At 47.4% G+C, this 72,089-nt stretch overlaps 1 protein-coding gene across 1 annotated transcript; it reads left to right on the forward strand.

The window, feature by feature from the left end:
- Positions 1-30,343: 30,343 nt before the first annotated feature.
- Positions 30,344-31,639, forward strand: LOC141245332 (uncharacterized protein F54H12.2-like). Its single transcript, XM_073669062.1, has one exon. It carries the CDS (start codon positions 30,344-30,346, stop codon positions 31,637-31,639), a length of 1,296 nt encoding a protein of 431 aa, XP_073525163.1.
- The last annotated feature ends 40,450 nt before the right edge of the window (positions 31,640-72,089 follow it).

A 72,089-nucleotide genomic window follows, 5' to 3' on the forward strand; every position in this document is an offset into this window, starting at 1 on the left:
AAAAACAATAACGAAACTGAAATTTTGTAATTACCCCACAGAAAAATTTAATAAAATTATATTTACCCATGAACAATACCAATGATAAATACTACTTTTACAACAAAACAAACCCTCATAAATCATGGTTGATAGAAAAATAAAGCCATGACTTTCATAATGCAATGACAAAAATACAAAAAAATATTTTTTTTGTCTTGAATGCCAAAATAGGCAGCATCTGTAAGCGGTACATTCTTTTTACAAATATGTAACGTGGGTCACTAGTGTAAAATGCCACATCAGCAAAACCATTGCAAATCTGTTTAAGTTCTGCCTGAACTCGAGTTTGATACACATGATACATTTGTTGCAAACTTTCATTAAAGAAAAGAGAATTGTACTGCAGATGATACAATACCAGTCTAGTCCTTTAGCTGACATCAGCAGGCGCAAGTGAATGAAGCTACTAGAAAGCATAGATTACATTTTTTTTTTTAAATTGAGATTAGAAATGTGCACTCATACTTAAAAAGGAATTTTTTATCAAATTTTACATGTTGAACTGGACATATGATGTAATAGTGGCCACAGAGTGGAATAAAACATTTTTTATTTTTTTTATTTTGCCTCTCCATTATGGAGATATTTGCAATTAAATATTTGGTGCCTAATGAGTTTATTTTCATTAAGTCCAAGTGGGTGTTATAAGATCATTTTCACTGAGGACATGTACTTCATCCTCCTGTATGATGTTGCCCATTCAAATGCAGGCGGCAATACTAAGGAGAAAGAACACGCCCCACAATAGCCCAGAACTATCTACTCCTGTGTGAGATGTAATGACAGCCTGATCTTACTGCAGAGCAATTGCAATTTAAGCACAACAGATAGAAATGTGATTACTTACACTTTTGCCTCATCTCTGGACAGACAGTGTGGGGGAAGGGACAGTAAAGCAGATGTGACAGTGCTATAGGATAGGAGGAGAGCTGATAGAAGGTTTTGTAATGTGACACAGCTAAACTCTGCTGTACTACCCCTCCACACACAGACTGCAAGGAGATAAAAGCATAAAGGTGTTAGTAATCTAACTGACCACTGTACTCACTTGTAATTATTATGCAGTGAGATCAAGATGTCTGTCATTACGTCTCACACAGGAGAAGACGCTTCTGAGCTATTGTGGGGTATGTTCTTATTTCCCCTGAGTGTTTGTGCTTGCTTATGATTGGTCAACATCATACAGGTAGAAGAAGTACTTGCCCTTTGCAATGGATGCAAATCCTGCTTTGCATCCATTATTACATCATATGTCCAATTTGACATGAAAAATTTGGTTAAAGGTCCTCCTAAGTTTGATACAAACAGAAAGTTATATAATCCAACCAACAAAATGTATTACCTATACACAGGACACACATCGATCCAAAGACTTGAACTTTGAGTCCCCTATTCCTCGTAACAGTAGGGTCTCAGTAGTCAGAGTCCCAGTGGTCATATATTTATCACTAACCTGTGAATGGAAGTTAAATGTTTGTGGTATACCCATATTAAGGGGATCCCTGTGCATTTGTTATTGATGACTAGAGAGATGCGGATCTTTTGAAATTTGAATTTGCTGACTTTGATGAATTTTAACCCAAAATGTGATTTACAGTTAATAAATTTGCATGAATCTGAATCCTCGAAAGCATGTAATTGCTCCAAAAATACCCTTGGGCAGAGGAAAGAGAAGTACCCCTGCTGACCATCACAGCTTACACTCTACAGGAGAGAGAGACTTACCCGGTGATGGAAAATGACTGCCATACAAATTGTGCTTCCCTGGAAACCACTTATCTGTGATACCCCAGGTACTCACCACCACTGTACAAGGTATGATGATCTGTATCTTCTGACCTTCTGGCTATTACAGAAACCTTGACCCAGCAGCCAGACACCACCGCCGCTGTTGCTCTCTCGTTTGGTGGGCTAAAATTTTCACATACCGCCAGATCTTAGAACAGACAGGGTGGAGGTGTTGGTTTGCTCCTTTCCTCACAATGTGCTTTCCAGGTCATCCCCCCGGTTCCCTCACTTATGTTTCCTTCCTTTGAAGTCCACACAATCAGATTCTTTAAACCCTTCTCCCTGTGAGTGGCTGTCATGTCTTGCCCTCCAGGCTCCTCCAGCCAGTTCCTGGATCACTTTGCCATCTGGCTTCCTCACTTTCTATCCTGTAATATCCCCACCCTCATCATGGGAGACTTTACCGTCCCCATCAATGATCCCCTCTCCCAAGCTGCCTCTCGTCTACTTTCTCTAACCTCTTCATTCGGCCTCTCACAGTTACGAATTCTCCTGCCCATGAAGACGGGAATACTCTGGATCTGGTTTTCTCTCATCTATGCTCACTTCATGACTTTACTAACTCTCCTCCCCACCCTTGGACCATAACCTTCTTTCCTTTTATGTCAAGAATTGTCTCCTCACCTGGGACACCCCCACTTATCACACTTATAGGAATACATGTACTATTAATACCCAACAGCTTATGGACAATCTCCACACATCTTTAGCCCCCATCTCCTCCCTCTCCTGTTCAGACTTAGCATTGTCACACTACAATAATACACTGAACAGTGCCCTAGATGAAGCAGCACCTTCTACTCGCAGAAAGACACGACACAGACAACGGCAGCCCTAGCAAACATTGCAAACATGCTTTCTTCAGCATTGCTAAAGGTGTGCTGAGTGCCAGTGGAGAACATTTCTTTTCGCAGAAGACTTCATTCATTATAAGTTCATGCTCAAAACCTATAGCTCTGCCCTTCATCTAGCCAAACAATCCTACTTCACCACCCTCATCACTTCACTGTCCAAAAATCCAAAACGACTTTTTGAAACCTTAAACTCCCTCCGGAAACCTAAAGCACCTAAACCCCCATCACCAACCTCAGTGGTGAAGATCTGGCCACTTATTTCCTAGAAAAAATCAACCACATCCATCAGGACATCTCAGCCCAATCTCCTCAGTGCCTGGAACCCCTTTCCTGCCGCACTTCATGCTCACTAGCCATCTTTGAGCCTGTTACAGAAGAAGAAGTTGCCCAGTTCCTCACTTCTTCTCGGCCTACAACCTGTAACAGTGACCCCATTCCCTCACATCTCCTGCAGTCTCTCTCACCGGTGGTCACCACTCACCTTACCAAAATATTTAACCTCTCTCTTTCTTCAGGTAGCTTTCCCTCCTCATTTAAACATGCCATCATAACCCCTTTACTTAAAAAGCCATCCCTGTACCAGAACTGCACTGTTAACTACAGACCTGTCTCTAATCTTCCTTTCATCTCTAAACTCCTGGAATTCTTGGTCCACTCTCGTCTAATCCGCTATCTCTCAGATAACTCTCTTCTCGACCCTCTACAATCTGGTTTCCGCTCTTTACACTTCACTGACACTGCCCTCACTAAAGTCTCTAATGATCTACTAACAGCTAAATCCAAATGGCTCTGCTCCCTGCTGATTCTCCTGGATCTCTCTGCTGCATTTGACACTGTGGATCACAAGCTCCTCCTCACTATGCTCCTCTCTATAGGCCTCAAGGAAACCATTCTCTCCAGATTCTCCTCCTACCTCTCTGACCTCTCCTTCACTGTATCCTTTGCTGGCTCCTCTTCCTCTCCTCTTACCTTTACTACCGCGAGTCCGCTGGGCTCAGTCCTAGGCCCCCCTTCTCTTCTCTCTATACGCTGCCCCTATTGGACAAACAATCAGCAGATTTGGGTTCCAGTATCATCTCTATGCTGACAACACCTAATTATACACTTCTTCCCCTGACATCGCCCCTACCCTAATACAAAATAGCAAGGATTGTCTGTCTGCTCTCTTTAACATCATGTCCTCCCTCTATCTTAAACTGAATCTCTCCAAAACTGAACTTCTTGTGCTTCTCCACTCTACTAACCTAACTCTACCTAACATCAAAATTACCTTGGAGGGTTCAACCATAACTCCCAAGCAGCATTCTCGCTGCCTTGGGGTCATAGTCGACACTAAACTTTCCTTTACTTCCTACAGTTAGGTCCATATATATTTGGACAGAGACAACATTTTTCTAATTTTGGTTCTAGACATTACCACAATGAATTTTAAACAAAACAATTCAGATGCAGTTGAAGTACAGACTTTCAGCTTTCATTTGAGGGTATCCACATTAAAATTGGATGAAGGGTTTAGGAGTTTCAGCTCCTTAACATGTGCCACCCTGTTTTTAAAGGGACCAAAAGTAATTGGACAATTGACTCCAAGGCTATTTCATGGACCGGTGTGGGCAATCCCTTGCGTATGTCATTCTCAATTAAGCAGATAAAGGGCCTGGAGTTGATTTGAGGTGTGGTGCTTGCATTTGGAAGGTTTTGCTGTGAAGTAAACAAGCGGTCAAAGGAGCTCTCCATGCAGGTGAAACAAGCTATCCTTAACAAAAAAAAACATCCGAGAAATTGCTACAATATTAGGAGTGGCAAAATCTCCAGTTTGGTACATCCTGAGGAAGAAAGAAAGCACTGGTGAACTCATCAATGCAAAAAGACCTGGGCACCCACGGAAGACAACAGTGGTGGATGATCGCAGCTTCACAACAGCCAAACAAGTGAACAACACTCTCCAGGAGGTAGGCGTATCAATATCCAAATCTACCATGAAGAAAAAAACTGCATGAAAGTAAATACAGAGGGTTCACTGCACGGTGCAAGCCACTCATAAGCATCAAGAATAAAAAGGCTAGACTGGACTTTGCTAAAAAACATCTAAAAAAGCCAGCACAGTTCTGAAAGAACATTCTTTGGACAGATGAAACCAAGATCAACCTCTACCAGAATGATGGAAAGAGAAAAGTATGGTGAAGGTGTGGTACAGCTCATGATCCAAAGCATACCACATCATCTGTAAAACACGGCGGAGGCAGTGTGATGGCTTGGGCATACATGGCTGCCAGTGGCACTGGGCCACTAGTGTTTATTGATGATGTGACACAGGACAGAAGCAGCCGAATGAATTCTGATGTATTCAGAGCCATACTGTGTGCTCAGATCCAGCCAAATGCAGCCAAACTGATTGGTCGTCCTTTCATACTACAGATGGACAATGACCCAAAACATAAAGCCAAAGCAACCCAGGAGTTTATTAAAGCAAAGAAGTGGAATATTCTTGAATGGCCAAGTCAGTCACCTGATCTCAACCCAATTGAGCATGCATTTCACTTGTTAAAGACTAAACTTCAGACAGAAAGGCCCAAAAACAAACAGCAACTGAAAACCACCGCAGTGAAGGCCTGGCAGAGCATCAAAAAGGAGGAAACACAGCGTCTGGTGATGTCCATGAGTTCAAGACTTCAGGCAGTCATTGCCAACAAAGGGTTTTCAACCAAGTACTAGAAATGAACATTTTATTTACTATTATTTAATCTGTCTAATTACTTTTGGCCCCTTTTAAAACAGGATGGCACATGTTAAGGAGCTGAAACTCCTAAACCCTTCATCCAATTTTAATGTGGATACCCTCAAATGAAAGCTGAAAGTCTGAACTTCAACTGCATCTGAATTATTTTGTTTAAAATTCATTGTGGTAATGTCTAGAACCAAAATTAGAAAAATGTTGTCTCTGTCCAAATATATATGGACCTAACTGTATATCCGATCACTCACTCGCTCTTGTCACCTGCATCTTAAAAGTAACTCCAGAATCCGACCTTTTCTCACTTTTGAAACTGCTAAAACTCTTACTGTCACTCTTATTCACTCTCGTCTGGACTACTGCAACTCTCTTCTGATTGGTGTCCCTCTTACTAAACTTTCTCCTCTCCAATCCGTCCTGAATGTGGCAGCCAGGGTCGTATTTATGTCCAGCCACTTCACCGATGCCTCCATCTTGTGCCAGTCATTACACTGTGGTGGAACCTCTGTGCTGCGGTGCAAGGAGGGGCCAGAGGGGCATGACTAAGTATCTACTCGGCCCGACCAAGGTCGCACGGCGGCTCAGTCGACTCCGTGAACCAGGGAGGAACCGAGCAGAGGGACCAGCTGCCACTCTGGGACCGACCTTGTATGAGAGCAGGTGACTCCCACGGGTCAGAAGGCAGGAACTGACCGGTACAGCAGATGAGCTCAGCAGGCAGGCTGATGGGTGATCCGGGTAGACAAGCAGGCTGATTAGACTGATAGTCAGGCGAGTGCTTCAGGTAGGCAAGCTGGTGGGCACAACAGGTAGCTGGCAGGTGCTCCCAGGTAAGCAGGCAGGCGAGCATGGCAGGTAACAGGCAGGTGCTTCCAGGTAAGCAGGCTGGCAGGCACGGCAGGCCACAGGCAGGTAACAGGCAGGTGCTTCCATTAGCCGGGGACTTTTTAGGACGGCGCGCGCAGCCCCTTTAAGAGGGAGGGAGCGCGCGCCCTAAGCACAGAGCCAGGGAAGCTGCGTGCACCAGCAGCAGCTGCAGGAAGGCCGGAAGATGCCGGAGCAGAACCTCAGCAGTAAGGGGGACTGAGGATGATAAGCAGAGGAGAAATCCAGGGTGACATCCAGCAGCTTACACGTAGCTCTCCAGAAGCGCAAAGTGAACTGGACCCCGCGATCAGACACAATGTGGAGGGGTAGGCCGTGGAGACGAAAGATGTGAAGGGTGAAGTCCTTAGTCAGCACAGATGTGGACGGGAGACCAGTCAGAGGGATGAAGTGAGCCATCTTAGAAAAGCGGTCAGCGACCACCCAAATGACCGTATAACTGGCAGAAACCGGGAGTCTGTAATAAAGTCCATAGCAATGTGTTGCCATGAAGCAGAAGGTACGGGTAGAGGCAGGAGACGGCCAGTGGGAAGATGCCTAGGAACTTTGTTACGGGCACAGGAGGAACAAGCCGAGGCGAAATCCGCAATATCCTTGCGTAGCGAAGACCACCAGTAATGCCGGGCGATGAGCAGGAAGGTCTTCCTCTGGCCGGCACGGCCGGCTAGTTTGGACGAATGACCCCAGAGAAGAACCTTCTTACGATCCGAAACAGCTACAAAAGTCTTACCAGGTGGAAGGCGAGACAGGTCAAACGGGGCCACAGTCATTACTCTGGAGTGGTCGATGATATGCAGAGGCTCCTCCTCTTGGTCGGAGGACAGGAAAGAGTGGGATAGAGCGTCGGCTTTAATGTTCTTGTCCGCAGGGCGGTAATGTAGAGAAAAGCAGAATCGGGTAAAGAACAGAGACCACCAGGCCTGACGCGGATTGAGTCTCTGGGCATTTTGTAGACAGGCCAGGTTTTTGTGATCTGTGTAGATGATCACCGGGTGCAGAGCCCCTTCCAGCAGGTAGTGCCACTCCTCGAGCACCAATTTGATGGCAAGCAGCTCACGATCTCCAATGGAGTAGTTGCGCTCGGACTAGGAGAAGAGCTTGGAGAAGAAGCCGCAGGTTACCATTCTCACTGACGGGGATATCTGGGTTAGCACCGCTCCGGCTCCGGAGGAGGAAGCATCAACCTCCAGGAAGAACTGTTTGTTGCAATCCGGACGGTGCAGCACAGAAAGAGAAAGCTTGTTTTAGGGAGACGAAGGCCTCCTCCGCTTTGGAAGTCCATTCCTTGGGATTTGCTCCCTTATGGGTGAGCACGGAGATGGGAGCGGTCCGGGAGGAGAAATGAGGAATAAAGAGGCGGTAATAATTTGCGAAGCCCAGGAATGGCTGAATCGCCTTCAACCCCTCCAGTCAGGGCCATTTTAAGACGGCAGAAACCTTCTTTGGATCCATCCGAAGACCAGTCTCGGAGATAATATATCCCAGGAATGGAAGGGAAGTCTGATCGAAGAGACATTTTTGAAATTTTGCTTAGAGACAATTCTGCGGGAGCCTTAGCAGAACCTGACGAACATTCCTCCGGTGTGAGGGCGGATCTGGAGAGAAGACCAAGATATCGTCCAGATATACCACTACACAAGAATACAAGAGGTCACGGAAAATCTCATTAACTAGCTTATGAAAGACAGCTGGGGCATTACAGAGACCAAAGGGCATGACATGGTATTCATAGTGACCATCCCGGGTGTTAAATGCCGTCTTCCACTCGTTTCCCTGGCAGACCCGAACCAAATTGTATGCCCCATGTAGATCGAGCTTGGTGAAGACCCTCGCGCCTTTAAGGTGGTCAAACAGCTCCGAGATGAGAGGCAGGGGGTACTTATTCTTGATGGTAATTTGGTTAAGCCCCCTGTAATCGATACACGGCCATAGGGAGCCGTCTTTCTTTTTAACGAAGAAGAATCCTGCTCCAGCCGGGGATGTAGATTTCTGAATGAATCCCCTAGCAAGATTCTCCTTGATGTAGTCAGACATGGCCTGGGTCTCAGCCAGCGACAAGGGGTAGATACGCCCGCGGGGAGGAGAAGCTCCAGGTACCAGGTCGATGGGGCAATCATACGGCCTATGAGGTGGTAGTGTCTCAGCCTCCTTCTTGTCAAAGACGTCCGCATAGGACCAGTAGAGTGCCGGCAGACCAGGTAGATTAGCCGGAGTAGACGGAGGTCGAGCCGGGCGTATCGGAACCAGGCAGGTCTCATGGCAATCCTGCCCCCAACGGAGCACCTCACCAGATCGCCAATTCAGGACGGGTTCATGTTTGTGTAGCCAGGGTAGGCCTAGCAAAAGGGAGTAAGAGAGACCGGATAGCACATGGAAGGAGATCCTCTCCGAGTGCAGCATTCCCACCTGAAGAGTTACATGCTCTGTGATGAGCAAGATGGTCACCGGAAGGAGTCTCCCATCCACGGAAGTGACTGCCAAAGGTTCGGCCAGACGTTTGGTGGGAATCTGTTACTGCTCCACAAGGGACTGAGAAATGAGATTACCAGCGGCTCCGGAGTCCAGGTGGGCGGTCTCAAAGAAGTGGGTCACACCACTGGAGATAGAAACGGAAAAAGTCAAGGACGGAGAGGATTTACTCTCGCCTAGGACGACCTCTCTGAGCGGTCCTAGACACTGGAGTTTCCCGGCTTCACCGGACAGGAACGGATCAGATGCTCCTTACTGCCACAGTAGAAACAGCTCTCCTTGGCTCGGCGCGTCTCTTGTCGAGACTTGACCATCTTGGTCTGATCGATCTGCATGAGTTCAGGCTAGCGTGCCCGGGGAATTGCTGGTTGGGAGGCAGGTTTCTGGAAAACAGGAGCGAGAGGAGGAAATCTTCTGTCCCGGGTAGTCTCCTTAACTCGTTCCAAGAAACGGATGTCAATCCGGGCAGCTAGTGACACAAGGTCGTCCAGGGTGGAAGGAATGTCCCGGCCGGCTAGCTCGTCCTTGATCCGTCCGGAAAGACCCTCCCAGTAGGTGGACACCAGGGCCTCGTTGTTCCAGGCAAGCTCAGATACGAGGGTATGTAACTGTATGGCATACTGGCCCACGGTGACACTCCCTTGGCGGAGACGGAGCAGTGAGGAGGCAGTAGAAGTCCTTCATCCGGGCTCATCGAAGACCTTCCGGAAGGCAGAGAGGAAAGCCAGAAGATCGGACACCAGGGGATCTCCTCTCTCCCATAGAGGGTTTAGCCATGCCAATTCTTCCCCGGTGAGGTGAGACATGATGAACGCCACCTTGGACCGGTCGGAGGGAAACTGATGTGCCAGGAGTTCAAAGTGCAGCATGCACTGGTTCAGAAAGCCCCGACATAAAACGGGGTCACCACTAAAATGTGGAGGCGCAGAGAGTCGGGGTCCAGAACTAGATGTCATGGCACTAATAGGCTGAGGCGCCGCCGGAGCGGGTGCCGCTCGACTCGAGGTGGACACAGGTGGAATGGACAGCGTGTCCAGGTGAGAGTTGACAGACCACAGGTAGGTCAGGATAGTTTCCTGTTGGGATCTCTGACGAGAAACCTCCTGGTACAGGTCAGCAAGCGAAGGGGCCTGCGGGCCACCGGGTTCCATGGGCCGTGCAAACTGTTACGGATCCGGGTGGTGGAACCTCTGTGCTGAGGTGCAAGGAGGGGACAGAGGGGCATGACTAAGTATCTACTCGGCCCGACCAAGGTAGCACGGTGGCTCAGTTGACTCTATGAACCAGGGAGAAACCGAGCAGCGGGACCAGCTGCCACTCTGGGACCGACCTTGTATGAGAGCAGGTGACTCCCACGGGTCAGAAGGCAGGAACTGACCGGTACAGCAGATGAGCTCGGCAGGCGGACTGATGGGTGGTCCGGGTAGACAAGCATGCTGATTAGACTGATAGTCAGGCGAGTGCTTCGGGTAGGCAAGCTGGCGGGCACAACAGGTAGCTGGCAGGTGCTCCCAGGTAAGCAGGCAGGCGGGCACGGCAGGTAACAGGCAGGTGCTTCCAGGTAAGCAGGCTGGTGGGCACGGCAGGCAACAGGCAGGTAATAGGCAGGTGCTGCCAGGTAAAGCAGGCAGGCGGACACGGCAGGCAACAGGCAGGTAACAGGCAGGTGCTTTCAGGTAAAGAAGGCTGGCGGGCACGGCAGGTAACAGGCTGGTGCTTCCAGGTAAGCGAGTGGGCAGAGCCCATAGACAGACTGGCGGACTGGATTGAAGACAGACTGTCGGGCTGGATAGTAGTCAGACTGGTGGACTGGACTGGCGGACATAACTGTCTTGCAGAGGACCTGAGGGCTGAAGCAAAGTAAGTAACACAAAGCAACAACCTTGCACGGGCACCTCCATATTGGAGGAGGTGCCTTTTATAGGGAAAGTCCTCCGGCCATTGGCCGGGGACGTTTTAGGACGGCGCATGGCCCCTTTAAGAGGGAGGGAGCGCACGCGCGCCCTAAGCACAGAGCCAGGGAAGCTGTGTGCACCAGCAGCAGCTGCAGGGAGGCCGGAAGACGCCGGAGCAGAACCACAGCGGTAAGGGGGACGGCGTCTCTGCCTGACTGAGGGCAGAGACGCCGATGCTGCACACTGGTTACCCATTCGCTATAGGGTCCAATATAAACTCATCACTCTCACCCACAAAGCTCTCCACAGTTCTGCCCCACCTTATATCTCACCTTATATCTCCTCTCTCATATCTGTCTATCGCCCAACATGTGCCCTCCGTTCCACAAATGACCTAAGACTAACATCCCCCATAATCCGAACCTCACACCTCCATCTCCAAGACTTCTCTCGTTCTGCTCCAGTTCTCTGGAATGCACTACCCCAGGCGATCCGACTGATGCCTAGCCCCCACGTCTTCAAGTGCGCTTTAAAAGCCCATCTCTTTAAACAAGCCTACCACCTCAACTACTCAGTAAACTAACTTTCCCCTGTTCCCTCCTAAACATTATCAGAATTTGCTCCCTACCGTTCACCTGTCTCCACATCCTCCATGCACACGATAACTGCACTCGATATTTGATTATTAGTAGTAAGAACACCCACCTCTCGTCAACATGCCCACTTCCGGTTTTTGACAGGTACCCTGCCCCTTTTTGGCACCTGTCCCGCCTCCACTTCCGGTCGAAACCCCTCCCCTCTCCTCCCCATTCTCCGCCCACTCTCCGCCCCTATGTGTGTCAATACCTGTTACGTCAGTTCCGTCCCCGCCCCTGGAAGCCAACCCTTACCGCCCCTATGTTTGTCCAATATCTGTTACGTCAGTTCCGTCCCCGCCCCGGAAGCAGCCCATGTTCAGTCTCTGTTACGTCCCCCATGATCGCCCACATGCCCTTCGCCCAAGGTTGTAGGTTAATGTATAAGCGCCGTATGTAAGAAAAACATGTCAAGACATGTTTTTGTGAGAAAAGGCAGCCCCAGGATCCCTAGGGTTAGCATTCTGTAGTGTTCATAATAATGACGTAATAAAAGTGTTTAAAAAAATATACATTTATTGTAGATTCACTTAGAGGTATACACAAATCAAGAAATGTAAAAAGGTGTAAATAGATTTCAAAATACAACATTATACAAGCAAATCTATAGGTTACAATACATTTCAACGCTAATATTTACAAAGTTAACCAGGCGCTCGGCGACAACGGCGCGATTCTCTGTTTCGACAGCAAACGTCCTCTAGCGGCCGGTGTTGAGGTAGCGAGTACTTGTGATGGTGTTTTGAAGGGATTTGACGGCGCACTCAACATCATTTTTAATTCGTTCAGAGCGTCTCTGGTCGTATGGTGACCAATCACGGTCGAAGGTATGTTTAACTCGGCCATAGCCCTCATAAAAACGTCCCATCCTTGTGGAGTGTTCTTTTTGGTTAGTCCGTGACTTTGCAGAGTGTTCCGTACAAGGTCCAACATATGGGTGCCGGGAATGACGGTCCCTTTGTAGACAAATTCACCTTTCTCAGTCCATGTAGCAATGTCTTTGTGTTTCAAGAAACTGTTGAGTAGTATATCTGCATTTTTTCGGAAACGGGGGTTGAGGTGATCTACAAACTGAGGGGCAGAGGGGCGTATCTCTATTTCACCCGCTGGTGATGGTGCTTGTTCACCGTCAGGAGGGATCACAAGGTTTAAACGTGTAAGTTCAGAACCTTCGCGCTTAGCATGCAACAAACTTCTCTGTAGTATTTCGGTGTATCTTTTAATCTTTACGTCGTCAGGCAAATCAGTGCGGCGTAGAATGTCGCCGATTTCGTCGTCTAACCTTTGGAGTGTCGTCTGACGCATGGTAGGCACCGTCGGAACAACGTTTTTTAGTCTGATAATCTCATGCACCGGAACCAAGTACATTTTCTCAGCACGTTCCATCATCTACCGGCTATTAAACTCGTTATTAGCGGTGTAGCAATAGCTAGAAGCGGCCCTATGAAGCCTCCAGACTGATTCAATAGATACTGTTTTCTCTGAATGGACACTTTTTTGTCACTCAGATTTCTTATAGCTCTACGCCATTTTTGTAATATTTTTCTTTGGCGCTCTTTGAGAGGAAGCCGCCCTTTCAGAATATTGAGAGCTATTTCCGCGATGGCAGCGATTAAATCTCTGCCGGCGGTTTTCAGAATAAGCTTTCTCTCCAACGCGTTTGCTTTCACCAGCTTTTTCAAGAGAGCCCAGTTACGCCTCACTCTCTCAGACATGTTGACAGAATGAAGGTTACGGGTATGAATAATCACAGCAGTGTAAAAAATTCACTTTTTAGAACGAGTTTTACCTTTTTGAACGTACGCTGCTGGTAAAGCTGGTGGAAATAAACCAGTTCTTAAGCGATATTCCTCGGGCGTATCACCTCTCAAATCTACGAGCAAGAATCCGTAAGGCTCTCGCGTAGCGTCTTCGAAAGCTTCTAAGAAGAAACGCGAGTTCCTCGGATACATCTGTCTGGCTAGCGTCACAATTTGAATTTTATTGCGGGGGTTATTAAATAGGACCATGTACTTGGTATTCAAGGTGATGGTTCTACTCTTTTTCCCCTGACAAAAAACATTTTGAACCAAATAGAACAGGCTCAAGCTTCTATGATGAACGTATTTAGTAAATGCTTTTTCCAGTTCTGAATTACAGCTAGCGGCCTCCATGAGATCGTCCACCACCACCAAGTTGATCATGTCAGGCGGGAATAGTTCGTCATCTACAAACGTCTGCGGCAAACCTTCGATAAAACGAATACTGGGGAAGGAATGACTCAGTTCATCGTACATTTTTTGCCAACAAGAATAAAACCAAACAATATTATCGGGTTTGTGAGATAAATGTGTTGTCGCGTGAGCTAAAACCTGTTTGACAAAATAGGATTTTCCTGAGTTAGAGGGGCCCGCTAGAATGCATGAGAATGGGTGTTGTAACCGGGGATCCATGATGTTGTATGTTTAAGACCTGTTGCACCACGGAGTAAATTCGTCGAGCACGTTTCTCTTTAGACTTCACGACTCTATCTACAGCTACGCGTCGGTCGTTTGATGGTACGGTAGTCTGTAGCATATTCTGCACCTGTAGCGGAGATAAAGGTACGTCAGTTGTTTGAAGAAAAGGGAATTCATCGTTAATACCCGTAGGGTAAAGAAGTAAAGTCATCAAACAACTGCCTCTTGGTATAGACGCAGCGTTGAGTTTTGCGTAGGGGTCGCGTTACAATATCCCAGTACTTTTTGATCCGCACAATATCATTCTGCTCTACAACGATCGTCTTTTCATTTCCAGGATCTGCAGAGTTCTTGTAAGCTAACACTAAATCTTTTAGACTGTCGAAATTGATAACACCAGCGTTAGCGATATTAAGCATGATACCTTTCACTTTCAAGATCGTGTCACCCGTGTTTAATTTGTAGCCGTAAGTTTTCAGACCGGCGGATACAAATTCTGTGATGTGACTCCCCTGGGGTATTTCGCTGGTGAGTTCACCCAGGTAATCACCTAAGGGAGGCTGCCACTCGCCGTCACGACTTACAAAAATAACGGAGTCTGTGTCGTGGTAAAGACAGCGCTCCTGCAGTTTGTCTAGAAGGGTGTACAATTCTAAGCGCGCATAAGCTGTAGTGAAGCATGCAATGAAAATGTTGGTGTTTTTGTTGACGGTGTTCTTTTGTGTATTTCCAATTGACAGTCGCCGTATCGTCGCTGATAAAGTTTAACTCAGAAATCTCATAGTATGGATGAAAGGCATACTCAAAGAGTTCATCGGCGTTGTTCATGATGCTGGTGGTAGGTAAATTAGAGCGCTGCGCAAACTTTCCCCATAAAGATTTTAAGAATAGTTTGGCGATTTGTCTTTTAGCTGAATTTGGTTCTATATGATCGGGGTCTAACTTTATACCTTCTTTTCAAGATAGGCGGCTACATAGTCTTTTTTCTTCGTTTCGTCCGTGCACCGTGAGGGATACCCCGAGGCTTCCTGTTTGTGTCTAAGATGTAAATCGATGTATTGCGCAAATAGATCGGTCGTCGTCTCCTCAAAATGCCACACCTCGTAAATGTGTGCGAGTCTGTAACCCTTCTCCAAAGCCATTTCTACCTCTATCGTGCACCACGTACCCGTCAGAGCCCTCTCTTCCTCTGAATGAGCGCAGGGATCCGCTTCTGAATGCAACGCGCATGTGTGACAGAGGGGGAAGATCAATTTTTTGTTCATTTTAACAGGGAGCAGAGGGAAAAACAAATCCCTGGGCGGGTAGACTTTCACTTTGGCGATGCCAAAGTACTGCTTGATATAACCAAAGTGGTCATAGATTATTTTAGGATGTCCTACAGGGTACACTTTTGTTTTATTGACGTACGGGTATAAACTGGTGAAATCGTAGTACTCTATAGTTTCACCGGGTTCTTGTTTGTGATAGAGTTTGATAGCGTTAGTACGACCACCGTACAGAGCGTCACGAGGTTCTAAAGGCTCAGGGAACTGCATGTGGCGCAGAAACGCTTGTAGGTCAGAGCTTTTTTCAACCATCTCTCGCCACTCGTGTTCCCACAATACGCGGACGTCGAACCCCTGTTGAAGCAAGAAACGTTTCTTCACCTCAAACATTCGATACAATTGCCCGTAAGTGGTCTTTGTGAGTTTGTTCGTGTCATTATCGTTATAGCAAATGGGACACCCGTGGTAAAAACACCCCTGAAATTCAAAAGCAGTAGGGCGACCGTTGACTCTCGCATAGCCATCTATCAAAAAGTTTCCTACTCTTTTCTCACCACCTTTCAAAGCGTGTTGCAGATCTAGATTCTCTGTATGCGCTACGTACATTAACCATTGAATAGTCGGGGACGAGTAACGTTTGTGCTTTTTGTGATAATTATCCCCAGGCAAAATGGCTATTTTGTCTTCGGGGAGAAATTTAAAGCGGTACATGGCCAGACAAACAGATGCTAGTGTCATGAGCTGAAACGGATCTATACTGATGAGATTTTCAGTAAATTTATTTTTGCGCATACAGAACTGTATTTGTTTTTTGGCTGTCATTTCTACGACGCGCTCGCGATACACTACGCAGGCGCATCTCAAGACCTCTACGTCCTGTTGACAGTATGCTTTGAGCTCTGCTTGCAAATCAAACGTATTGTTTTTCACCGATTCGTACCATGTTGTGAATTCCTTTTTCTCACTATGCGTCATGTACTCTACGCCATAATAGTTAGCATCTGGCATAGGCCCTACATAGGACTGATTTTCATCAATGTTAAAAAAATGTGGAAAGTGACCGTTAGCGCCTGAAAATCCCATAGCTTGCGGCAACTTACTGAGCTTCATGGGAATGAAATTTAAAGAGTCGATGAATCTCATGTCTAAATCGGGTAATGATACGCACAAAAGGCGACCGCCTTGTGCTATCATGTTGACGCGCAGCTTCTCACGGATCAGCTCTTTAACGATAAAGTAGGAATCATATCGAGCAGCATTGTGAGCTATAAAAGTGTAACCTACATACACACCCTTTGTAAAAAAATGTACAAAGTCGGTAGTACATGTTTTACCCACAAACTCCCAGCTAGATATCCCGTGCAAATCTGTGGCAAAAACGTAATTGGGATGGTGCGTTCCCGTCTCTTGCGTACATTCAAAATCGTAAAAGATGTATTGTTCCGTTGATTTCTTCAGTGTATAGCGCTGCATATAACATACAGTAGATGATTATCGAATCTGCTCACCGGAACAGCGCAAACAGAGCATCGTACACCGACGCATCGGTGTTCATCATCTACGATTTGGGGGACATAGCGATAGCATCGCTCGCAGAAAAACTTAAGTTTACAAAATGACCAGTCAGTCTCAGCGAGACTTCTGTGGAGTTCTAAGCAACTCGCTGAACGACAAAATACACGGCAGCGTGGGCATTGTAGATGCTCTGCAGCTGTATCAGAGCAATCCGACCTCCGACAAACGGAGCAAAAGTATTGACAAGAGTGATTATTTTTGTGATGAAAGGCAGAACTGCACTTTTCACAAAAGAATTTAGCTCCTATGAATCCTTTTATATATTTATACCGTAATAATGATTATCATGATGTAGAATATATAATATTTTGTCTGTGGGTTCTTTATCCGTGTGAAAATAGCGCCAGTCTCCCTGACTAAAGTATAGAACTTTAATGGTAACTTTCAAATACGTCTCAAACGCTCTAATGTCGCTAAAGCTCACTAGTTGATCATCGGGTAGTTTCAAATTTCTGTGTAGCTCCGCCGCACGTTTCATTAAATCATCGTCAGGCGGGTCGTCTTCAGCCAGTAAGGCGTAGAGAGACGCGGCCAAACACTGATTAGAGCCGTAATTGTTAAAATCAAACAACATTTGACGTTTCTGATGAATAATTCGTGTATAAACTATAGATCTCAGTCGTCTGCGTTTTATACCTCCCCGTCTATTCCTAACGACGCTTACTATCAATTTCAAGCAGTCGCCGGCTATGCACTCGGCGTTGCTTTGCAACGCGTTGCCCACGGCATTTAGGAAAGCAGTCGTGTCAAATTGTTCTCTACATTGTTTAAAACCGTAGACTGGATTTAGTCTTCCGTCCCCTTCTAATCTTAATTGTATAAAGTCGCCCGGCTCGATATCCCTCACGATCCTATCCAGTAACGTTTGAATAGAACCGTGTATGATCTCCAAACTTTCTTCAAAGGAGCGTATACGGTCTAAATTCACAAATCTAAAATGATCGATATACTGATAGGCGTTGAGGTTACTCATCTCCCTACGAACATGAAATAAGTGTTCCAAAAAGCGTGAATGTTCGCTTATGGACGGTGTATGAGGAGGTGAAAACTGTGGCGCTGCATCTTGTCGATCATCGTTCGAGATTTCAACGCCGGAGACTGTAGGTGTATCCGACGCGGAATTCTGCGGCGTGTCTAGAAATTGAGAATCTATCGAGGATTCGCGTTCTGCCGTCTCAGTGACGACTGTCGGCGAAAGCTGAAGCGTTGTAGTGTTCTGTGGGGGTCGTCCTTGCGTCACGTGTGGTGAGTCAATAGCAGTGCGCTTTACCCTATTCTTTAGTTTTTTTCGCCTCTTTAACGCGCGTGTAGCGTTTGTTGCTTTTTTAATACAACGTTTTATGACGCGTGGTTTATTGAAAAAACCTTTACGCGGGGGTCTGCGTTTCATACCGCGACCCGTCATGCCTAGTCATAATGTACGAGCCCTCGGTAATTTTTAACGGCTTCAACAGCCTCTGTGTACAGCGGTTCTAAAGCCATTATTTCTGAAATGCTGGCTCTATCCGGACGCTGTGCGGACAGTTCTGTACAACGATCCAACAGGTAAGCTAAATGATTGTGTGCATTGATAAGCGTCATGGTATGACTGTATAGGTTGTTAAATACTCTTTTTACATCTAGGGGCCATTGTTTGTACGATGATATACTGTCTCGAGTTTTCTGTTTTTTAGGTTTTATTGGCCGTATTGTGGTGTTACGCGTCCGTTTCTGAACGTTAGGCTTCTGTGGTGTAGCTATAGTGTCACAAACCCATAATACATTTGGTTCAATACTCATTGACCTACCTGAGGGTCCTGCAAAGATTGTTTCAGAATCATGGGATGTCGAGGTTCCTGCATTTAGATTGCCGCTTTTGCTGACAGATCTGGTTTTAGGGCTTGGATGAAATGAGTTACTTGTGGCTTTTTGCTCTGAGGGGTGCGGAGGGTTTACTTCTTTAAGTTGAGTGGGTTGCTTCCACAGATGTTCCAGTGGCGACCTGTGTTCAAATTCTTTTTTCTCAAAAATAGTTCTGAAGGCTTGTCTACGTGCTGTCTTTCTAGGCGCGTCTGCGTAAGAAAATGGAGAGCTCGTAATTAATCTATGGCGCATCTTAGCAAAATAGGAAAATGAGAGTAAACATTGTTGTAACGGATTAGTACGGTTTAAAAAAACTTACACGTCAGGTTGATAGGTCTCCAGAGCGGTTGGGTGGGGGATGAATAAGACGTTGACAGGTGTGCATAATTTTCTTCGGTTCTTGTACCGGTACCGAGTAGTGAAGCATTTTCTTTGTCTTCTGTTTCATCATCTGATCCGGTTAAATCGATGATGGTCTCTGAAATAAATAACCGGTAATTTACCACACAGCTGTCCATTCTATTGTAGAGCACGGCAACATTTGTAGTTGACAATACCTTGTGTAGATGTTGACGGGTACGTAGGGCTCCATATATCCCGGCCTGTGACTGAATATACAGGTTGTTGCGTACAAGCTTCATCATCGCTGGTGTTGGCGGACGGACGTTCATCGTCAGAGACTGTACAATCTATGAAACTCTCTGAAATAAATAGACGTCGAATTACAACAAAACTCCACAAGATAATGTAGAGTACAAAGAGCTTTTTGTTACCGGACTTACCATACATAGGTAGGCTGTGTATATCCAAGGTCCTGGAGTTATCCTGAGACCACTCGGCCATTACTTCAGCGTCCAATTGCTGCGATTCGGTCAGTAGTTCCTGTGAGTCTGGGTATTGAGGATCTTCCGCTAGATCGAAATTAACATGACGGCCCCCAGAGACCGTTTCACGTTGCGCTTCAGCCATCAGACACTGTGTCGCTGCGTGGCATTCCTCTTCCATATCGGCGTCTAGGAATCTAGCTTTTAAAATAAAATAAAAGCGTGGTAGGTATCCCCCATCCTATAACTTCATTTTCACACATTCTCTCTAAAACTTTACTTACTTAGTTGGCTGTCCGTGAGTTGCTCCTCGCCTGCGCCGTGATCGTTAAAATTACGGTTCATAACAAGCGCATAACGTCATACAATATATAGCGACAAAATAAGCGCATAAACTATAAAATACTTACATCAATTACAATTAAAAATTAATATACAAGACATAATAATGGTGACAATCAGGCATTCAGTATTAAATAAACATTATACAGACCCATGATATGCTAAAAGATAATTACTTACATTGACGGTATTCAATATCTTGTCACCTCTTCAGACTCAGTGTTCTGATAATCTGAATGAACAATTCGCACGGATATATATACACGGTTGACTACGTCACATGAGCAGTTTTTGCTGCGGTATACTAAAAAAATGTTCCGTAGGTTGGGAAAAATCAATCCATACCAGTTTTACCATGTATAACTATAAGTTAAATAAGGACTGCCCTTAATTATCTTGTCAGAAACAAATAATCATTAACATTATTGTATTGATTGATATGGCTAGTTAATGTTACTTCATAGCCTGGGAATAGTTTTTTGCTGCGTCATACTAAAAATGTTACCTAGAATGGGAAAATCAATCCATACCAGTTTTACCCTGTATAAGTATAATAACTAGTTAATTAAGGATTGAATCTAAATCCGGCACCATTTTGTTTTCAAAATGCCTAACGTCGAAACTCTGTTACACAAGCATTATTATACAGCAAAGAGTCCCGGTTCCTACGGAGGGATACAGCGGCTCTATAATGGCGTTAAGAAATATGGCGTGCGTAGAAAGACTGTCGCAGAGTGGCTTAGCGGTCAAGAAGCGTATTCTCTGCACAAATCCGTAAGATTATCAGAAATCGGATCATAGTTAGCGATGTGGATAGTCTCTGGCAGGCGGATCTCGTCTGCACGAATGACTATGCTAACGATAACGACGGTTTAAAATATATTTTAACGGTCATAGATGTTCTATCCAAATACGTCTGGGTCATCGGCCTGTGGACCAAGACCGGCAAGGAGCTTGCAAAAGCTTTTGAGATGATTTTTAAAAGCGAACGACGTATCCCACAAAAACTATCGCGGGAAAGAATTTATGAATAAGCCCGTCGCTACGCTTTGTAAAGAGTATAACGCACATCAGTTCTTTACGAATAATACGGTGAAAGCTGCGGTCGTGGAAAGATTTAATCGCACGTTGAAAGCTCGCATGTGGCGCTATTTAACGGCTCATAACACATTGAGATATATAGACGTATTACCTGATTTAGTGCACTCTTACAATAACGCTTATCATCGCACTATAAGATGCAGTCCTGCCTCTGTCACGAAAGCTAACTCCATGACCGTATGGCGCAGCGCTTATCAAGACGTCTCTGCAGCGAAAAGATTTAAACCTCTATTAAAACCGGGGGATAACGTCCGGATTGTAAGTTGACGCGCCCTGGGCCTATGAGATGTAGCGTTGCGCACGCAGGGACTACCCGGAGCTGGATCTGATAGGGGTAGTAGTCTCGTGGCGGTGACCCGGTCCGTGCCCAGGGAGTCAGACTAAGTGGCGGTGTATTAGCAGTAGATGTAGGACGACTACACCACCCGTTGAATGCAGCTATGGAGCTGCCGCTGCAGGGCAGACCGCTGAGGCCGGTGGTAGGATTGTGCAGCGTGGATGGTATAACTCCCAACGGGAGGGGTATGGCCTCAGGGCAGCCGACGTGGATGATGGGGGTAGCAGGAACCACTCAGAGACGATGCGGTGTAGTTCAGGGTCTTTACTGGTGACAAAGATAGACCCTCCCGGAGTACTGGCTAGCGATTGGGGCCTGGTCAGTCTTTGAGCAGATGGGATTTTCCCCTGGCCAGGCGGAGTTGTAGGCCTCCCCAACTAATTGTACTCTTCTGGCTACCTTGCTAGAGGCGGGTAAAAGTAGCCCACGTCCCTGAGTGTACCGTGTGGTGCTCACCCGTATGGCCGGTGACTCGGGGCCTTCTAGTGGCTTCCGCTCCACGACGGCGGTGCTGGTCCCACGCGTGTGACCGTGCCTTCAGGTTTCTTGGCCAGGGGACCTGAAATCCCCTGACGGTCGGTTTCTGCTGCTGGGTCAAGGTTAATCCCCACAGCCTCGGACTCCGGGTCCGGTGGTAACTCTTCAATCAGGGCGAGCTCTTCAGCTGCCAGCCCCTGATTCCTTTTAGCACGACTTCCCCAGAGCTCCTGATCTCTCTTTCCTATAGCTGCTTCTCTTCTTCTCTCTACTCTTCTCTCTAACCCTGCCTCAGCCCCAGGTTTATATAGGGGAAGTCCTTCCCCTCCCAGGACTGGGCAGGAGGTGTGGCATGCATAGGATTCCTGACCAAGAGACCTCCCACCTGCTCTCAGACATAACATTGCTGTTACTGTGGAAACCAGACCCCTGGGGTGCCACATTCCCCCCTAGTGAAATTTAGTACTCCGGGACTAAACATATTTTGTAAACATTACAAGGTGTAAACAATAACATTCTGATAGAGACAACACATAAGGTGGTCACGGCGTGTCCGCAACCGGGTGCAGTTTTTGAAGAAAAGCAAGGTGTCCATTTCACCACAACAGGGAGACGTAACCAGGTAGGGGTCTGTCCTGCCCCGAGTCCTTAACAGTCTTTAGTCCATTCCTAAGTTACGCTCCAACCAATTGTACAAGGATTCCCGGTAAATCCACCAAGGACTCCTAAAAATAACTAGAAACACATAATTATTTACAAGTAACAGACAGATGACCACAGATAAAACAATTTAAACACTTCAAATCCTCCAACGTGCGGGTAACTGGCCTCTAGTGGCCCTAGTGGACCTACGGAGCTGACTGTCTGGCCCTGAACTACAGGGTGTAGGAGCTGTCAAGGGTAAACTGGGCAGCTGTCTACGGGCTCTTTGGCTCACTAGGGGTATGGCAGGCTCACTATAAGCAGAGGGTTGATCCTCCTGATCTGCTTGTGTGGAGTCTTCTGCCTCCTGGACCGGCTGTTCTTCCAGCTCTACCGGTTGCTCCGTAAGTACTTGGGTTGTTGGTTGGAGGAACGTGAGGACGGGTACCACAACTGCACCATTGACTTGAGTCCAGGACCGAGGGAAGTCTCCGAGCACAGTACTAACCACATCTTCCCTTTCCTCTACGGGTCGAGGGTCTTCTTGTTCCTCTTCAGGGTTCCGTAGCTGTTCGGGACACTTCTTCAGGTGATCCCGGGATACAATGGTTGTGGTTTCCCCTCCGTCTTTACTGATGGTACAGACCTTTGGGTTGTCGTGGCTTGAGGGCAGTACGATGTACGGGTCCTTCTCCCACTGGTCGTCCAACTTGTGGAGCCGTCTTTTCCTCTTCAAGACCTGCTCTCCGGGTACCAAGGGAACAGCGGGAGCATACTGGTTGTAAGTTTTCTCTTGCCTTTCCCTAGCTAGACAGAGACTTCGCTCCACGCTCTCCTGTACTTTCCGGTACTGCTGCTGCCTCTCTGTGTCCCAGTCTGCTTCCGGTGAAGTGTCCTCGGGTGTCAGGACTCCCATCTCCAGGTCAACAGGTAGCTTACCGGGTCTTGCCCTCATTAGGTAAGCCGGGGTACAGTTGGTGGAACCTACAGGGATGTAGTTGTATAGGTCCACCAGGTTGGGCAGCTTCTCAGGCCACAGACTGCGTTCTTCCAGGGGCAATGTTTTTAGAAGATCTATCACCACCTGGTTCATTTTCTCACAAAGTCCATTAGTTTGCGGATGATAGGGTGTCGTCCTGATCTTCCGGCAGCCATACAGAGTACAGAACTCTCGGAAGACCTCCGCTTCAAAGGCAGGTCCCTGGTCCGTCAGCACCTGCTCTGGGTAGCCGTGTGGACGGCAGAAGTGCTGCTGGAAGGCTCTAGCTGCTGTTTGAGCCGTTAAGTCCTTGACGGGGACGACAACCAAGAACCGGGAGTAGTGATCCACGATGGTTAATGCGTAGACGTAGCCACTTCTGCTTGGGGTCAGTTTTACATGATCCAAGGCTACCAGTTCCAACGGCTGCCGGGTGACGATGGACTGAAGGGGGGTCTTCTGGCTGGCACGGTCCTTCCTTCTTAGGTTGCATGGGCCACAGTCTCTGCACCACCTCTCGATGGTTCCTCTCATGCCTACCCAATGGAACCGCCCGCGCTGCAGGAACTCCAGCTTCTTCCATCCGAAGTGCCCAGCCCCGTCATGGTATGCCTCCATCACCATAGCTGCATCCCTTCTTGGCACCACTACTTGCCAGATCAGTTCATGTGTCCGGGAGTTAACCATTCTGCGGCACAACTTCCCCTTGTAAAGGAACAGTCGACTCTTCTCTGCCCACAGTTGCTTGGCTTCCTCCGGAGCGTCTGGGTCAAGGCGAGCTTCTGGCTGAGTCAGCATCTCCTTCACCAGCCGGACGGCAGGGTCACTGTCTTGCGTTTCCGCCCAGTTGTAGTGAGGTAAGGGGTTGAACGTAGCGGCTTGCTTACCCCTTACACGGTGGGAATACTGGATAGTCCCATGACGGTGGAACGCAGGGAGTTTGACCTCTTCCAAATCTTCTGAATCCTCACCCTCGTCCAGTAGGTTTGGCATCCTGGACAGGGCATCCGCGTTGGTATTGGAGCGTCCTGCCCGGTATTTGATTGTAAACTCATAGTTGGACAAGCGGGCCATCCATCTCTGCTCTAGGGCACCGAGTCTTGCAGTGTCCAGGTGTGTCAACGGGTTGTTATCCGTGTACACGGTGAACCGGGAAGAAGCGAGGTAGTGCTTAAAGCGTTCGGTGACTGCCCACACCACTGCCAGGAACTCTAGCTTAAATGAGCTGTAATTCTCAGGGTTTCTTTCGGTGGGTCGCAGTTTTCGGCTGGCGTAAGCAATTACCCGTTCTTTCCCCTGCTGGATCTGGGACAGTACGGCTCCTAGCCCGATGTTACTGGCGTCGGTGTAGAGGATAAAGGGCTGGCTATAATCAGGGTACGCCAGGATTTCATCCCCCGTGAGGGCCATCTTCAGCTGGCGGAAGGACTCTTCTTCCAGCTTCTCCCATCTGAAGGGTGGCTTCTGGTTCTTGGCTTTCCTGGACTGGCCTATCAGGAGGTCCTGCATAGGAGCTGCCTTTTTGGTGAAACCGGGAATGAACCTTCGGTAGTAGCCTACCAACCCGAGGAACTGCCTCACTTCCTTTACGCTGGAGGGGCTTGGCCATTCCTTAATTGCGGTGATCTTATCAGGGTCGGGAGCCACTCCGTCGGCACTCACCACGTGTCCCAGGTACTGCACCTTTGGCTTCAGGAGGTGACACTTGGAGGGTTTCACCTTTAGGCCGTAGCTTGCCAGAGCTTCGAACACTTCCGCCAGGTGTTTCAGGTGGTCCTCATAAGTCTTGGAATATACGATGACATCGTCCAGGTACAACAGGACCGTCTCAAAGTTTCGGTGTCCCAGACAGCATTCCATCAATCGTTGGAAGGTTCCTGGTGCGTTACAGAGCCCGAACGGCATGCAGGTAAACTCACTAAGTCCCATCGGGGTGGTGAATGCGGTCTTCTCCTGGTCCGCCTCTGCTACAGGAACCTGCCAGTACCCGCTAGTGAGATCCAAGGTAGAGAAGAAGTTAGCAGATTTTAAAGCAGCCAAAGACTCCTCTATCCTTGGTAAGGGGTACGCATCCTTGTGTGTGATACGGTTGATTTTCCGGTAATCTACACACATTCTCATGGTGTTGTCTTTCTTTTTGACCAAGACTAGTGGAGCTGCCCAGGGGCTACAGCTATCCCTGATTACCCCAGCCTCCTTCATGTCTCTAAGCATCCCCTTGGCGTGTTGGTAGTGTGCAGGGAGTACGGGTCGATACCTCTCTTTTATGGGAGGATGGTCTCCCGTGGGGATGTGGTGTTCTACCCCCTTGACTCGCCCGAAGTCTAACGGGTGTTTACTAAACACTCTCTCATACTCTCGAACCACCCGATAGACTCCCTGTTTCTGGTGTGAGGGAGTGGAGTCAGTACCCAAATGTAGTTGCTGACACCAATCCTCCATTTGTTGTTTAGAGCCGTTACCTTCCTCCGGAGGAGATGGAGGCAAGGGTTCTACGGACTGTATGGAATTCTGATTGATGGTATACAATTTGGCTAGCGTGGCATACCGGGGCAGGTACACTTCCTTCTTCCCGATATTTATTATGCGAACGGGCACCCTCCCATGGCGTACATTGACCACCCCCCGTGCTGTCAAAATGGTGGGCCTACTGTCTGAATAAACTGGTTCTACCATTGCCTGGTAATCTCTACCTCTCAGACCAATAGCCGCCCGGCACCAAATCATCATTTCACTTTTTGGGGGCATGGCAATAGGGAAAGGGTCACACATTCTCACGCTACCAATCTCACCGCCGGAGAGTTCCACCTGTTGCCGTCGCATCAGTGCCCGGATCTCTTTTTGGAGCACTCGCTGCTGGCCGGAGCTGGCGTTCTTGGCAACCTGCTGTAAAATAAAAATCACCTCTGCAAGACAATTTTCAATTACATTAGTTCCTAGAGTTATCTTAGGGTGACTCTCGCGCTTGTCAATGTCCACAATGATCAGTCCCTGGGCTGCCAGCTCGACTCTACCGATTTTAATGGTCACCTCTTTAAATCCGATCTGTGGCACGGGCTGACCATTGCTGGCGATGATACTCAAGTCGTCGTCAGGGTAGCGGGTTATATCCGAGTCATTCCAGTACTGCTTGAAGAGCACGTACGGGATGGTGGTGACCTGTGACCCAGTGTCCAGTAGGGCACTCAGAGGAATGCCATCCAGTACCACAGGCAAGACTGGATGTCCTCCCACATATTTGTCACGCCAGTTTGATGGGCCTGATGATCTTTTTCCTAGGGGTTGGCCCTCTACCCTAGGTTGTGCCAGTTTAAAGGACAGTACCTTGCCATATGTCCGGGTTGATTGCAGCGGCGGCAGATAGGTTGTCCGTCCTCGTTGTATCGGTCGCTGGGTCTTCCTCTGGCCGGTGGGGTCCTCCTTGATTGGCGCCACGGGATGTCCTCCGGTCTGGATGCCAGCTGGATCTTCCCTGGAGTAGAAACCTGTAAAGACTGCACAGTTCGGGTTAGCGCAGCAACGCTTTTAGCTAGCTCTTGGACCTGATGGTGCAGGTCTGGAGCCGGGTCATTGTTCAAAGCCTGCGCATCAGCTCCCACAGGCCCTGCCGACAAGGGCGCCGCCTCCTGGTGGTAAGTGGTAGTGGGGCGTCTGTGGGTCACAACGCCACCTGGTGCCGGTTCTCGGAGCACCCGGATGGCTCTGTCCTTGAACTGTGCAAATCCCAGATAAGGGTCCTGTAAGGCCATTGCCCGCAACTGGGTTCGGTGGGCATTGCAATATAAACCCTCTATAAATTGTTCAGTCAACAGCCGGTCCTCGTCACCCACGCCGTCAGGGTCGGTCTGCTTAATGGCTCTCAGGGCCTCTTGTAGGTTTAGTGCATAGTCCCTTATACTCTCTTGTGCTCGCTGCTTGCACCCGTAGAATCTAAGCTTGATCTCGGCTGAGGTGCGGGTATCAAAGGTGTCCTTCAGCCGGGTTAGTATCCCTGCGACAGTCCTCCCCCCAGGTGGCCAGGACTTTACCTCCCTTCGGGCTGCCCCAGTTAATTGGGCCACCAGGATGCTCACTTTTTGCTCTTCTGTGAGGGGGTACACCTGGAAGAGGCTATCCAGCTTTTCTCTAAAGTCATGCAGGGTATGTGACTCCCCTGAGTACTGGGGTAGCCAGACCGCTCCCGGGATATAGGGCATGGTGAAAGGCATGACTGCAGCAGCGGTGGCGCTGGCGGGGGTTGAGGCAGTGAAGCTCTCCTCCGTATCCGACATCCTCCTCCCACCTAGTGGACCGTGGCCTACCTTGCGATGATCCTCTTCCGTAGGCCGCGGCTCCGCAGTGGATCGTCAGGGTTGAGGACCTTCCGTCACGCTCCTGTGACGTCGGCGTCTGCTGGGCTCCTTCCAGGACCTTACGCGACGTCCGGACGTGAGGCGGGGCTTCAGTTCTCGCGCGCTTTCGGAGTCCACGCCCCTCTTCTTCCCGCGCGGCATCTTCAAGATGGCGTCCAACGGCGGGAAAACTCCACGGAAGGCGGGAAGAAGGCTGAAGATGGCGCCGGATGGCGGGAATCTTCACCACAGGTAAGTTTGAACAGTCTTTTTCAGGCACGCAGTACCCAGTGGTTGCGGGCACGAAATCCTGCCGACTATGCCAAAAGTTGACGCGCCCTGGGCCTATGAGATGTAGCGTTGCGCACGCAGGGACTACCCGGAGCTGGATCTGATAGGGGTAGTAGTCTCGTGGCGGTGACCCGGTCCGTGCCCAGGGAGTCAGACTAAGTGGCGGTGTATTAGCAGTAGATGTAGGACGACTACGCCACCCGTTGAATGCAGCTATGGAGCTGCCGCTGCAGGGCAGACCGCTGAGGCCGGTGGTAGGATTGTGCAGCGTGGATGGTATAACCCCCAACGGGAGGGGTATGGCCTCAGGGCAGCCGACGTGGATGATGGGGGTAGCAGGAACCACTCAGAGACGATGCGGTGTAGTTCAGGGTCTTTACTGGTGACAAAGATAGACCCTCCCGGAGTACTGGCTAGCGATCGGGGCCTGGTCAGTCTTTGAGCAGATGGGATTTTCCCCTGGCCAGGCGGAGTTGTAGGCCTCCCCAACTAATTGTACTCTTCTGGCTACCTTGCTAGAGGCGGGTAAAAGTAGCCCACGTCCCTGAGTGTACCGTGTGGTGCTCACCCGTATGGCCGGTGACTCGGGGCCTTCTAGTGGCTTCCGCTCCACGACGGCGGTGCTGGTCCCACGCGTGTGACCGTGCCTTCGGGTTTCTTGGCCAGGGGACATGAAATCCCCTGCCGATCGGTTTCTGCTGCTGGGTCAAGGTTAATCCCCACAGCCTCGGACTCCGGGTCCGGTGGTAACTCTTCAATCAGGGCAAGCTCTTCAGCTGCCAGCCCCTGATTCCTTTTAGCACGACTTCCCCAGAGCTCCTGATCTCTCTTTCCTATAGCTGCTTCTCCTCTTCTCTCTACTCTTCTCTCTAACCCTGCCTCAGCCCCAGGTTTATATAGGGGAAGTCCTTCCCCTCCCAGGACTGGGCAGGAGGTGTGGCATGCATAGGATTCCTGACCAAGAGACCTCCCACCTGCTCTCAGACATAACATTGCTGTTACTGTGGAAACCAGGCCCCTGGGGTGCCACAACGGCATAAGCATATCTTTTCAAAAGGCTACGAGCAAACCTACACGCGTGAAATTTTCGTGGTCTCGTCCGTAAATACACGATTCAGAAAACCTCTCTACGCATTAAACGATTTGAGCGGTGAAAACGTAGAAGGGTCTTTTTATGAAGACGAACTACAAAAGGTGCCGCAAGACGCTAATAGGATCTACAAAGTTGAAAAAGTGTTGAAAAAACGCAGGCGTCGCGGTGCAACTCATTATTTTGTGAGGTGGCTCGGATATCCCAATAAATTCAATAGTTGGATAGAAGAAAATCAATTAACGACCGTATAAAGCATGGAAGACGATTCGTTTTACGTTACACTACCTAGCAATTCATCATCCAAAATCTACCCCGAAAATACTATTTCGAGTTACACCACCAAGCTAGCAAAGGCCGTTCATCTTTCAGGAGCTTATGAAGTGGCGTTAACGGAAATACAGTACCCCCATACGTGGAACACGTTCGACGCTTTTGAAGGGAACTTCTACGCTGCTAAACACAACGAGCCGTTAGAGGTTTATCATGTAAAATCAGGATTTTACCCGAACATTCAAAAGCTTGTCGGTACAGTCAATTCGCGAATAGAATCGCTGAATTTATCCACGCCTGCCTACAGGATACGTTATGATGATCTACGTCGAGAAGTAATCCTACCCGACCCATCCCCTATACAGTTTGCTCTGGGTACTAAGCTAAAATTTATTTTCGGACTACAGACCGTCGATGATTCACCCGCAGCTTTAATGCCGTGGAATCGCCGCTTTTACCCCGATTCAAAGGCGGGTTTTTATTCGCTTTTTGTATACACTGATATAATTCAACATCAGCTTGTGGGCGACAGCTACGTTCAACTGTTACGGACCGTAGAAGTTAGCGGCGATGATAACGATATTGTCACAGTGCGCTACTCGCGGCCAGATTACATACCGCTGTGCAAACAACACTTTGACTCCGTAACTGTTACTGTCATGTCGGACCAGGGTACACCGGTTAAATTCAGATACGGAAAGTTTATAGTGCGATTACATTTTAGGCCTCGCAAGACTACGCCACGGTAAAAATGATGTCTCAAAGAGTTTACGGCGATCCCGCCTTGTACGCCCGGTACTATGTAGCTCAAGCAGGGCATGGCTTAGAGGGGTTCCGCGGTGATGAATACATGTACGGCGCCGGTCTCGGTGGTCTGTTTAGAAGTCTTTTTAGAAGAGCAGTGCCGCTTTTCAGAAAAGGCCTAGAACTAGTCAAACCGCAAGTAAAAACAGCAGTAAGAAACATTGCTAAAGACGCTATCACGAGTATGTCTACTGCCGTAGTGGACAGATTGAATCGCACCTCTAAAAACAATCAAGAGGGCGACGGACTAATCTACGTAACCACAAAATCGCGTAAAATAAAAAGAGAAAGAAACTCTTTACCACGAGCGAAAAGACCCCGCTCCCCGCGATTCCCGCCGCGCCTCATGAATAACACCGCTCAACGTAAATCGATTTCGCGTCAGAAGTCCGCAAGACGCCTTACGAGTGACATCTTCTAATAACAGGTCATGGCGTTTATTCACGATGCGTCGATAGAGTGCGCTAAAAGCGAACTGGATATCTTTACCGTGCCTCCCACGCAGACTAGCGTCGAAAAATCGTTTTTTGTTGAGGTGCAACCCATTGCAGCTCTAGCCGATAACGCACCCCTGGAATTTTTCGTATCGGGAAGTGGAGAATATTATTACGATTTAAATAATACACTCTTGAACGTCCAGTGCCGCATCCTGAAACAGGACGGTACGGTTCTCGCTGCCGGCACGCGTGTGGGACTTATTAATTACCCCATAGCCACACTTTTCAATCAGATGGACATTACTCTGGGGGACCGTTTGATTTCTCAATCTGATAACCTTTATGGTTACCGGGCCTACATTGAAACGCTTTTAAACTACAGTACGCAAGCGTTGAGATCGCAATTTACAGCGGGGTTATTCTATAAAGACACTGCAGGCCATCACCAGACCACCATACTCGACGGCGAAAATCAAAATTATGGGTTCGCCCGCAGAGCCCACGCAACCCGTCTCTCAAGGCCTGTGGAACTCGTGGGCCCGATCTTCGGTGACATTTTTAATCAACCGAAACTCATTTTGAACGGTCTAGATCTTAAGATCAAGTTATCAAGAAATAAGGACTCGTTTTGCCTTATGACTCCCGAACAGGAACAGTTTAAGGTTCAGATCGTGAACGCAGCCCTCTACGTAAAGAGAGTACAAGTCTCTCCAGCCGTCAGGATCGGTCACAGCCAAGCTCTTCTATCAAGCCCCGCTAAATACGCTCTAGACAGTGCCTGTTTGAAAGTCTATAGCATCCCTGGAGGAACGAGAAATAGTAATCATGAAAATCTTTTTCTGGGCCAGATACCAAAAACGGTGATTCTTTGCTTTGTGGACAACGAGGCCTTCAGCGGCAGTTACCAGAAAAATCCACTTTGCTTTCACCATTATAGGATCAACCACGCTGCTCTGTATTTGGACGGACAGCAGATCCCCGCCAAGCCGTTTTACCCTAATTTTGACGCTGAATATTTGGCTCTCGTTCACATCTCCAGAAAACAAAAAGCCGACGCAGGATTAAGCATAGACCGTGATGATTTTATGAGCGGCTACACTTTCTTCGCGTTCGATTTGTCGCCGGATCAGGAACCGAGCGCTCACTTTTCGCTCATTAAAACGGGTAACCTACGGGCCGAAATTCATTTTGCGGATGCCACACCACACACGGTGAATGTCGTTTATGGTGTCAACACTGCTGTACTGGAGATTAACCAACGTCGAGAAGTCCTATACGACTTTAATTAAACTTTTGTGACTCCACAGTGGATTTCGTCTATAATGAATACTATACAACTGTCATGCATTTTGAGCCGAAATCCCGTTACTCGGAGTATGTTTGGCGGGGTATTTCGCTGCGACCTCTTACCACGCCATATTATCAGCTATAGACCTAGAGCCTATATCGTCAACACAGATTCTTCAGAAGAGCCCGGTACGCATTGGCTACTCATTATTCTATGCAGGAACAAATCCTTATTTTTTGACAGTTACGGGTTACAACCTGACGCCACCGTATTTCCGAATATGATTATACAATTTTTAAGAAGAAACACCACAACGTATTGCTATCAGAACCGCCAGCTGCAAGACTCTATGTCGAGTTTTTGCGGACAGTTTTGTATTTACGTGTTGTATCACGTCGCTGCGGGAATAACATTGAAGCGATTACTGAAAAACTTTACAAATGATTTAAAACATAATGATCGTCTAGTAGATGCATTTGTACAAAATCTTTCTAACTCTATCACGATTTTACGTACGCCATTATGCGATTATAATCAGGTTTGCAAACCACCCTGCGAAACATGATCTTGCTCTATTTCTGCTATAGAACTAATTGGTTTTATAACGATATTACCTTTTTGTAATGTATACTAAAAGTGTTTATATCTTATTATTTCTTGTTCAATAAATCATTCAATCTATTTTGCTGTGCCAGTTAACATTAACCCTGGGACTGCTATTTCTCACAAAAAAACATGTATTGACATGTTTTTTTCTTACATAAGTGGTTACACTTTAACCTATATGGGGGTGAAGGGCATGATCGCCTTCTAGCAATTCGGTTTACACAAAGCTAATGGGGAATGTGCCTAGCTTACACATTACCTATTACCTTACAGAGAATCGAGCCATTGTTAATGGGTAATGTACCAAGTTTACACATTATCCTACAATCTTACAGAGATGCTATCGACGAGCGTGGTTAACTTTGTAAATATTAGCATTGAAATGTATTGTAACCTATAGATTTGCTTGTATAATGTTGTATTTTGAAATCTATTTACACCTTTTTACATTTCTTGATTTGTGTATACCTCTAAGTGAATCTACAATAAATGTATATTTTTTTAAACACTTTTATTACGTCATTATTATGAACACTACAGAATGCTAACCCTAGGGATCCTGGGGCTGCCTTTTCTCACAAAAACATGTCTTGACATGTTTTTCTTACATACGGCGCTTACACATTAACCTACAACCTTGGGTGAAGGGCATGTGGGCGGTCATGGGGGACGTAACAGAGGCTGAACATGGGCTGCTTCCGGGGTGGGGATGGAACTGACGTAACAGATATTGGACACACATAGGGGCGGTAAGGGTTGGCTTCCGGGGGCGGGGACGGAACTGATGTAACAGGTATTGACACATAGGAGCAGAGAGTGGGCGGAGAATGAGGAGGAGAGGGGGGGGGTTTAGACCGGAAGTGGAGGCGGGACATGTTCCAAAAAGGGGCGGGGCACCTGTCAAAAACCGGAAGTGGGCGTGTTGACGAGAGGTGGGTGCTCTTACTACTATTATTGCACTTAAACAAGCTGATGACCGGATCATGCAGCTTTATATGAAAATCCCTATTTATTATAATTGCCACACCTGAATGAACAAACACTTTTCAACTATTGTGTCCCCCATTTCCTCGAAGATTGAAAGCTTGCGAGCAGGGACCTCACTCCTAATGTAACTGTTTAAACTGTCTTACTTGGTATTGAATTTATTGTCTGTACATGTCTCCACTTAATTGTAAAGTGCTGCGGAATATGTTGGCGCTATATAAATAACAATCATTATTATTATTATTATCTATAAGATGTTATTACTGCAGGACATTATGGGGAAGCCCATGCGGCAACACAAAAGAATCATGTTGCCTGGTCATTTTTATTATACAATCAATGTAGTAAAAGCAACATCCAAAAATCAATTGTGGACTTTCATTTTTTTTACAGTACACAACTGTTCAAAATCATTAAAAATTAATGGCATCCAAAATCCTTCCTGTATATATTAACAGATTATCCTGCATATTAAATAATGTGGAGGACCTTTTATATTTTATTGCGTTCCCTTAGTAGTTAACTATAATTTAAGGTCAATGCAGTAGCGATTAATAGGTCACATATCAGTCATAATGGTGCAAGGAAGCCAAGCTAAAATTGCAAACTACATAATTATCTAAAATGAAATTATAAATTCATCATCTTTATAGCTGTGACTGAATGTTTTAACACATTTCCTAAATAAGAGTAATATAAAACAGAGAGGTAGCATTCCATATACAGTAGTACATTTAGATGGCTTAAAATTGAACAAGAATATATCACTGCGGCTGATGTTGGTTGATAGATTTAGGACATCTTTAGACACTTCTGTCTAATTTTATACCACCTGATTATTGGTTTTATTTAGGATTAGTGTTGAGCGAGCACTAAAATGCTCGGGTGCTCGAAGCTCGGGCCGAGCTCACCGTGATACTTGGGTGCTCGACCCGATCAACGAGCCCAATGTTAGTCTATGGGAGACCCGAGCATTTTTGCAGAGGCACCCCCGGCAGTCTGTAGAAAGCATAAAAAGTGCCCAAAACGATAGTGACAGTGCTCAAAAGACATGGGGGCAGCATGGGGATCGCCCCTGGAAGCATTTCTGACCCCCAGGTCACTGCTGTCAACAACGTGGTCAGAGGTATTAAGCCACTTTTACGGGCTCACAATAAAACATTCAAAAACGAAACTGAAATGGTTTTCCTGGGAAATATGTTAAGGAATTTCCTTTCCAGGGTAAAGACTTATGTATAAAGTAAAATAAAAAAACAAAAACAAAAATACTCCTCCACACCTTGGGCTATGTTCACAAGTAGGATTTTTCATGCGTTTTTGCACTTTTGTATTGCTTTCAACCGTGACAAATGCATTCACCGGGAAATGTCATTTTAGCATTTTACAACCTTATCTGGCCATGTGCTGTGTGACACATGCACACAGTGCTGAAAAGACATGGGAACAGCATGGGGAAGACCCCTGGAAGCATCTCTGACTCCCAGGTCACTGCCTAAAAGTGTGCCCATCAGAAGTCATCCTTGCCATCAGAAGATGCAGACTTGCAACTATCCCCGTGCAAGTCCTTATTCCAGGACAGTGTTCAATTGTACCTCCCCCATTCCTTGCAATGCAAGCGCAAATATGCAGTCAACCACCCACCCACCCGCAGGCTGCAATACCATACTGCTAGCTTTCACTTGAAATGGGGCCTTTTAGTTTGGTGGAGGCCGAAGCTGACCACTACCTCATGGCTGCTTCGGCAGCGAGGTATCCATACTTAGTCCTCAGCCGCCCGGCGGCCGGGTGTCCACGCTAGGTCCCCAGCCGCCTGGGGGCAGCCGAGTGTCCATAAACGGTCCCTAGCCGCCCCTATTTCTCCTGTCACCTTTCCCCACACTTTTCTTAGCCTGGCCTGCTTTAGGGCAGCATTGGACGAGCCCACCAGAGAACCAGACTCCTCCGGTGGGCCCTGGCTTCTCCATCAGGGGAGTTGAGAGTGCCAAGGTGAGGAGCATGATGATGATGATAGAAGTTAGCATCTGCTTTGTTTTCTTTTAATGCAAGCGTAAGTGTGCAGCCTGCCACCACCCACCCCCAGGCTGCAATGCCATACTACTAGCTTGCACTTGAAATGGGCCCTTTTAGTTTGGAGTAGGCCGAAGCTGGCCACTACCTCATGGCTACTTCGGCGGCCTGGTATCCATACTCAGTCCCCAGCCGCCCGGCGGCCGGGTGTCCACACTCGGTCCCCAGCCGCCCCGCGGCCGGGTGTCCATAAACGGTTCCCAGCCGCCCCTATTTCTCCTGTCACCTTCCCACACACTTTTCTTAGCCTGGCCTGCTTTAGGGCAGCATTGGACGAGCCCACCAGAGAACCAGACTCCTCCGGTGGGCCTTGGCTTCTCCATCAGGGGAGTTGAGAGTGCCAAGGTGAGGAGCATAATGATGATGATAGAGGTTAGCATCTGCTTTGTTTTGGAATGCAAGCGCATGTATGTAGCAGCGGGTAGGCCTGAGGTGGTCAGCGTTTTGGCGCATATCCTACCTCCTCCAAGGATTGCTGGATGTTTTCCTGCTACTATCCCAGTTCTATGACTCCCGTTAAAACAAAGCTTCAGGTGATAAATGATGGATGAGGTGGTGGCAAAGGAGAAAGAGCAGGAGGAACAGGGAGCATTCACATCAATATCAGGCCAGTCAACCACACATGTCTTGTAGGATATGTTTCTGTACCAAAAGGAGCGATTCGGCTACACAGTTATAGGGCATACAGTGAGTGCAGTGCCTACCAAAAATTTAGAGGCACTCCAATGCCCCTTGGAAGTGACATGGAGGTCAGAGGGCCTTAACTAACCCATTTTTTCCATTTATAGCAACTGGGTCTCCTGTACACTGTTGGCCTAAGCAGTGAATGGAAGGCTTTCCAAAAATTATGAGGAACTGCAATGCCCCTTGAAACAGACGTGGATTACAGCGTACTAAAAACCTTCTACTCATTATTGGGGAGTGGGTCTCCCTTAGTGTTCGCCTATGCATTGAAAAGTAAAAGCTGACTAAAATTAGGAGGAAATGCAATGCTCGTTGGAAGAGTAGTGGAGTTCAGAGTGGTTTAACAAGACACTTTTAATGCCCCTCGGAAGAGACGTGGAGGTCCCAGTAGCTTAACAAGATGGTTTGAATGCCCCTTGGAATAGAGGTGGAGGTCACAGTAGCTTAACAAGATGGTTTTATTGCCCCTTAAAAGAGCCATGCAGTACAGCATATTACAAACATTATTCCCATTATTGGGGAGTGGGTCTCCCATAGTCTTTGCTTATGCCTTCCAAGCAAAAGCTGCCAAAAATTAGGACGGAGGAACTTGCAATGCCCCTTACAAGAGCCATGCAGTACAGCATCTTAAAAATATTATTCCCATTATTGGGGAGTGGGTCTCCCAGAGTCTTTGCTTATGAATTCCAAGCAAAAGCTGCCAAAGATTAGGAGGAAATGCAATGCCCGTTCAAAGAGTCGTGGAGGTTAGAGTTAATTAAAAACAACAATTCAATGCCCCTTGGAAGAGCTGTGGAGTTCAGAGTGGTTTAACAAGATCCTTGTAATGCCCCTCGGAAGAGACGTGGAGGTCCCAGTAGCTTAACAAGACGGTTTTAATGCCCCTCGGAAGAGACGTGGAAGTCGCAGTAGCTTAAGAAGACGGTTTTAATGCCCCTTGGAAAAGTGGTGGAGGTCACAGTAGCTTAACAAGACGGTTTTAATGCCCCTTAAAAGAGCCATGCAGTACAGCATATTACAAACATTATTCCCATTATTGGGGAGTGGGTCTCCCATAGTCTTTGCTTATGCCTTCCAAGCAAAAGCTGCCAAAAATTAGGACGGAGGAACTTGCAATGCCCCTTACAAGAGCCATGCAGTACAGCATCTTAAAAATATTATTCCCATTATTGGGGAGTGGGTCTCCCAGAGTCTTTGCTTATGAATTCCAAGCAAAAGCTGCCAAAGATTAGGAGGAAATGCAATGCCCGTTCAAAGAGTCGTGGAGGTTAGAGTTAATTAAAAACAACAATTCAATGCCCCTTGGAAGAGCTGTGGAGTTCAGAGTGGTTTAACAAGATCCTTGTAATGCCCCTCGGAAGAGACGTGGAGGTCCCAGTAGCTTAACAAGACGGTTTTAATGCCCCTCGGAAGAGACGTGGAAGTCGCAGTAGCTTAAGAAGACGGTTTTAATGCCCCTTGGAAAAGTGGTGGAGGTCACAGTAGCTTAACAAGATGGTTTTAATGCCCCTCAGAAGAGATGTGGAGGACCCAATAGTTTAACAAGATGCTTTTAAGGCCCCTCGGAAGAGACGTGGAGGTCGCAGAAGCTTAACAAGACGGTTTTAATGCCCCTTGGAAGAGTGGTGGATGTCGCAGTAGCTTAACAAGACGGTTTTAATGCCCCTTACAAGAGCCATACAGTACAGCATCTTAAAAATATTATTCCCATTATTGGGGAGTGGGTCTCCCACAGTCTTTGCTTATGCCTTCCAAGCAAAAGCTAACAAAAATAAGGACGGAGGAACTTTCAATAATGGCAACACGGACCACGGTCACCCTGGTGGTATAGTGGTGGTGGAGGCTGAGGATAAGGAGAAGAACATAAAACAGCCAAAATGAGGAAGCATATACCCATGTGTGGGTGTGAAGCGGTGCATGTGAATACACTTCCCGAAATAACACAGTGGATTTGACTTTATGTTACTCTGCTGTCATTTGGTGGTGATGAGAAGTCTGGCCCAATCCAGCCCTTGTTCATTTTGATAAGGGTCAGCTTGTCAGCATTGTCAGTTGACAGGCGAGTGAGCTTATCAGTTATAATTCCCAAAGCGGCACTAAAAACACGCTCTGATAACACACTAGCGGCAGGGCAGGCCTGGACCTATAAGGTGTACAGAGCGAGTTCATTCCAAGTGTCCAGCTTGGATACCCAATAATTAAAAGGCACAGAGGAATCACGGAGGATGCTGGTACGGTCGGCAAGGTGCTCCCTCACCATCTTTTGAAACTTTCCACTCCTTGCGAGAGTACCCCGCGCCTCAGGGTCTGTCCGAGGGAGGGTCTGAGAAAACTGTCCCCGAACGTTGACAGTGTTCCACTGCCTCTGCTGGATTGGAGTTGCGTCTCTCTTGCATGTATGCCTTGGTTGGGCAACGAACTGTGACCTCTGCCACTAGCGTGTTCAGATGGGAATTTTTTTAACAGTTCTGCAGCAAGGGCCTTCTGGTACTGTCCCATTTTTGTAGACCTCTCCACCACAGGAATAAGAGTGAAAGTTCTCCTTGTAGTGGGGGTCTAAAAGTGTCACCAACCAGTAATGACTGTCACCCAACATTTTGACAACGCGAGGGTCACGGTTAAGGCAGCGTAACATAAAGTCAGCCATGCGTGCCAGACTGGTAACGGGCAAGAATTCCGTGTCCTCACCAAGATGACGACTGACCATGCTCTCCTCCTCCTCCTCCTCCTCCCCCCTGTCCTCAGGCCACCCAAGCTGAACCGACGGTATGACAGTTGTACAGGTACTACCGTCTACAGCGCATGATACAAGCTCCTGTTCTTCCTCCTCCTCCTCTCCCTCATTGTCCCCCAATGCACGCTGGGATGAGATGAAGCTGGGCTGTGTGTAATCGACCGCTACGGCTTCTTGATCAATCTCATCATACTCGGGCAGCAATGCCTCCTCTTTAATTCTCTGCAGAGAGCATTGCAAAAGACAGACAAGTGGAATGCTGACGCTAATGATGGCGTCATCGCCACTCACCATCTTGGTGGACTCCTCAAAGTTTGTCAAGATGGTACATATGTCAGACATCCAGGTCCACTCCTGAGGTCTTATGTGTGGAGTCTGACCTGAATATCAACGGCCTTGTTGCAGCTGGTACTCCACAACTGCTCTCTTCTGCTCACAAATCCTTTGCAACATGTGGAGGGCAGAGTTCCAACGTGTGGGGACATCACACACCAGTCAGTGTGCCGGAAGCTGCAAACGCTGCTGCAACACAGCAAGGGCGGCGGAAGCTGTAGCCGACTTGCGAAAATGAGCTGACAGGCGGCGTACTTTGACGAGCAAATCTGGCAACTCGGGGTATGATTTAAGAAACCGCTGAGCCACGAGGTTAAGCAGATAAGCCAGGCATGATACGTGTGTGATCTCGCCTTGCCTCAGAGCCGCCACCAGGTTACGGCCATTGTCACACACGACCATGCCTGGATGTAGGTTCAGGGGTCTCAGCCACAGATCTGCCTGCTCTTTCACAGCTGTCCACAACTCACAAGCAGTGTGAGGTTTATCACCTAAGCTTATGAATTTCAGCACAGCCTGTTGCCGCTTGGTGGAGGCAGTACTGCAGTGCTTCCAGCTTGTAACTGATATGGTGATATCTGAGATGGAGGCTGAACATGAGGAGGAGGAGGAGGATGCGCAGGAGCTGTACACTGTGGGGGCAACTCTGACTGACACAGGGCCCCCAATTCTCGGTGTGGGGAGGATGTGTTCCGTCCCAAGGTCCGACTGGGTCCCGGCTTCCACTATGTTTACCCAGTGTGCCGTCAGGGAGATGTACCGTCCCTGGCCACAAGCACTTGTCCACGTGTCCGTTGTCAGGTGGACTCTCCCAGTAACTGCGTTGTTGAGGGCACGGCAGATGTTTTGGGACACGTGCTTGTGTAGTGCGGGGATGGCACACTGAGCAAAATAGTGTCGGCTGGGGACCGAGTACCAAGGGACGGCCACCGCCATAAGGTTGCGGAAGGATTCCGTCTCCACCAGCCTAAAGGGCAGCATTTCCAACGCAAGCAGTCGTGAAATGTGCGAATTTAGGACTGTGGCCTGTGGGGTGTTGGCTGCGAATTTCCGCTTTCGTTGAAACGTCTGGGATATGGACAATTGAACGCTGCGGTGGGACGTGGACGTGGACGCTGATGCTGTTTCTTGAGAAACTGCCATAACAAGTGAAGACTGAGAGGTGGGGGCATCTTTGCATGCAGTATGGACAGGGGATTGCCTTGCACACACAACAGGGGGTTCTATTGCACGCACAACAGCGGAAGAAGCAGTGGTGACACCCGCTGACACTGGTCGTGGACCCTGGGGTTCACCCCACAAAGTCGGGTGCTTTTCTGCCATGTGCCTGATCATGCTGGTGGTGGTCAGGCTGGTGGTTTTGTCTCCCCTGCTGATGCTGGCATGGCAGGTGGTACAAATGGCCTTTTTGGGGTTATCAGCAGAGTCTTTAAAAAAATTCCAGACTCTGGAAGACCTACCGGTTGAACTGGCAACGTCCCTCGTGTTGGTGTTACGGGGAACTGTTGCCTGCCTTCTGTGTGCGGCCACCGCACTGCTTCTTCCTGCCTGTTGGGGTACTCTGCCTCCCTCACCCTGTGTGCTGCTGGCCTCGCTCTGCATGTCCTCCTGCCACGTTGGGTCAGTTACTAGATCATCCACCACCTCCTCCTCTTCCACTTGCACACCACGATCCTCCTCCTCACTTCCTGGCAATTGTGCTTCGTCATCGTCCACCTCTTGTGACAAATTGCGAGCGTTGACTTCCTGTGGCCGTGGCTGTTCAAATATTTGGGCATCGCTACATGGGATCTCCTCTTCCACCACTTCAAGCGGAGCAGGCGAGGGGCACAAATCTGGAAATGGACCAGTGAACAGCTCTTCAGAGTGTCCAAGTGTGGGATCAGTTGCTGTCTGACGACACTCAGCATGGTGGGAGGAAGGAGCATCAGGGTGAGGAGGAGTATGCGGTCGAGACTCACGGCTACTAAGATTTGACCGTGTGGAAGACAGACCGGAGGTGGTGGTGCCCAGGTAACTGGAAGTATTATCTGCTATCCAATTAATAACCTGTTCACACTGATCAGTTCGCAATACTGGTGTTGTTCTGTGCTTCCCTAGTAATTCGGTCAAGAAGTGGGAGCGAGAAGATGTGGCTGTTGGTTGTGTCACATTTTCACCTTGGCCACGGCCCCGTCCTCTGCACGCACCATCACCAGAACGTCCAGTTCCACGTCCCTTGCCACACGCCTTGCTCATTGTAAAGGAAGTAAAATAGCTTACACTCGCACTATCAATGAAAAAAGGGTAATAAAAAGTAGATTAGAACCGTGGAAGAGGAAAACCACAGTTCTATTTCTCTGGCCTACACCCGACTCTTTTAAACAATCTGAACAATTAGGGAGAAACTATTACTGTTTTACTTTACGGAAAAAATACCAAAAGCTGGATAATAGAGATTTTTTACCGTGGAACGGCAAAACCACAGTTATAATTTACTGGTGTATACCAGACTTTTTTAAATAGATATATTTGCGGCTGAACAGTGAGCGACACACTCAAACTGTTTTTTTTTTTTAGGTAAAAATGGCCCAAAAGTGGGTAATACAGAGGTTTGAACCATGGAACTACAAAACCACACTTCTATTTCTCTGGCCTACACCAGACTATACTCAACAAATATATTTGTGTCTGAACAATCAGGGAGACACTATTAAATTTTATTTTTTACGGCAAAAAATGCCACAAGCAGGATAATAGAGATTTTTTACCGTGGAAAGGCAAAACCACAGTTATAATTTACTGGTGTACACCAGACTCTTTTAAACAGATATATTGGTATCTGAACAATCAGGAGACACTATTACTGTTTTTCTTTACGGCAAAAAATGCCAAAAGCAGGATAATACAGAGATTTGACCCGTGGAACTGCAAAACCACAGTTCTATTTCTCGGGCCTACACCAGATTATTTTCAACAGATATATTTGTGTCTGAACAATCAGGAGATACTATTACTGTTTTTCTTTACAGCAAAAAATGCCAAAAGCAGGATAATAGAGATTTTTCACTGTGGAACGGCAAAACCACAGTTATAATTTACTGGTGTATACCAGACTCTTTTAAACACATATATTGGTGTCTGAACAATCAGGAGACATTATTACTGTTTTTCTTTACGGAAAAAATACCAAAAGCTGGATAATAGAGATTTTTTACCGTGGAACGGCAAAACCACAGTTATAATTTACTGGTGTACACCAAACTTTTTTAAATAGATATATTTGCGGCTTAACAGTGAGCGACACACTCAAATTGTTTTTTTTTTAGGTAAAAATGGCCCAAAAGTGGATAATACAGAGGTTTGAACCGTGGAAATGCAAAACCACACTTCTATTTCTCGGGCCTACACCAGACTATTTTCAACAGATATATTTGTGTCTGAACAATCAGGAGACATTATTACTGTTTTTCTTTACAGCAAAAATACCAAAAGCTGGATAATAGAGATTTTTTACCGTGGAACAGCAAAACCACAGTTATAATTTACTGGTGTATACCAGACTTTTTTAAATAGATATATTTGCGGCTTAACAGTGAGCGACACACTCAAATTGTTTTTTTTTAGGTAAAAATGGCCCAAAAGTGGATAATACAGAGGTTTGAACGGTGGAAATGCAAAACCACACTTCTATTTCTCTGGCCTACACTAGACTATTTTCAACAAATATATTTGTGTCTGAACAATCAGGGAGACACTATTACAGGTTTTTTTTACGGCAAAAATGCCAAAAGCAGGATAATATAGATTTTTTACCGTGGAACGGCAAAACCACAGTTATAATTTACTGGTGTATACCAGACTTTTTTAAATAGATATATTTGCCGCTGAACAGTGAGCGACACACTCAAACTGTTTTTTTTTTTGCGTAAAAATGGCCCAAAAGTGGATAATACAGAGGTTTGAACCGTGGAACTGCAAAACCACACTTCTATTTCTCTGGCCTACACCAGACTCTTTTAAAAAAATATATTTGTGTCTGAACTGTCACAGACACACTTTTTTTTTGGGGGGGGGGCACCAAAAGTTTAATAAGATGGGTATTTGTACAGTGTGAAGGAGAAAAAAAAAAAAAGAGGATTTAGATGAAAAAAAAATGATTTTTCCTGGCCCCCGAGACCTGGAGCTACGTCCAGCAATTTCAGCAACAGGAGCACACAGGACCGTAATGCAGCGTTTGCTGGTATAACCACTGCGTCTCCTATACAGACTGCCTTCCTGCCTGCCTGATATCTGTGATGGATATTAGTCCTGAAAAGGACTGTTTGTTTGATCTGGCAGCCTTTACAGACCCTACACTAACTATTTCGCAGTATATATCTCTCCCTAAATCAGCAGTGCTGTCCCTACACTGTCTGATCCCAGCCGTCTGTGTCCAAGATGGCGGCGCCCGGTTTTAAATACTCGAGGCGACGCTGTGCGGCCAGCCAATCAATGTAATGCCCACAACCAACATGGCTGCGGCATTACAGTGACTGGCTGGCAATCCCTGCATGTTCATTGGCTCTGTAAAGAGCGCCAAATATGCAGGGCAGAGACCCGAGCTCCCGCCCGAGTAACCCGGAAATGCTCGGTGCTCGCCGAACATCCCGAGTAGCGTGATGCTCGGGCGAGTACCGAGCAGTGTCGAGCTTGTTCGCTCAACACTATTTAGGATATATTTTATACAACTATATTTTGGTGCAGTAATGCAAATCTTAATTGACATTTTTTTTCCATTAAGCCACAAGCCAAACACACCCTTGTTGGATGAAGTGTAACAATTGTCTAAAACATTTTTTGCACACCGCATATGTGATAGAAATCGGCCTGTGGAATATTTGCAGAGCCTTCACCAGGCCCTGTAGATCCAGTGCTAGGGATGAGCCTTGCCCTCTGGCAGCACAAGCTGAAGTTGGTTGTAAAATTTGAGATTTCTATTTTTTTTTAACAATCCTCTCCCTTGCCTCCAAAAGACTTACTCCTGTAATCTGTTTGTCTCTGAGTGGGCAAGTAACAAAAAGACTGATTGTCACTTTCAAATAGTAAACAGGTGTGTACAGGTGCAAGCTAAGAGTAGCCATCTCTAGATTTAACAAACAAATAAACAAATTAGGTAGCACTCTGTAGTGCTATAGCATGTAAATATGAAATATATGAAATTTGAATTGTATTACTGCTCTAGAAAATAAGAAAAAATAGAGATGCTTAGCACATAGTTTGACCAATCCATGCATGCCCAGCAGCCATTTTATTTGGAAGTGACAGTCAGTCTGCAGCTAGCCTGCCTAGGACTTCAGCTTTTGTTCCGCCCAGTGTTCGCTAGGATTGGTTTGTCTATAATGGTACGTCTCCACCATTTTCATTTTCAGAGCGTTAGGCAGCTGCTTAGAAGAACCCATGGCTGCAGTTTTTTGGCACAAGGTTACAGGAGGCTGGGTTTTCATAAAACTGGGAAATTTGCATCACCTGGCCTTTCCTAGCGATGATAGTGAACAAGACATAACTCTAACAGGCTAATTAAGGTCTGAAACCTTGGCCAAAGTTATCAGAGCACACAAATCTCCCAGGGTGCCCAAACCTTTGCATCAGCCAATTTTCCTTTTTGTAATTTTTAAAATGTAAAAGATTAAAAAAATATTTTTTGCCAAGAATACAAAGGAAATGTGTCATCTTTAACTTTGGGCCTTTTAGAGATCATTTCATCTTCAACTCGCTTAACTGTTCACAATAACAGTAATTTTGACCAGGGGTGCCCAAACGTTTACATGCCACTCTAGATTACAGGATAAATGTGAACTTAGCCTTAAGTGTAAATCAAATTGTTATATGGCCCAAAATGATACCAATAGAAAACTTCAAATCAAACCACAAAAAATAAGTCACCACTCAGGCCCATCATCTGTTTATAAAAATATAGGGCGTGTCCATATTACTGGTAGTACAAAGGCTGTGGAAAAGCACACGGCATCCAAAAACAAAAACAAATCCAGCAAAATCAGCATTCCCAAGTCGAAATTAACCTCTCATCCCTGCTGAGCCCCACAGTGTGCCTAAACTGCATTTAGCATCTAAATGTTTGGCATTATTGTAGCAAGAAGAACCCACTTAACAATTTATGGGGTGCATGTCTCCCGAAGCAAAAGCTGGGCACAACATATGGTTACTAAATTGCAATTGTCACTCTGCAACATCCAATTCATGTTTTTTTCTGGAAAACAACCGTAAGACCAAAAAAAGTCACTGCATTCATAGGTGAATTAATTTAGAGATGTTTTCTCCAAATTAGAGTCACGTTGTTTGTTTTTTTTGCTGTTTTTGCACTATAGGCTCTTCAAATGTTGCCCGCAATCTATTTCAGCAAAATCTGCAGTCCATAAGTCATATATCACTCTTTCCCTTCCGATCTCTGCCATGTGGCCAAACATTAGTTTATGACCACATATGGGGTATTTTCGCATTCAAATATATTGCATAACAGATTATGGGGTTCATTTTTACCCATTACTCCTTGAGAAAATGAAACATTTCCAGTTAATGTAACATTTTAGTGGGAGAAATGTAATTTTAATATTTCTATGGCCAAATCTTATAAAGTTCTGAGGCACATGTGGGTTTAAAATACTCACGACACCAATAGATGAATTCCTTATTTGGTACAGTTTTTATAATAGGGTCACTTACACGGTTTTTTTGCTGTCCTGCCACCTCAATGGCTCTGCTAATGCAATATGGCATTAACAAACTATTCCAGCCAAAATTGCACTCCAAAAGTCAAATAGTATTGCTTTCCTTCAATGTCTCACCATAAGGCCAAAATGTAGTATCCATCCAGCCCTGGGGATATCACAGTGTTGAGGAGAAATTGCATAACACATTTTGGGGTCCTCTAAGTGACGTAACTGGAGTCTGATGAGCCCTGGTGAAAAATTTGAACCTGGGACCCCACCTGCATGTTCGTAAGATGTATGGGCCCTTGTAGCATTACAGATCCTGTTGAGAAATATGTGTTCATCCTCCATGAAATGATGTTCACTATCCTGTAATAATGTCCCAGATCCTGGGCCCTTCCTGAAATAATGCCCCACACCATAGGCCCTTTTTTGTAAAAATGTCCTCCAACCTGATCAATTCCTGTAATAATGTCCCTATCCTGGGCCTCTTTTAATACTAAATTCTCCCATTGTGAGACCTTTCCTGGTATAATAATCCCCATCCTGGGCCTCTTCCTGGTATAATATCATCTGTATTGGACCATTTAAGGTATAATGCCTCCATCCTGGGCCCCTCCCTGGTATAATGTCTGTCATTCTAGGCCCTTCCTGGTATAATGTAGTACATCCTGGTATAATATACCCCATCATTGGCCCCTTTCAGTCAATGTTCCCCATCCTGGGCACCTTCCAGGTATAATGTCCTCCATCCTGGGCCTTTTCTTGGTATAATGTCCCCCATCCTGGGCCTCTTCCAGTAATAATGTCCTCTATCCAGGGCCCTTTCCAGTAATAATGTCCCTCATCTCGGTATAATGTCCTCCATCCTGGGCCCCTTCCTAGTATAGTGTCTCCCTTTCCTGTTATAATGTCAGCCAATCTGATATAATGACCTCCATCCTGGAACCCTTCCTGGTAAAATGTCTCCTTTTCCAGGTATAATGTTCCCATCCTCTGCCCCTTCCCGGTATAATGTCTCCCTTTCCTGTTGTAATGTCCCACATCCTGGTATAATGTCCTCCATCCTGGGCCCCTTCCTAGAACAATGTCTCCTTTTTTTGGTATATGTCCTCCATCCTGGGTGCCTTCCAGTAACAATGTCCCTGTTCTACAACTAAGACATGCCCCCAAGACATGCGGCATCCTCGTCTATAGCCGGCACAGAAGCAAATGACTTAAGTGTGCAAGCGATGGACAGCGTATGACATGATTTCTGTATTGCAGTGCAAACAACTGGCGGGTCTTTGCGCCCAATACATTTCAGCTGAATGTGCATCCTTGGATACACATCCAGCTGAAATAGCAACTGGTATGGTGTGCCCCCCTTCAAAACAGGGAGCCGTGATCATTACGCCCCTGGGTCCTCTTTCTCCTATTTCCTCTTGTGAAAATGAAAAATTTGAAGCTAAAGCAACATTTTAGCGGAAAAAAACATAATTTTTTATTTCATTGCCCAATTTTTTGAAGTTATATGAATCAATGGGGTTTAAAATACTCACCACGCCCCTAGATACTTTTCTTGAGTGGTTTAATTGAAAAAATAAGTAACTTGTGAGGATTTCTTCAAATGTGACAGGGTGTCTACAATCTGTTCCTGGCAAATTTACTCTCCTTCCCTTCAAAGCCCTCGCATGTACCTAAACAGCAATTTTTAATTACATGTGGGATATTGCCACATTTTGAAGTAATTACGGTACATAACAAATTACAGGGTTTGATTTCTCCTATTACACTTGTGAAAATGAAAAATGTTAGGCTAATGCAACATTTATGTGAAAAAAATGTAATTTTTCATTTTGACGTCCCAATGTTATAAAATTTTGTAGAGCATCTTTCGGTCAAGAATGGTCACTACATCCCTAACTGTGCTTCAAAATTCAGGTCCCTTGTGTGGAGGAGATTTATGCTGATTTGGCACCTCAGTGACTCTGCAAATTGCGACAAGGACTTGGCAATTTATTAAGCTGAAAAAAGAGAATGGACAGCAACTCCAAAAACATATGTTGATATAATGCCTCTTGGCAAAATTATATAAAACTGAACAGGAAGTTCTTAGTTTAACACTAGGACTACTGGACTCGTGACCCCGCCTAGAACTACTGAAAGGAGTCATTTTGACTCCTTGCTTGTTTTCGTTTATTTTTAGAGTTTCATTTGTGGTTATTTATTAATAATTATATTTTTTGTAATGTATTATTATTGTGAGATCCAACAGTAATGCTTTTGATTGTTTTTTTTCTGCTTTTCTTATTTTTCTACAGAAAATAACAATAATTATAATAGACGTTTTTCAAACATTTTTTTTTATTCAAGTGCACACATATAAACAACAACTGAAGAACAAAAAGCAGAGAAAATGTAGGTGGAGAAGCATAAAAATGAAAATATGGCGCAGAATTCACCTTCTAAACATTTTGTGTTTCGCATTTTAGGCATTGCCTTTGATTTATGGCAGTACATTGCCCACACAAAGACTTACCACAAGTCTTACAATTTCCGACAGATCTATTTTTCTTGCACTTTTCTTTGATCTGGCAAAATTTTGTTTGAACCATCACTTCTGAGCATGTAGAAACTTGGGACGTGGAACCCTTTTCCCTATCTGTGACATAAGGACCACTCAACTCTCTCACAAGCGTTTGCAAAAATGCCTTGCGTGACATTTTTTGGTGGGTAATCTCCTTGAATATTATCCATGCATTTATACCCGCAAAGTCTAAGGCATTTTCAAATGCATGAACAGGCCATCTCCTTGTGCATGTTCGTGTGGTATATTTTCGTGCCATCTGATCCACTACATCTACTCCATATTTTGTTTCATTGTAAAACTTTACCGTTTCTGGAGTTTTTTTAGCGGAATCAGACGCAACAACAACATCTGGATGGACGGAACTCAAAATGACAACATTTTTGTTGGGCTTTCCTTGATATACTGTAAGTGTAAAATTGTCTTCATTTCTAAACACTTTAGTGTTGTACAATTCCTCTTTCATGGATTTTATTTCTTTAGGCACTTCTCGCCTTATCTTGTTCAGTGTTCCCACGATGGTTGTTCCTTTGCTTTTTAGCTGTTTAGCTAATTTTACTGAAGTAAAATAATTATCGGTTGTAACATTGCGACCTTTTTTCAAAAATGGGTCCAATAACTTCATTACCACATGGTCAGCTAAACGGTCCTCAGCACGGCGTGTGTCATCTTTGCCTAGATAAGGGAAGCCATTTGCCAGATATTTGCTCCTCTTATCAACAGCTAGCCAATATTTGTGGCCATATTTATCTGGTTTGGAAGGCATGTACTGCGTGAATGGACACCTAGTTTTGCTTGGGAAAAGTTGCTCATCCACCGTTATGTATGGGCCAGGTTTGTAACACGCGGCGATGGTTGGCGCACGGCTCCGCTCCCGTTCAGGCAGGAAATGTTAGGACCCACTACGAGGCTTGCCATGACGTGGCAGTGGGCTTCATACAGTCTGATCAGAATGTTAAACTAAGAACCTCATGTTCAGTTTTACATAATTTTGCCGAGAGGCATTAGATCAACGTATGTTTTTGGAGGTGCTGTCCATTATCTTTTTTCAGCTTATTGGCAATTTATTCCAGCCAAAATTTCTCCCTAAAAATCAAATGGTTCTCCTTTTCTTCTGACCCATCCTGCTTGCCAAAACAGTAGTTTTTGATTATATATGGAAAATTGCCGCGTGTGAAAATGAAAAATTTACGGCTAAAGCAATATTTTACTGGTAAAAATGTACTGTATTTTATTCCACTTTTCAGTATTTTCTGTCAAGCACCTGAAGGGTTAACAAACTTTCCTAACATAGTTTTGAATACATTGCAGGGTGCAGTTTTAAGATGGTATCACTTTTAGGGGTTTTCTAATAAATAGGTCCCTCAAATTCTCTTCAAACCTTAATAGAGCCTTAGAAAAATAAGATTTCTATGTTTCCTTGAAAAAATGTCAATTTGCTGCTAAACTTTTAATTCTTCTAATATCCTAACAAAATAGAAGGAAAAATAAAGCTGACATAAAGTCAACAGATGGGAAATGTTTTTTATTACCTATTTTTTTGGTATGAGTATCTGCTAGAAGGGAATAGAAAAAAACTATTAAACTTTCAAAATTTTCATCAAATTGCCAATAATTTCATAAATAAATGAAAATTTTAATAAAGGAAACCTGTCATCAAATTTGTCAAATATCAGCTTAAAATATCAACTTATTTAGCGTCTGCGCTGCTTTTCCCAAATCCTTATGTAACTGCCTGACTCCCCCTGTATACTCCCGAAAAAACTTTTTAATTTCTCTTGTATTGTATTCTAATCAGGTGCGTCCTGCATTATGGGCGTGGCTTCGGAATTTCCACTCCTCCCCCCGACTGCTGCTCGCCATCCTTGACGTTGATGATGCCTCCTGCGTCATCCTCATCGCCGTTAGATATCTGGCGCCTGCGCAAATAGTGTCTAGCACCTGCACAGTATGCTTTGCCCAACTGTGGGCAAAGACGAAAAACAGAAGTGCGCATATGCTAGCACATGTCTTTCTGGCTCACATACCGGACTCTTGACCACTCTGCCTCACAGCCAGTCCGTGAGTAGCGATGTGTCACTTCATAGGCTGCATGTTGTATTTTTTATAAAATCACTGCTTTATCTGCTGCAGATCTGCCAGTTCTCTGAATGCTGAGCTCTGTATAACCCCTCTCACACCGTTGATTGGCAGCTTTCTGTGTACACTGTGCATAGGCAGAAAGTTGCCAATCAATATTGGGAGCGGCGTAATACAGAGCTCATGAAAATAGAGGACTACATGGCAGCAGGTTTTCTAGTCCTTTACTGATATTCTTCTGCTGATAAAACTGTGATTTCATCAAAACTACAGCAAGCAGCCCCGACAATGCCATATCACTGGAATCAAGGTCTTTGTACTTCATGCTGCCAAATTAAGTGGCAAAGACCTGGTGACAGATTCCATTTAAACACCTTTCTAGAGAATTGTTGTTGCAAATTCTCTAGACTGACTTACCAGTTGTTTTTTATTACGCAAAAGAAGTAAAATAAAGAAATTTAGTATCGCTATATTCATGCATAAAATAAAGTTACTAAGCTTCACTATTTTGCCCAGTATTTTTTAGTTGTCCTGCAGATGCGAACAGACAGTAAACAAATATAATTACAAAATACATTGAAGCAAATGCACAGTGCTAATTTACACCGCTAATTTATACCGCATACTACCCTAGACACGGAGACTGATTACACCCCGTTTAGTTGCCTGTCAGATTTCCAAACACAAACAATGTGCTGAGAAAAGTGGCATTGTTCTTCAATACTTTTCCAAATAAAGATTTATTATGAAGCAAATAGACTTCGGGCAAAGCCAAAAAACTGAAGTGTGCATGCACACGGCAGTGGTCGCGAAATACTTCCGGTATGTGAGCCAATGAGCTTCTGTCTCTGAGCTCATTAGGCAGTTCCTTTGAGCTCATGATTCTCATTTGGTCTGACATGCACTGTGAGCTGTTAGGTCTTACAGTGCTGGCCAAAAGTATTGGCACCCCTGCAATTCTGTCAGATAATACTCAGTTTCTTCCTGAAAATGATTGCAATCACAAATTCTTTGGTATTATTCTCTTCATTTAATTTGTCTTTAATGAAAAAAACACAAAAAGAATTGTCCTAAAGCCAAATTGGATATAATTCCACACCAAACCTAAAAAAGGGGGTGGACAAAAGTATTGGCACCCTTTGAAAAATCATGTGATGCTTCTCTAATTCGTGTAATTATCAGCACCTGTAACTTACCTGTGGCACCTAACAGGTGGTGGAAATAACTAAATCACACATGCAGCCAGCTAACATGGATTAAAGTTGACTCAACCTCTGTCCTGTGTCCTTGTGTGTACCACATTGAGCATGGAGAAAAGAAAGAAGACCAAAGAACTGTCTGAGGACTTGAGAAACCAAATTGTGAGGAAGCATGAGCAAACTCATGGCTACAAGTCCATCTCCAAAGACCTGAATGTTCCTGTGTCTTCCGTGTGCAGTGTCATCAAGAAGTTTAAAGCCCATGGCACTGTGGCTAACCTCCCTAGATGTGGACGGAAAAGAAAAATTGACGAGAGATTTCAACGCAAGATTGTGCGGATGGTGGATAAAGAACCTCGACTAACATCCAAACAAGTTCAAGCTGCCCTGCAGTCCAAGGGTACAACAGTGTCAACCCATACTATCCGTCGACGTCTGAATGAAAAGGGACTGTATGGTAGGATACCCAGGAAGACCCCACTTCTTACCCTGAGACATAAAAAAGCCAGGCTGGAGTTTGCCAAAACTTACCTGAGAAAGCCTAAAACGTTTTGGAAGAATGTTCTCCGGTCAGATGAGACAAAAGTAGAGCTTTTTGGGAAAAAGCATCAACATAGAGTGTACAGGAAAAAAAAGAGGCATTCAAAGAAAAGAACACGGTCCCTACAGTCAAACATGGCGGAGGTTCCCTGATGTTTTGGGGTTGCTTTGTTGCCTCTGGCACTGGACTGCTTGACCTTGTGCATGGCATTATGAAGTCTGAAGACTACCAACAAATTTTGCAGCATAATGTAGGGCCCAGTGTGAGAAAGCTGGGTCTCCCTCAAAGGTCATGGGTCTTCCAGCAGGACAATGACCCAAAACACACTTCCAAAAGCACTATAAAATGGTTTTAGAGAAAGTACTGGAGACTTCTAAGGTGGCCAGCAATGAGTCCAGACCTAAATCCCATAGAACACCTGTGGAGAGATCTCAAAATGGCAGTTTGGAGAAGACACCCTTCAAATATCAGGGACCTGGAGCAGTTTGCCAAAGAAGAATGGTCTACAATTCCAGCAGAGCATTGTAAGAAACTCATTGATGGTTACCGGAAGCGGTTGTTCGCAGTTATTTTGGCTAAAGGTGGTGCAACCAAGTATTAGGCTGAGGGTGCCAATACTTTTGTCTGCCCCTTTTTTGGAGTTTTGTGTGAAATGATCAATGATTTGATTTTTGCTTCATTCTCTTTTGTGTTTTTTCCTTGCAAGCAAATTAAATGAAGAGAATAATACCAAAGAATTTGTGATTGCAATCATTTTCAGGAAGAAACTGAGTATTATCTGACAGAATTGCAGGGGTGCCAATACTTTTGGCCAGCACTGTATATAGACAGATGTGTGCCTTTCCAAATCAAGTCCTATCAGTTTAATTAAACACAGCTGGACTCCAATGAAGGAGTAGAACCATCTCAAGGAGGATCACAAGGAAATGGACAGCATGTGACTTAAATATGAGTGTCTGAGCAAAGGATCTGAATACTTAAGATCATGTGATATTTCAGTTTTTCTTTTTTAATAAATTTGCAAAAATTTCTACATTTCTGCTTTTTTTTCAGTCAAGATGGGGTACAGAGTGTACTTTAATAAGAAAAAATATAACTTTTTAGAATTTACCAAATGGCTGCAATGAAACAAAGAGTGAAAATGTAAAGGGGTCTGAATACTTTCCATACCCACTGTATATATATATATATATATATATATATATATATATATATATATGCAGTTTGGACACACCATCTCATTTAAAGATTTTTCTGTATTTTCTTGACTATGAAAATTGTACATTCACACTGAAGGCATCAAAACTATGAATTAACACATGTGGAATTATATACTTAACAAAAAAGTGTGAAACAACTGAAAATATGTCTTGTATTCTAGGTTCTTCAAAGTAGCCACCTTTTGCTTTGATGACTGCTTTGCACACTCTTGGCATTCTCTTGATGAGCTTCAAGAGGTAGTCACCGGAAATGGTTTTCACTTCACAGGTGTGCCCTGTCAGGTTTAATAAGTGGGATTTCTTGCCTTATAAATGGGGTTGGGACCATCAGTTGTGTTGTGCAGAAGTCTGGTGGATACACAGCTGATAGTCCTACTGAATAGACTGTTAGATGTAACATACCTGGCGGCGTCCTTGCATAGTGGTCCATCTCCCACTGTGCAAGAGCGCGCACTTGATCTCCTGTCCAGAATGTCTCTCTGGCTTCCCTCCTTGCTGTCTGTTTTGGCTGCATAGGGCGACGCCCGCTGAACTTCCTGTTTCTTGTACCTGCTGCGGACACGCCCCTGTTGCACCTTCAGCCTATTGCTGTCCATCTTTGGGTATTTATACCACCTTCTTCCTCAAGATGGCGCCTGAGCATTGTTTCTTGTCAGTTGGCTTTTTCTCTCTGACATGCCAGGTCCTATCCTGTTTTCCTGCCTGTTTTCCAGTTCTGTGTCTGAACTGTGGTCTGTTCTTGTGAACACGCTTCTTGCCTGTTCTTTCGCCTTCTAGGGGCCGTATTCCTAGATCTGCCTGTCTGTGCCTTGCGGTATCTGTTCCCGTCTGAACAGAGTCCTGTTTGTGTCTCTGCCTTGCGGTATCTGTTCCCGTCTGAACAGAGTCCTGTTTGTGTCCCTGCCTTGCGGTATCTGTTCCCGTCTGAACAGAGTCCTGTTTGTGTTCCTGCCTTGCGGTATCTGTTCCCGTCTGAACAGAGTCCTGTTTGTGTTCCTGCCTTGCGGTATCTGTTCCCGTCTGAACAGAGTACTGTTTGTGTTCCTGCCTTGCGGTATCTGTTCCCGTCTGAACAGAGTCCTGTTTGTGTTCCTGCCTTGCGGTATCTGTTCCCGTCTGAACAGAGTCCTGTTTGTGTTCCTGCCTTGCTGTCTCTGTTCCCGTTCCTCTGTTCCCTGTTGTCTGTGCCTCGTTTCTACTTTAACCTTGTCTCCCTTTTCCCTCTATGTCTGTTTTCTGCGTCTTTCTGCAGAGTCTGAACCTGCTCCTAAATTCCTTCTCGTCGTCTCTGTACCTCTGTTGTGAATTTAGTGTACGCTCGCTACTTCTATGTAAGTACTGTGCGTGCTTCTGGTTCTGCCTTTCCTTCTCCGTCTGTTCTTTGTGAACAGAGTCCTATCCCCTTGCCTTGTTTACCGCTCTGCGGTGTCCGCTCTGCTCCTGCTTAGCTTGCCGCTCTTGCGGTTTCTGCTCTGCTCCTGCCTTGTTTACCGCTCTGCGGTGTCCGCTCTGCTCCTGCTTAGCTTGCCGCTCTTGCGGTTTCTGCTCTGCTCTTGCCTTGTTTACCGCTCTGCGGTGTCCGCTCTGCTCCTGCTTAGCTTGCCGCTCTTGCAGTTTCTGCTCTGCTCCTGCCTTGTTTACCGCTCTGCGGTGTCCGCTCTGCTCCTGCTTAGCTTGCCGCTCTTGCGGTTTCTGCTCTGCTCCTGCCTTGTTTACCACTCTGCGGTGTCCGCTCTGCTCCTGCTTAGCTTGCCGCTCTTGCGGTTTCTGCTCTGCTCCTGCCTTGTTTACCACTCTGCGGTGTCCGCTCTGCTCCTGCTTAGCTTGCCGCTCTTGCGGTTTCTGCTCTGCTCCTGCCTTGTTTACCGCTCTGCGGTGTCCGCTCTGCTCCTGCTTAGCTTGCCGCTCTTGCAGTTTCTGCTCTGCTCCTGCCTTGTTTACCGCTCTGCGGTGTCCGCTCTGCTCCTGCTTAGCTTGCCGCTCTTGCGGTTTCTGCTCTGCTCCTGCCTTGTTTACCACTCTGCGGTGTCCGCTCTGCTCCTGCTTAGCTTGCCGCTCTTGCGGTTTCTGCTCTGCTCCTGCCTTGTTTACCGCTCTGCGGTGTCCGCTCTGCTCCAGCTTAGCTTGCCGCTCTTGCGGTTTCTGCTCTGCTCCTGCCTTGTTTACCGCTCTGCGGTGTCCACTCTGCTCCTGCTTAGCTTACCGCTCTTGCGGTTTCTGCTCTGCTCCTGCCTTGTTTACCGCTCTGCGGTGTCAGCTCTGCTCCTGACTTGCTTGCCGCTCCTGCAGTTTCTGCTCTGCTCTTATCTTGCTTACTGCTTCTGCGGTTTCCGCCCTGCCCTGCTTCTGCCCGCTGCTCCGGCAGTCCTGTCCTGCCCTGCTTGTGCTCGCTGCTCCTGCAGCCCCGTCCTGCTCTGTTCTTGCCCATCGCTTCGGGCGTTCCCTCTCTGCTGTGGTTGTCTACCGCATCTGCGGTTCTGTGACCCAGTCTGTACTGGGTCTTAACCTCTCTGTGCTCCAGCCCGTCCTTTCGGCCAGTACCTCCCTGCCTGCATACTCGCCTGTATCCACCCATCTGCATACCTGCCGTGTTTGCTTACATCCACCAGTCTGTGCCAGCCTAACCTGCCTGTTCCAGTAATCCCAGTGTGGGTCAACCCCCGTGTCCGGAGTTTGACCTGGAGTAGCACCTGGTCCCTCTGCCCGGTTTCTCCCTGGTGCACTGGCGTCGTATGCCGTCGTGCCACCTTGGTCGGATCGGCCAGATACTTAGTCACGCCCCTCCAGGCACTCTCCGGTCCATGGTCCAGTGGAACCACAACACCCGCACACACCAGTCAGTCCGGGCGTGTGCATAACAGCATGCTCAGGCCATGGTTCCCGTTGAGCCCCACGGCCTTCGCTCTCTGAGAAGTTTTCCAGCGAATACATGCATTAAAATAAATAAATATATATATTTTTTTTTTCCTTTAGCTGAGTTCCAGGCGAATTACGCACCCGTCCAGATGGATCTATCTGCTCTCGTTCCTGCGGATCCGCTACGTTATTATGGGGATCCAAGACAAAGTCGTGCATTTGTGGAGCAATGCATGCTACACTTCAAGTTCTACCCTCTATGTTTTCCCACCGATCGGGTTAAGGTGGCATTCATTATGTCTTACCTGGTGGGTGATGCCTTGGAATGGATCAACCCCCTATATGAAACACAGGATCCGATCCTCCTGGACCTAATGGCCTTCCTGGTGGCCTTTCTAATGGTCTTCGATGATCCTAACCCGGAGGCTCCTGCTGAAGCTTCACTTCCTAATATCCCGGAGCAGCCCCAATGGGTAATGTGTGTGGGTAGCGCAATAGTCCTCCAGCCCAATGAGACTACTGCCCACCCAGAATCCTCACAGGGTGACTACGCTTTCCGGAATACTTCTCCCAACCTCAAGAGGCAGTCCAGACGTGCTAGACGTAGAGGCAAGCCGTCACGCCAGGGTCTGTCCTCCCTGAGACCTCCTGACCCCAACCTTGAAGTCCCTACTGAAGCTTCATCTCCCTGTATCCCGGAGAAGCCCCAACGGGTAATGTGCTTGGGTAGTGCACCAGTTCTCCTGCCCGAAGAGACTTCTGCCCATCCAGACTCCACACAGGAGAACTTCCTGCACCCGGCATCAGATGCTTCACCCACTTTAACCGGTGTGCATGTCCAAGGATGCTCCAAAGCTGTGGTTACCTCAGAGTCTGTGCACCTCTACTACCTGGCAGAGGACCCCCTGTTGCCTCCTGAATCCTCCGGGATACCACTCGATGACAAATGGAGAGAGACTTTTTTACACCCGGTACTCGATACTTTGTCCGCTTCGCCCTGTGAGCCTGACAATGGGTACCCCAAAGTGGTAGTTACCCCCGAGTCTCTACACCCCTCCGACCAGGCGGAGGACCTCCAGTTGTCTCCTGAACCCTTCGGGGTGCTACCTGGTAGCGAAAGGACAGAGACTCTCCTATACTCTGTACCTGATACCTCGCTCGCTTTGTCCAGTGAGTCCAACCTAGTGTACTCCGAAGCAGAGGTTACTCCCGAGTCTCTACACCCCTCCGACCAGGCGGAGGACCTCCAGTTGTCTCCAGAACCCTTCGGGGTGCTACCTGGTAGCGAAAGGACAGAGACTCTCCTATACTCTGTACCTGATACCTCGCTCGCTTCGTCCACTGAGTCCAACCTAGTGTACTCCGAAGCAGTGGTTACTCCCGAGTCTCTACACCCCTCTGACCAGGCGGAGGACCTCCAGTTGTCTCCAGAACCCTTCGGGGTGCCACCTGGTGGTGAATGGACAGAGACTTTCCTATATCCTGGATCTGATACCTCGCTTGCTTCGTCCAGTGAGTCCGACCTAGTGTACTCTGAAGCAGAGGTTACCCGTGAGTCTCTACACCCCTCTGACCAGGCGGAGGACCGCCAGTTGTCTCCAGAACCCTTCAGGGTGCCACCTGGTGGTGAATGGACAGAGACTTTCCTATACTCGGTACCCGATACCTCGCCTGCTTCGTCCAGTGAGTCCGACCTAGTGTACTCTGAAGCAGATGTTTTCTCTGAGCCTCGGCACTCTTCTGACCCGGCGGAGGACCTCCAGTTGTTTCCTGAATCCTCCGGGGTACCACCAGATAACAAAGAGACAGTGACTTTTCCTCATTATGTACCTGATAACCCGTCTATTTCTTCCTGTGAGCTTGACAAGATGTACCTCGAAGCAGAGATTACCCCCAAGTCTCTGTCCCCCTCCAACCCGGTGGAGGACTTCCAGTTGTCTCCTGTACCCTCTGGGGTGCCACCTGAAAATATGTGGAGAGAGACTTCCTTGTGTGCTGCTCCTGGTACTCCACCCGTTTCGTCTGTTGCTAAGGGTGGCTGGATGGGAGGTAGCATCCTAGCTACCCAGAGGAGACCAGTTTTTCCGGTGGACAGTGGAAGTGATGTCTTCGAAGTGAAGAATTGGCCCTCGAATTCCCTGCGGAAGATTCTGGCAGGCCTGAAGAAGAGGGGGCGTAAGGGGGGGGGTACTGTAACATACCTGGTGGAGTCCTTGCATAGTGGTCCATCTCCCACTGTGCAAGAGCGCGCACTTGATCTCCTGTCCAGAATGTCTCTCTGGCTTCCCTCCTTGCTGTCTGTTTGTCTGTTTTGGCTGCATAGGGCGACGCACACTGAACTCCCTGTTTCTTGTACCTGCTGCGGACACGCCCCTGTTGCACCTTCAGCCTATTGCTGTCCATCTTTGGGTATTTATACCACCTTCTTCCTCAAGATGGCGCCTGAGCATTGTTTCTTGTCAGTTGGCTTTTTGTCTCTGACATGCCAGGTCCTATCCTGTTTTCCTGCCTGTTTTCCAGTTCTGTGTCTGAACTGTGGTCTGTTCTTGTGAACACGCTTCTTGCCTGTTCTTTCGCCTTCTAGGGGCCGTATTCCTAGATCTGCCTGTCTGTGCCTTGCGGTATCTGTTCCCGTCTGAACAGAGTCCTGTTTGTGTCTCTGCCTTGCGGTATCTGTTCCTGTCTGAACAGAGTCCTGTTTGTGTCCCTGCCTTGCGGTATCTGTTCCCGTCTGAACAGAGTCCTGTTTGTGTTCCTGCCTTGCGGTATCTGTTCCCGTCTGAACAGAGTCCTGTTTGTGTTCCTGCCTTGCGGTATCTGTTCCCGTCTGAACAGAGTCCTGTTTGTGTTCCTGCCTTGCGGTATCTGTTCCCGTCTGAACAGAGTCCTGTTTGTGTTCCTGCCTTGCTGTCTCTGTTCCCGTTCCTCTGTTCCCTGTTGTCTGTGCCTCGTTTCTACTTTAACCTTGTCTCCCTTTTCCCTCTATGTCTGTTTTCTGCGTCTTTCTGCAGAGTCTGAACCCGCTCCTAAATTCCTTCTCGTCGTCTCTGTACCTCTGTTGTGAATGTAGTGTACGCTCGCTACTTCTATGTAAGTACTGTGCGTGCTTCTGGTTCTGCCTTTCCTTCTCCGTCTGTTCTTTGTGAACAGAGTCCTATCCCCTTGCCTTGTTTACCGCTCTGCGGTGTCCGCTCTGCTCCTGCTTAGCTTGCCGCTCTTGCGGTTTCTGCTCTGCTCCTGCCTTGTTTACCGCTCTGCGGTGTCCGCTCTGCTCCTGCTTAGCTTGCCGCTCTTGCGGTTTCTGCTCTGCTCCTGCCTTGTTTACCGCTCTGCGGTGTCCGCTCTGCTCCTGCTTAGCTTGCCGCTCTTGCGGTTTCTGCTCCGCTCCTGCCTTGTTTACCGCTCTGCGGTGTCCGCTCTGCTCCTGCTTACCTTGCCGCTCTTGCGGTTTCTGCTCTGCTCCTGCCTTGTTTACCGCTCTGCGGTGTCCGTTCTGCTCCTGCTTAGCTTGCCGCTCTTGCGGTTTCTGCTCTGCTCCTGCCTGGTTTACCGCTCTGCGGTGTCCGCTCTGCTCCTGCTTAGCTTGCCGCTCTTGCGGTTTCTGCTCTGCTCCTGCCTTGTTTACCGCTCTGCGGTGTCCGCTCTGCTCCAGCTTAGCTTGCCGCTCTTGCGGTTTCTGCTCTGCTCCTGCCTTGTTTACCGCTCTGCGGTGTCCACTCTGCTCCTGCTTAGCTTACCGCTCTTGCGGTTTCTGCTCTGCTCCTGCCTTGTTTACCGCTCTGCGGTGTCCGCTCTGCTCCTGCCTTGCTTGCCGCTCCTGCGGTTTCTGCTCTGCTCTTATCTTGCTTACTGCTTCTGCGGTTTCCGCCCTGCCCTGCTTCTGCCCGCTGCTCCGGCAGTCCTGTCCTGCCCTGCTTGTGCTCGCTGCTCCTGCAGCCCCGTCCTGCTCTGTTCTTGCCCATCGCTTTGGGCGTTCCCTCTCTGCTGTGGTTGTCTACCGCATCTGCGGTTCTGTGACCCAGTCTGTACTGGGTCTTAACCTCTCTGTGCTCCAGCCCGTCCTTTCGGCCAGTACCTCCCTGCCTGCATACTCGCCTGTATCCACCCATCTGCATACCTGCCGTGTTTGCTTACATCCACCAGTCTGTGCCAGCCTAACCTGCCTGTTCCAGTAATCCCAGTGTGGGTCAACCCCCGTGTCCAGAGTTTGACCTGGAGTAGCACCTGGTCCCTCTGCCCGGTTTCTCCCTGGTGCACTGGCGTCGTATGCCGTCGTGCCACCTTGGTCGGATCGGCCAGATACTTAGTCACGCCCTTCCAGGCACTCTCCGGTCCATGGTCCAGTGGAACCACAACACCCACACACGCCAGTCAGTCCGGGCGTGTGCATAACATTAGAATTTGTATTATGGCATGAAAAAAGCAGTAAAGAAAAACGAGTGGCCATCATTACTTTAAGAAATGAAGGTCAGTCAGTCCGAAAAATTGGGAAAACTTTGAAAGTGTCCCCAAGTGCAGTTGCAAAAACCATAAACCGCTACAAAGAAATTGGCTCACATGAGGACCGCCCCAGGAAAGGAAGATCAAGAGTCACCTCTGCTTCTGAGGATAAGTTTATCCAAGTCACCAGCCTCAGAGATCGCAGGTTAACAGCAGCTCAGATTAGAGACCAGGTCAATGCCACACAGAGTTCTAGCAGCAGACACATCTCTACAACAACTGTTAAGAGGAGACTTTGTGCAGCAGGCTTTCATGGTAAAATAGCTGCTAGGAAACCACTGCTAAGGACAGGCAACAAGCAGAAGAGACTTGCTTGGGCTAAAGAACACAAGGAATGGACATTAGACCAGTGGAAATCTGTGCTTTGGTCTGATGAGTCCAAATTTGAGATCTTTGGTTCCCACCACCGTGTCTTTGTGCAACGAAGAAAAGGTGAACGGATGGACTCTACATGCCTGGTTCCCACCGTGAAGCATGGAGGAGGAGGTGTGATGGTGTGGGGGTGCTTTGCTGGTGACACTGTTGGGGATTTATTAAAAATTGAAGGCATACTGAACTAGCATGCCTACCACAGCATCTTGCAGCGGCATGTTATTCCATCCGGTTTGCGTTTAGTTGGACCATCATTTATTTTTCAACAGGACAATGACCCCAAACATACCTCCAGGCTGTGTAAGGGCTATTTGACCAATAAGGAGAGTGATGGGGTGCTACACCAGATGACCTGGCCTCTACAGTCACCAGACCTGAACCCAATCGAGATGGTTTGGGGTGAGCTGGACCGCAGAGTGAAGGCAAAAGGGCCAACAAGTGCTAAGCATCTCTGGGAATTCCTTCAAGATTGTTGAAAGACAATTTCCGGTGACTACCTCTTGAAGCTTATCAAGAGAATGCCAAGAGTGTGTAAAGCAATCATCAAAGCAAAAGGTGGCTACTTTGAAGAACCTAGAATATAAGACATATTTTCAGTTGTTTCACACTTTTTTGTTAAGTTTATAATTCCACATGTGTTAATTCATAGTTTTGATGCCTTCAGTGTGAATGTACAATTTTCAAAGTCATGAAAATACAGAAAAATCTTTAAATAAGAAGGTGTGTCCAAACTTTTGGTCTGTACTGTATATATATATATATATATATATATATATATATATATATCCAACTGAACTAACTGTCCTTCTGAGGACTAATCCAGCTGCATATAATCATTGCTAGGTAGGCAGGCAGTGTATGTGGCAGACTGCAGTGTATGATACAGCACAAGAGGGTCCATTGAACGTCCTGTCAGCTGTAATAATTACAGATATTTGTAGACATAGTCCCAGATATCAGGGGCCAGGGAAAATTTTTCTTTTATCTTAATCCTGGTTATTTGCTTAAAAAGCAATCCAGAGTACACCATTTTCTGCTCCATTTGCTTGTTCTCACTGCAGAATAAAGCCAGATCTGTTCCATATTTCAGCGATAAAAATCCAGAAATTTAAACTGAACGTGGAAAATATTGGCCTCATTTTCCATTCTGTTGCAGTGTGTCGGTCAAGCTATTCACACTAGGTCTCTTTGTAGAATAATATTAGTAAATTACAGGCCTGCTATTTAAAACTGTGGTTCTCTGTCAGACGTATCACATATAACTGCGGTTCAAATCCAGCCATTTGTAGTGAATATGGAAAATATTGTCCTCCATTTATAGATTGTAGCAGTGTGTAAGTATAAAACATTTTACAGCTCAATTTGCTTGTTTGCAGAATACAGCCAGATTTTTTTAGTTTTATTCATATTTCTGTATTGTGGAAGCAGAGGAACTATTTGCAATGATCAGACGTATGTGATCCATATGACTACCATAATAATACAGAAATTTTGTGGAGCGTGCCACTCCTTTTAAAGTCAGCCACCTGTGTTTTGTTGAAGCAATTGACACTTGGTTGCTGACAAATACCATACTATTAGGCGACTGTCTGAAACCGTGGCCATCAGACGTTATCCCATATGACTGCCCTAATAATCCAGCAATTATTGAGAGTGTCAAATTTTACACTCCATTTAAAGTATTGCAGTTGAGGGTTCAAACCTATTCTCAGTTGGCCGCTGACAAATAGCATATCTGTGAACAATGTTATCAGAGTATTATGCCACTTTTGCGGACTGACAAAAAAAAAACATACAAAAAACAAGCTAAAATAGAAAAAATGTTAAGAAACATTCTTTCCAGGGTAATGACTTGTATATAAGGCCAAAGAGATTAAAAAAATAAAGTTATGGACTGTGGAAGACATTTATGCGACCAGAATGAACACTCATCTGTAGCTGGTGATGATACCACATAGCAGCAGCACCTGTTCCTATTGTAAATGCACCTAACAGCGTTATCGATAGGGAATAGAATAGATTTTACATTTTTTTGGGCAGCAGAACGCAGTATAAGGCAATAATATCTGGCTGGATCAGTGTAATACGCTATCCATACTGCGATACCTCACCCGTAAAAGAATTTCAGATAAGACAGTTAATATTCTAGAATATAGAATCTATTTAAATTGTCCTTCCCAATATTAAGGAGTGTGTCTCCTATACTGTTATTGCATATGCAACAATTTCAAGGGCTGCCAAAAATTAGGAAGCACTCCAATACACATTTGAAGAGATCTTTCTTTAGTATAAAAACCAGACTCGCAAATGTAACCTCAATGTAATCACATTGTTCAGCTCCTGCACCTCCTCCTCCAGTTCGGCCTCCATCTCCGAAATGACCACATCAGTCACAAGCTAAATGCACTGCAGCACTGCCTTGGCCAAGCGGCAACAGGCTGTGCTGAAGATAACGAGTAGATGCGGTTTCCCTCTATGCCAGTCCTTTCACCGAGCTAAAGAATATAGCTGTGGTGAAATACAACTCTCATTGAGAAGCAGTGTCAGACTGAAAAACATTGGGCCCACCAGAGGAATTGTTTCTGAGAGCCCACCTTTTGCCCACGCTCAAAAGCCCCATAGCAGCTGCAAAGTTTGCGCTATTATGAACTCTCCTGAGAAGCCAAGGCCCACCCGAGGATTCTCGGGTGGGACCGTTCAACCCTGCCGAGAAGCAGCCCTGGCTAAGAAAAGTGTGTGGGAAGGTTCCTGGACACTCTATGGCTGCATTTTTACTGAGGGGGAAACCCACGCAAACACAGAGAGAACATACAAAATCCTTGCAGATGTTGTCCTTGCTGGGATTTGAACCCAGGATCCCAGCGCTGCAAGGCTTCAGTGTTAACCACTGAGCCATTGTGCTGCCATTCATCCTCTGATATCTAACAGGCTGGAGAAACTTGCACCTACTGCCACTCTGTATCTTCAGCTCCTTTGTGAGAAACTAATGTATTTGGGCAGCCACTCAGTCTACCAAATAAAATTCCTGAGAAGGAAATTGGAGATGGCTTCGCTACTGGTACTGGGGACAGTGCGAATACCATGGCGTCGTACCAAAGTTCAATGGAAATATTCCAGGCTGGTAGGAGGCAAGCAGATTCCCACAGAAAAGTACCAGCAGTAAAGTTCTGGGACCTGTGCTTGTAGAAGGCGGGGATGACACCGGGAGAAATAGTGGCGTCAGGGGACCGAGTATGGAGACCTGGCCGCCACCGCCGTGAGGTTGTGATAAGCTTTCATCTCCACGAGCCTAAAAGGCAACATTTCAAGTGCAAACAGCTGTCCAGAAATGTGGCAGTTTAGTATTGCGGCCTGTGGGTGGGTGGCTGGCTGGCTGCATACTTGCACTTGCATTCCAAGTAACAGAAAACTAAGCAGATGGTGGCCTCTATCATCATCACGACTTCACCTTGGTACTATGAAGTCTCCTGAAGGAGAAGCCAGGGCCCACCGGAGGAGTCTCCGGTTCCCTGGTGGGCCCGTCCAACCCTGCCGAGAGTGTGGGTTCCCGGACACTTTATGGCTGCTTTTTTACTGTGGACTTGGCTCTAGTGAGATGTTCCATCCCTGGCCACATTCACCTTTCTACGTGTTTGTTGTTAGGCGGTCCTTCCCACTTAAGTCCACTGGGGAGGGCGCGGGTAATGTTGTGGGACCCATGCTTGTAGAAGCCAGAGACGACACTGGGAGAAATAGTGGAGGCTGGGGACCGAGTAAGGACACCCGGCCGCCACCGCCATGAGGTTGTGGAGAGCTTCCGCCTCCACGAGCCTAAAAGGCCACATTTCAAGTGCAAGCAGCTGCCCAGAAATCCGGCAGTTTACTATTGCGGCCTGTGGCTGGGTGGCTGGCTGCATACTTGCGCTTGCATTCCAAGGAATGGGGTAGGGACAACTGAACGTTGCGCTGGGACAAGGACGAGGACGGCGATTGTTGCAAGTCTGCAACAGCAGCAGGTGCATGGCAGGAGGCATCTTGGCATGCGCCAAGGATCACTTATGATGGGCACTTTCAGGCAGTGACCTGGGAGTCAGAGATGCTTCCAGGGGTCTTCCCCATGCTGTTCTCATGTCTTTTCAGCACTGTATGCATCATGTCTCACACACCACATGGCTAGATAAGGTTGTAAAATGTTAAAATGACATTTCTAGGTGAATGCATTTGTCTTGGTTGAAAGCAATGCAAAAGTGCAAAAACGCATCAAAAATGCTACGTGTGAATATAGCCCAAGATGTGGAGGAGCATTTTTGTATATTTATTTTACCTTATATACAATTCATTACCCTGGAAAGGATGTTCCTTAACATATTTCCCAGGAAAATCCATTTTGGTTTCGTTTTTGTATGTTTTATTGTGAGTCCGTAAAAGTGGCGTAATACCTCTGACAACATTGTTGACAGCAGTGACCTGGGAGTCAGAAATTCTTCCAGTGGTCTTCCCCATGCTGTTCCCATGCCATGTGAGCACAGTTACCATCGATTTGGGCAATTTTTAGGCCGTCTGCAGACCGCCGGGGGAGGGGGGCCGCCAGAAAAATGCTTGAGTTTCCTATAGACTTACATTGGGCTCATTACTTAGACCGAGCACTCGAGCATTCCAATTTGCTCGACTCGAACAACAAGTACCCGAGCATTTTAGTGCTCGCTCATCACTAGTAAAGAGAAGCATATAAGATACGCTCACCTGGTGTGGATGTCCTGAAGAAGGAGTCTGTTGACTTCAAAACGCATTTACATTAAACTACTTTTAACAATTATTGGTCCCTGCATCCTTGACTGAAAATTCAGCAGCTCAGAGTAAATCTGCTTTGTTGGTATCCTAGCATTTAAAATAGAATAAAATTTCCTGTTTAAAGATGCAAACCATTGGCCCTCAGAGGGTAGAAAGTTATCTCTTCTATGTATATTGTAGCATCGGCATCTCTGCCCCCTGGCAGGCAGAGACGCCGTCCCTCTCACCTCCCCGCGCAGCATCCTCCTGCGCTCCTCTTCCTGCTGCGGCCGGTGCACCCTCTCTCTTGAAGGGGCCGCGCACGCAGTCCTAAGGGGTCCCCGGCCAATTGCCGGAGGACCTCCCATATATAAGGCACCTCCTCCAAAATGGAGGTGCCCGAGCAATAGTTGTTGCACAAGTATTATTACCTCTGCTTCAGCTCTCAGGTCCAGTTGCCAGCCTGACTACTGTTCCAGTCTGCCAGCCTGACTACTCTCCAGCCCGACAGTCTGTCTTCCGTTCAACCCGCCAGTGTGTCTATGGGCAAGCCCGCCTGCTTACCTGGAAGCACCTGCCAGCTACCTGCCCGCTACCTGCCGTGCCTGCTAGCCTGCTCACCTGGGAGCACTCGCCTGTTACCTGCCTGTTACCTGCTAGCCTACCTGGAGGCTCTGCCGCTACTTGCCGTGACCACCCGCTAGCCTACCTGGAGGCTCTGCCGTCACTTGCCGTGACCACCTGCCTGCTAACCAAGAGACTTCAGCCTGCTTGGCTGTCACTTGCCGTGACCACCTGATAGCCTACCTGGAGGCTCCTGCCGTCACTTGCCGTGACCACCTGTCTGCTAACCTAGAGACTTCAGCCTGCTCTGCCGTCACGTGCCGTGACCACCTGTCAGCTAACCCAGAGACTTCTGCTGCTTGCTGTGCCCATCCGCTATACCGGTCAGTCCCAGTCATCTGACCCGTGGGAGCCACCTGCTCTCTTACAAGGTCTTCCCCAGAGTAGCACCTGGTCCCTCTGCTCGGTCCCTCCCTGGTCACGGAGTCGTTAGCCGCCATACGACCAGGGTCGGTCTGAGTTGATTCTTAGTTCCGCCCCTCTGGGTCCCTCCTTGCACCACGGCACAGAGGTTCCACCACCCTGACCCGTAACAGTTTGCTCGGCCATGGAACCCGGTGGCCCCCAGACCCCCGCTATCTTCGACCTGCACCAGGAGGTCTTACGTCAGAGTACTCAACAGGAGTCGGTCCTGTCCTTCCTGCGGTCTGTTAAACTCTCGCCTAGGGGCATTGTCCGATCCGTCTGTGTCCATCTCTGGTCCGGCAGCACCTGCTTCCACGGCACCACTACCTAGTCCTATTATGGCATCCGGCTATGGACCCCGGCTCTCGGCACCTCCACGTTTTGCTGGCAACCCCGCCTTAGCTCGAGGTTTCATAAACCAGTGCACCCTGCACTTTGAACTCTTGGCACATCAGTTCATCTCCGACCGGGCCAAGGTGGCATTCATCATGTCCCATCTCACTGGGGAAGCACTGGCATGGCTAAATCCCCTGTGGGAGAGAGGGGATCACCTGGTGTCCGACCTGTCGTCTTTCCTCGCTGCTTTCCGTAAAGTCTTCGGTGAACCAGGGCAAAAAACCTCTTCAACCTTCAACCTCCTCTCTGCTACGTCTCTGCCAAGGGAGTCTCACTGTGGGCTAATATGCCATACGGTTCCGTATCCTCACTTCTGAGCTTGCTTGGGATAACAAGGCTCTAGTGTCCATCTTCTGGGAGGGTCTTTCCGGTCGGATTAAGGATGAGCTAGCCGGTCGGGACATTCCTACCACTCTGGATGACCTGGTGTCACTCGCTACCCGGATTGACATCCGGTTCCAAGAACGCACCAAAGAGACCACCCGGGAGAGAAAGCTCCTCCGCCTTGCTTCCACTTTTCAGAGACCTGCCTCTCAACCAGTCACTCCCCGGGCGCACTCACCTGAACCCATGCAGATCGACCAGACCAAGATGGTCAAATCTCGCCAAGAGTCACGTCGAGCCGAGGAGAGCTGTTTCTATTGTGGCAATAAAGAGCACCTGATCCGTTCCTGCCCGGGAAAAATTCAGTGTCTAGGACCGCTCGGAGAGGTCATCCTAGGCAAAAGTAAGCCCTCTCCATCCCTGACTTCGTCTGTCTCTATCTCCTGGGGACAGAACCGTCTCTTTGAAATTGCTCATCTGGATTCTGGAGCTGCTGGAAACCTCATTTCCCAGTCCCTGGTAGAGAGATACCGAATTCCCACCAAACCTCTGGCTGAACCATTGTCTGTCGCCTCCGTGGATAGAAGACTCCTTCCGGTGACCATCCTGCTCGTCACTGAGCCCGTTACCCTGCAGGTGGGAAGGCTGCACTTGGAGAAAATCTCCTTCCATGTGCTGTCCGGACTCTCTCACCCCCTATTGCTAGGTCTACCCTGGCTCCAGATACAAGAACCCGTGCTGATCTGGCAGTCCGGTGAAGTACTCCCGTGGGGGCAGGACTGCCATAGGACCTGCCTGGTTCCGGTTCGCCCGGCTCATCCACCACCTACCCCAGCTAATTTACCCGGTCTTCCGGTTCCTTACTGGTCCTATGCGGATGTCTTCGGTAAAAAGGAAGCAGAGACACTGCCACCCCATAGGCCATATGATTGCCCGATCGACCTGGTACCTGGCGCCACTCCACCCCGTGGGCGTATTTACCCGTTGCCGGCGGCCGAAACCCGGGCCATGTCTGAATACATTGAGGAGAATTTGGCTAGGGGATTCATCCGGAAATCTACCTCCCCGGCTGTATTGATTATAGAGGACTCAATCAGATCACAGTAAAAAACAATACCCCCTGCTGCTCATCTCCGAGTTGTTTGATCGCCTTAAGGGCGCCAGGATCTTTTCCAAGCTGGATTTACGTGGAGCGTATAACCTGGTCCGTATTCGTCAAGGAGACGAGTGGAAGACGGCATTCAATACCCGTGACGGTCACTATGAATACCGTGTGATGCCCTTCGGTCTCTGCAATGCTCCCGCCGTCTTCCAAGAATTGGTCAATGACATCTTCCGTGACCTTCTCTACTCCTGCGTGGTGGTATACCTGGACGATATCTTGGTCTTCTCTCCGGATCTTCCCACACACCGGAGGGATGTTCGGCAGGTCCTGCTTAGGCTCAGGCAGAACCACCTCTATGCAAAATACGAGAAGTGCCTCTTCGAGCAGACCTCTCATCCATTTCTGGGCTATGTCATTGTAACATACCTGGCGGCATCCTTGCATAGTAATCCATCTCCCACTGTGCAAGAGCGCGCACTTGATTTCCAGTCCAGACTGCCACTTTGGCTTCTTTCCATACTGTCTGCTTTGCTCTGCTCTGCTGCTTAGGGCGACGCCCGCTGAACTTTCTGTTTCATGTAGCTGCTGCAGACACGCCCCTAATGCGTCCTCAGCCTATTGCTGTCTGTCTCCTGGTATTTAAACCAGCTCCTCCTTGGAATCCATGCCTGAGCATCTTTTTCTGTCAGTTGGCTTCTGGTCACTGATGTGCCAGGTCCTGTTTATGTTTTCTGCCTTGCGGTATCAGTTCCCGTGTCTGAACTGTGTCCTGTCTGTGTACTCTAGCCAGCTGTCTGTCTGCCTTCCTGGAGGCCGTATTTCCAGGCCTGTCTGAACACGCTCCTAGCCTGTTTGTCTCGCCCTTTGGGGGCCGCATACCCAGACTCGCTCCTGTATTTGTTGCAGTACAGTTCCTGTCTGAACTGTCTCCTAGCTTCCTACCTGTTTTGTCTTTATGTCCGTTTGTTCCCTTTTTCTGCAGTGTCTGAACCAGCACTTGGCTTTACCTAGGCTCGTTCCTGCATTTTGTTGCAGTTACTGTTCTTGTCTGTACTGTCTCCTAGCTTCTTACCTGTTTTGTCTTTAAGTCCGTTTGCTCCCTTTTCCTGTAGAGTCTGAACCTGCACCTAACTTCTACTCGTTGTCATTATACTTCCGTTTGTGAGTTGGAGTCCTTTCGCTACTTCTTTGCAAGTACCTTGTGTGTTTCTGGTTCTGCCTTTCTTTTCCAGTCTGTTCCGTGTGAACAGAGTCCTGTCCCCTTTGCTTTATCTTTGTTTACCGCTTCAGCGATTTATCTCTGTCCTGTCTTACTTACCGCTTTGGCGGTTCCTGTCCGCTCAGTCTTGTTCACCGCACTTGTGGTTTTGCTCTGCTCAGCCCTGTCCACCGCGTCTGCGGTTTTGCTCTGCTCGGCCTTGTCCACCGCGTCTGAGGTTTTTCTCTGCTCAGCTTTGTCCACCGTGTCTGCAGTTTTGCTCTGCTCAGCCTTGTCTACCGCGTCTGCGGTTTCGCTCTGCTCAGCCTTGTCTACCGCGTCTGCGGTTTCGCTCTGCTCAGCCTTGTCTACCGCGTCTGCGGTTTCGCTCTGCTCAGCCTTGTCTACCGCGTCTGCGGTTTCGCTCTGCTCAGCCTTGTCTACCGCATCTGCGGTTTCGTCTGCTCTGCCTTGTCTACCGCGTCTGCGGTTTCGCTCTGCTCAGCCTTGTCTACCGCGTCTGCAGTTTCACTCTGCTCAGCCTTGTCTACCGCATCTGTGGCTCTGAACCCGTCTCCCAGTCTGTACTGGACCCTACCCAGCCTGCACTCTAGCCTGCCTGTTCCTGTATTCCCCAGTGTGGATCAACAGCCGTGTCCGGGGTCTGACCTGGAGTGGCACCTGGTCCCTCTGCTCGGTTCCTCCCTGGTGCACTGGCGTCGTATGCCGTCGTGCGACCTTGGTCGGATCGGGCAGATACTTAGTTATGCCCCTCCAGGCACTCTCCGGTTCATGGCACAGTGGAATCACTAATCACGCACACGCCAGTCAGTCCGGGCGTGTGCATTACAGTCATCTCCCAGACAGGCTTACGAATGGATCCTGAGAAGCTCTCTGCTGTCCTTAAGTGGCCCCATCCGGAGGGGTTGAAGGCGATTCAGCGATTCCTGGGCTTCGCCAACTACTATCGTCTCTTCATCCCGCACTTCTCTTCCCGGACTGCTCCCATATCTGCGCTCACCCGTAAGGGAGCAAATCCCAAGATATGGTCGCCCGAAGCTGAGGAGGCCTTCCTTTCCTTAAAGCAAGCCTTCTCCTCTGCCCCAGTACTGCACCGTCCGGACTGTAACAAACAGTTCTTCCTGGAGGTTGATGCTTCCTCCTCCAGAGCTGGAGCGGTGCTCACTCAAAAATCTTCATCCGCGAGAATGGTAACCTGCGGCTTCTTCTCCAAACTCTTCTCCTCGTCTGAGCGCAACTACTCCATCGGAGTCCGAGAATTGTTAGCCATTAAGTTGGCACTGGAGGAGTGGCGCTTCCTGCTTGAAGGGGCTCTATACCCGGTGATCATCTACACGGATCACAAAAATCTGGCATATCTCCAAAATGCCCAAAAACTCAATCCGTGTCAGGCCCGGTGGTCTTTGTTCTTCGCCCGCTTCGACTTCGTTCTACATTTCCGCCCGGCGGACAAGAATGTCAAAGCCGACGCCTTGTCCCGATCCTTCCTGTCCTCCGATCAAGAGGAGAAGCCTATGCACATCATCGACCCCTCCAAGGTGATGAATGTGGCCCCCTTGGATCTTACTCGTCTTCCACCCGGTAAGACGTTTGTAGCAGTACCAGATCGTAAAAGGTTCTTCACTGGGGTCATTCATCTAAACTAGCCGGCCATGCTGGCCAGAAGAAGACCTTCCTGCTCATTTCCCGGCATTACTGGTGGCCTACCCTGCGCAAGGATGTGGTGGACTTCGTCTCAGCCTGTTCGTCTTGTGCCCGCAACAAACTTCCCAGACACCTTCCAGCCGGCCGTCTCCTGCCTCTTCCCGTACCTGCAGCCCCGTGGCAACACATTGCTATGGACTTTATTACAGATCTCCCTGTCTCTGCTGGTTGTACAGTCATTTGGGTGGTCGCTGACTGCTTTTCTAAAATGGCTCACTTCATCCCTCTGCCTGGTCTCCCGTCTGCATCAGAGCTAGCTAAGGACTTCTTCCTTCACATCTTCCGTCTCCATGGCCTACCCCTCCACATCGTGTCAGATCGAGGGGTTCAGTTCACCTCACGTTTCTGGAGAGCTACGTGTAAGCTGCTGGATGTCACCTGGATTTTTCCTCCGCTTACCACCCACAGTCCAACGGTCAAGTGGAGCGGATCAACCAGATCCTTACCAGCTACCTCCGGCACTTTGTTAACGCTCACCATACTGATTGG

The sequence above is a fragment of the Phyllobates terribilis genome, unplaced genomic scaffold (genome assembly GCF_046119375.1).
Source record: "Phyllobates terribilis strain yellow unplaced genomic scaffold, ASM4611937v1 Scaffold_2__4_contigs__length_985480577, whole genome shotgun sequence".
NCBI lineage: Eukaryota > Metazoa > Chordata > Amphibia > Anura > Dendrobatidae > Phyllobates > Phyllobates terribilis.

Excerpts from the sequence above, each read along its gene's own strand:
- LOC141245332 (XM_073669062.1), top strand. The coding sequence starts at position 30,344 with ATGGCGTTTATTCACGATGCGTCGATAGAGTGCGCTAAAAGCGAACTG.